The sequence below is a fragment of the Mercenaria mercenaria genome, chromosome 2 (assembly GCF_021730395.1).
Source record: "Mercenaria mercenaria strain notata chromosome 2, MADL_Memer_1, whole genome shotgun sequence".
Lineage (NCBI taxonomy): Eukaryota > Metazoa > Mollusca > Bivalvia > Venerida > Veneridae > Mercenaria > Mercenaria mercenaria.
In genome coordinates, this window is record NC_069362.1 from 105,678,660 (window position 1) to 105,739,063 (window position 60,404).

At 36.2% G+C, this 60,404-nt stretch overlaps 1 protein-coding gene across 1 annotated transcript; it reads right to left on the reverse strand.

Annotated features, from left to right (window-relative positions):
* Nucleotides 1-30,913: 30,913 nt before the first annotated feature.
* LOC123562424 (bone morphogenetic protein 2-like) lies at nt 30,914-57,035 on the reverse strand. The gene is made up of 5 exons (XM_053537434.1): nt 55,234-57,035; nt 37,584-37,735; nt 37,036-37,195; nt 34,859-35,023; nt 30,914-32,387 (listed from the first exon to the last, which is right to left on the reverse strand). The coding sequence occupies exons 1-5, from the start codon at nt 55,538-55,540 to the stop codon at nt 31,780-31,782; spliced, it is 1,392 nt and encodes a 463-aa protein (XP_053393409.1). The 5' UTR covers nt 55,541-57,035; the 3' UTR covers nt 30,914-31,779.
* Between the last annotated feature and the right edge of the window lie 3,369 nt (nt 57,036-60,404).

The window sequence follows — 60,404 nt, forward strand, 5'->3', positions numbered from 1 at the left end:
CGTGGCATGGCCGCATTTCTTGTAAATTTATATTTCTGCCCAACAATATCTAAATACCAAATTAAGAATTTCTCCTATGCATCAGAATACTCATCATTTCCTAAAATATGATTTTTTTCAGGCTAAAAGGCTACAGCAGAAGAAGTTTGCAAGTTCAGATGAACTTGGAAAATTATCTGAGGACGGAAAAATGAATCCAAAACAGACCAACAGATTATTAAAAATGTATCCACAACCACCTTATAAAAAAGTTATTACACATGGTAAGTAAAATGTTTACTTGCATTAATACATCCTTGAATTCAGTAGTATATTCATGAAATAAGCCTAGTATTGAACTGAAATTTGGCTGATTGAAGAAACAAGGGAGAGTCATGTAGAAGAGCAGTTGTGTATTTGGTGACAGATAGCAGAAGGGAGCAGTTGTGTAGTAGAAGGAAGCAGATATATATTGTGAAACAGGACAGTCATATAAAAAAAGGGAGAAGTCATGTCGTTAAAGTAAATAGTTGTGTAGCAGAAGGCAGCAGTCATGTAGTAGAAGGGAGCAGTCATGTAGTAGATAGGAGGTCATGTACTAGAAAGGAGCAGTCTTGTAGTAGAAGGGAGCAGTCATGTAGTAGATGGGAGAAGTCATGTACTAGAAGGGAGCAGTCTTGTAGCAGAAGGGAGCAGTCATGTAGTAGAAGGGAGCTGTCATGTAGTAGTTGGGAGAAGTCATGTACTAGAACGGAGCAGTCTTGTAGCAGAAGGGAGCAGTCATGTAGTAGAAGGGAGAAGTCATGTACTAGAAGGGAGCAGTCTTGAAGTAGAAGGGAGAAGTCATATACTAGAAGTGAGCAGTCTTGTAGTAGAAGGGAGCAGTCATGTACTAGAAGTGAGCAGTCTTGTAGTAGAAGGGAGCAGTCATGTGCTAGGAGGGAGCAGTCATGCAGTAGATGGGAGAAGTCATGTACTAGAAGAGAGCAGTCTTGTAGCAGAAGGGAGCAGTCATGTAGTAGAAGGGAACAGTCATGTACTAGAAGGGAGCAGTCATGTAGTAGAAGGGAGAAGTCATGTACCAGAAGGGAGCAGTCATGTAGTAGATGGGAGAAGTCATGTACTAGAAGGGAGCAGTCTTGTAGCAGAAGGGAGCAGTCATGTCGTAGAAGGGAGAAGTCATGTACTAGAAGGGAGCAGTCTTGAAGTAGAAGGGAGAAGTCATATACTAGAAGTGAGCAGTCTTGTAGTAGAAGGGAGCAGTAATGTACTAGAAGCGAGCAGTCTTGTAGTAGAAGGGAGCAGTCATGTACTAGAAGGGAGCAGTCATGCAGTAGATGGGAGAAGTCATGTACTAGAAGAGAGCAGTCTTGTAGCAGAAGGGAGCAGTCATGTAGTAGAAGGGAGCAGTCATGTACTAGAAGAGAGCAGTCATGTAGTAGATGGGAGATTTTTGATTGATTGATTGTTTTGGGTTTAACGCCGTTTTTCAACAGTATTTCAGTCATGTAACGGCGGGCAGTTAACCTAACCAGTGTTCCTGGATTCTGTACCAGTACAAACCTGTTCTCCGCAAGTAACTGCCAACTTCCCCACATGAATCAGAGGTGAAGGACTAATGATTTCAGACACAATGTCGTTTATCAAATAGTCACGGAGAACATGCGCCCCGCCCGAGGATCGAACTCGCGACCCCGCGATCCGTAGACCGACGCTCTTACCTACTGAGCTAAGCGGGCGGGCCAGTAGATGGGAGAAGTCATGTACTAGAAGGGAGCAGTCTTGTAGTAGAAAGGAGCAGTCATGTAGTAGACGGGAGAAGTCATGTGCTAGAAGAGAGCAGTCTTGTACCCTTGCATGATCTTAAGAGGCGACTAATAGGGTCTTAACATTTGGTTTTGCTGTAACTCTGTGATTCCAGCAGGTATGCAAATTTTGATTCCATACCTTCTGTTTTTATTTCGATGTAAATGAGATGTGAAACCAAAATTTGTAGTCCTGTTTGGCGCCATATAACCTATACTGTGTTGGTGCGCCGTAAAACCCAAATAAATAAATAACCAGTCTTGTAGCAGAAGGGAACAGTCGAGTAGTAGAAGGGAGCAGTCATGTAGTAGAAGGGTGAAGTCATGTACTAGAAGGGAGCAGTCTTGTAGTAGAAGGGAGAAGTCGTGTACTAGAAGGGAGCAGTCGTGTAGTAGAAGGAAGACGTCATATACTAGTAGGGAGCAGTCTTGTAGTAGAAGGGAGCAGTCATGTACTAGAAGGGAGCAGTCATGCAGTAGATGGGAGAAGTCATGTACTAGAAGAGAGCAGTCTTGTAGCAGAAGGGAGCAGTCATGTAGTAGAAGGGAGCAGTCATGTACCAGAAGGGAGCAGTCTTGTAGTAGAAGGGAGAAGTCATGTACTAGAAGGGAGCAGTCATGTAGTAGATGGGAGGTCATGTACTAGAAGAGAGCAGTCTTGTAGCAGAAGGGAGCAGTCTTGTAGTAGAAGGGAGAAGTCATGTACTAGAAGGGAGCAGTCTTGTAGTAGAAGGGGGAAGTCATGTGCTAGAAGGGAGCAGTCTTGTAGTAGAAGGGAGAAGTCATATTCTAGATGGGAGCAGTCATGTAATAGAAGGGAGAAATTTTGTAGTAGAAGGGAGCAGTCATGTAGCAGAAGGGAGAAGTCATATTCTAGATGGGAGCAGTCTTGTAGTAGAAGGGAGAAATTTTGTAGTAGAAGGGAGTAGTCTTGTAGTAGAAATGAGAAGTCATGTAGCAGAAGGCAGCAGATATGTAGTAGAGGTTAGCAGTTATGTAGTAGAAGGGAGCAATCTTGTGTTAGAAGAATAGAGCAGTCATATATTAGAAGGGGATAGTTGTGTGTTAGAATGAGCAGTAATAAATAGAATTGAGCAACCAGGTAATGGAAGGTCTTGTACTAATGTAGTGGGAGATAATGTAAAAGAAGTGATTGTAGTAGGAGGAGCCTTGTAGTAGAAGGGAGTGCAGTCTTGTATTAGCAGGAAGCAGTCTTGTATTAGAAGAATTTAGCAGATGCTGCAGTCATATATTAGAAGGGAGCAGTCATATAGTGGAAGGTCTTATAGTAGAAGAGAGTGTAAAAGCAGGGAATGTAGTAGAAGGAGGAGTCTAGTAGTAGAAGGGAATGTAGTAGAAGGGGGAGTCTAGTAGTAGAAGGGAATGTAGGGGAAGGGGGAGTCTAGTAGTAGAAGGGAATGTAGTAGAGTAGAATAAGGGAGCAGTTCTAGTTGTAGAAAGGAGCAGTCCTGTATTAGAAGGGAACTGTCATTTAGTAGAAGGGAGTAGTTGTGTAGTAGAAGGGAGCTGTCTTACAGTAGAAGGGATAAGGTTTGTAGCAGAAAGGAGCAGCTATGTTGTAGAAGAGAGAGAGTATAACAAACTAATGTAGTAGGAAAGAGCAATGGAGCATCTTGTAGTAGATATTTTATGTAATTATGTACATCATCAGACAGTAAAGTTAGTATTTCTTGAACAGAGCAGCTGCTGCTTATTTTCATAATTATATAGACAACTGATGAAAAGGAGCATGAGGTCATCCACTTGTAACAAGCAACAATCATGTGAAATTTAAAAAAGGATGGCAACCAGTTCTCCCGTTACCATCTGGAAACCTCTTTGGTATGTGGGCTGGCAGACCTGACAACATCAGCAAAACAGTGACCCCAAAAATCACCATGACATATGCCTCGACATAATGACTGATCCAGGAACTATTTTCAGTATGAATCTCCTCATGACCATGTGACCTCCAAATCAGTAGGAGTCATCCACTTATCACAAGCAGCAATCATGTGAAATTTTTAAAAAAAAGGATGGCAACCGGTTCTTAAATAATTTTAAAAAGGATGACAACCGGTTCTTAAGTTACCATCAGGAAACTGTTAGGTCTTTGGGCAGGCAAACCAATAACAACATCAGCAAAACAGTGACCCCCAAACTCCATGTCAGGTTTGAAGATCCTGGGCCAAACCACCAGACCTAGGCCTTTGATATTTTGTGTGTAGCATTGCCTTGTTGTCTTCTACCAAAATTGTTCAAATTATGCCCCTGGGGTGAAAAGAGGCTTATATAGGGGAAAAAAAACTTTAAAAATCTTCTTGCCTGAAACTGCAAGGCCTAGGCTTTTGATATTAAGTATGTTGCCTTTCCTAGTGTTTCTCTGCAAAAATTGTTTAAATTATGTCCCTAGGGTGAAAAAAGGCCCTGCCCTGGGGGTACCAAGTTTAACATGGATTTATATAGGAAAAAAAATAAAGATCTTCTTGTCTGAAAGTTCAAGGCCTAGGCCTTTTATATTTGGTATGCAGCATTGCCTGGTGGATCTCAAACAAGTTTGTTCAAATTATGCCTCTTTGGTGAAAAGAGGCCCTGCCCTGGGGGTCACTTGTTATAATTATGAGTTATATAGGAAAAAATACTTCAAAAATTATCAGATCATATTTCCTAGACTCTTAACTTATAATTACCTGATGATCCCAAGTGATAAGGGATCGCTTGACTGTGACCTTGACCTACTGACCTACTTTCTATTGTGACCGCTTGATGTCCGTCGTCCGTCAGCATTTTCTAAAAAAATCTTCTTCTTGAAAACCATGATCTTTGGGTGGTCGCCTTTCAAAATTGTTCAAAGAATTGAATTCCATGCAGAACTCTGGTTGCCATGGCAACCAAATGGAAAAACTTTAATAATCTTGTTGTCCAAAACCACAGGGCCTAGGGCTTTGATATCTGGGGTGTAGCATCATCTAGTGGTCCTCTACCAAAATTTTTCAAATTATCCCCCTAGGGTCAAATATGGCCCCGCCCCGGGGGTCACATGGTTTACATAGACTTATATAGGAAAAAAAGTTTAAAAATCTTCTTGTCTGAAACCACAACACTTAGACCTTAGATATTTGGTTTGTAGCATTATCTTATGGTCCTCAACCAAAATTGTTCAAATTGTACCCCTGGGGTGAAAAGAGGCCCTGCCCTGGGGGTCCCAAGTTTTATATAGACTTATATAGGAATAAGCTTTAAAAATCTTCTTGTCTGAAACCATACGACCTAGGCTTCTGATATTTGGTATGATGCATTGTCTAGTAGTCCTCTACCAAAATTGTTCAAATTATGCCCCTGGGGTTAAAAGAGGCCCTGCCCTGAGGTCACTTAGTTATTATGTGAGTTATATGGGAAAAATACTTAAAAAATCATCAAATCCCATTTCCAAGACTGTTTAATTATAATTACCTGATGACCCCAAGTAATATGAAGTTACTTGACTGTGACCTTGACCTACTGACCTGCTGTCATGTTTTTTAAGATACAGCCTTGAAATTTTGATGACATACACAGTTTTGCACACAAATCGTAAAACTGAATTTCATTGACCATGATATGACCTACTGACTTTCTTAATATTTTATCATCAGTTTGACATTTGAAACATGTATCTCATATTACTCAGGTGAGTGATCCAGGGTCATCATGACCCTCTTGTTTAAGATACAGCCTTGAAATTTGGATGACATGGACAGTTTTGCACACCGATGATGGCGATCTTAAAACTGACTTTCAGTTACATGAATGTGACCTACTGACCTACATTCTTAATATTTCTGCATCAGTTTGCCATTTGAAACATGTGGCTCATATTACTCAGGTGAGCGATCCAGGGTCATCATGACCTTCTTGTTAGCTCACCTGAGCAATGCTCAGGTGAGTTTTTCTGATCGCTCGATGTCCGGCGTCTGTTGTCTGTCTGTCATCTGTCTATCCTCTGTCAACATTTAGCTTGTGTATGCGAAAGAGGCTGTATTTTTCAACTGGTCTTCATGAAATTTGGTCAGAATGATGACCTTGATGAAATCTAGGCCGAGTTCGAAAATGGGTCATCTGGGCTCAAAAACTAGGTCACTAGATTAAATCAAGAAAAAACCTTGTGTATGCGATAGAGGCTGTATTTTTCAATTGATCTTCATAAATTTTTGTCAGAATGATTGCCTTGATGAAATCTAGATCAAGTTCGAAAATGGGTCATCTTGGATCAAAAACTAGGTCACTAGGTCAAATCAAGGAAAAGCCTTGTGTATGTGATAGAGGCTGTATTTTTCAGTTGATCTTCATGAATTTTGGTTAGAATGATTACCTTGATGAAATCTAGGCCAAGTTCAAAAATGGGTCATCTGGGGTGAAAAACAAGGTCACTAGTTCAAATCAAAGAAAAACCTTGTGTATGCGATAGAGGCTGTATTTTTCAATTGATCTTCATGAAATTTGGTCAGAATGATTGCATTGATGAAATCTAGTTCAAGTTTGAATATGGGTAATCTTGGGTCAAAAAGTAGGTCATTAGGTCGAATCAAAGAAAAACTTTGTGTATGCGATAGAGGCTATATTTTTCAATTGATCATTATGAAATTAAGTCAGAATGATTGCCTTGATGAAATCTAGGTCAGGTTTGAATATGGGTCATCTGGGACTAAAAACTAGGTCACTAGGTCAAATCAAAGAAAAACCTTGTGTATGGGATAGAGGCTGTATTTTTCAATTGATCTTCATGAAATTTGTCAGAATGATTGCCTTGATGAAATCTAGGTAGAATTTGAATATATGTCATCTAGGGTCAAAAACTAGGTCACTAGGTTAAATCAAAGAAAAACCTCGTGTATACGATAGAGGCTGTATTTTTCAACTGATCTTCATGAAATTTTGTCAGAATGACAGCCTTGATGAAATCTAGGTCAAGTTCAAATAGGGTCATCTGGGTTCAAAAACTAGGTCACTAGGTCAAATCAAGGCAAAACCTTGTGTATGCGATAGAGGCTGTATTTTCCAATTGATCTTCATGAAATTTGGTCAGAATGATAGCCTTGTTGAAATCTAGGTCAAGCTTAAATATTGGTCATCTGTGGTCAAAAATTAGGTCACTAGGTCAAATCAAAGAAAATACTTGTTTATACTCAAGGTTTTTGCTCCAATTTTAATGATAATTGGTCAGAATATTTTTTCCCATGACATCACTAGGTCAAACATGTTTACACTGTTATGGTGTGTTATGATGTGCTTCTCAGGTGAGCGACCTAGGGCCATCTTGGCCCTCTTGTTTTTCAAGTTATCATCCGGAAACGGTTTAATTGTTCCGGGTCACTGTGACGTTGACCTTTGACCTACTTATCTCAGAATCAGTAGGTCATCTGCTGGTCGTGATGAACCTCCCTATTATGTTTCATGATCCTAGGGCTAAGCGTTTCTCAAGTTAGCGTTCGGAAACCCATACATTGTTTCCTTATGAGAAGTTTCCCTTACTATCTGGTAGTTTTACATTCTTTATGTTGGGGGGAAAAATGAATCGTAATATGGTTCTGCTTGTATTTCAAGCGTAGAGTATCAGCTGTTCAATCTTGTAAAATATACCTCCAAATCTATGGGGGTAGACTATAAAACAACATAAAACTAAATCTATGGGTAAGACCAACAAAACAATGAATGACAGAAAGTATTAAAAGTTTGTATAACTTCTGTAATGTAATTTGTAAATGATTTTTTATTGGACATTTACCCAAGATTATATTTAAAAGCTAAACCTGCAGAGTAAACCAAAAACAAACAGCGGGAAAAAGTCTAAAGTCTAGGAAGCTTGTATGACTTATGTAATATAATGTAAATATTTTTTTTTATATTTATCCAGAATTTTGTCTCTTTCAGGATTTGGATTTCCACTGGGTAAACCTATAGTGTTTGAAGGTAAAAAGGAAGACAACACTCAAAGAACTTTACCTAAAAATCTATGGAGAAGAACAACAAAAGAAAACAAAAGCTGAAATGGATTTCTCAGATATAGTATCGTGTATGAGAAGTTGTATATATAGTGTTTGGTAATAGAAAGTCGCAAACAAGAATGTTCATTATTACATTAGATAGAAATTGGAAGTAATGGAATATCGAGGGATCTTTGAAGTTATCAAGGTGCAAAGACTTGTCCTTTGAGCTCAGTTTACAATGTATCAGACTATGTTGGCAGCTTTGGAAATAATGAGAAGACAATAAATACCTTGGAGTATTAAGAACTGGAAATAATTTATTAAATTTTTTGTTTGCATCTTTGTTTATTTTTGGCAAAATCTTTGTCATGTCGTAAATTATAAAGATACCTCTTCTGATTTTGGACTAGTTATTTATGTTCCTTAACTGTAGCCTTCAGTCAGTAAATTTTCAGTGAAAACCCCTTTGAAAAATAAGTGGTACTGCCCAAATTGAATAACGGACCAGTCCAATTTAGAAATACAGCAGGGTAAGGGTTAAAAATATTTAGAGTGACAGAGGATAACTGCTGCCATTGTCGAGCTAAAATGATGGTTTAGGAGCTACGTAGTAAACAGAAGAATAGAGAAAATTTAACTTTGCTGTTGGGGAAATTGGGGCTATTTTACTTACCCTTTCATGTAGAAAAATGGCTGCATCCATCCATCAAACTAAAACTCTGCAAGGTATAGAGGATTTTAATAGTATTGCCACTCTCAGTCTATGTGCCTTACAACCAGATGATTTGTCAGGGGCAGGCCACTGGCACCAAGTTCTTGAGCCAAGGTCACTTTTGAATGTCACAGGTTTAAAGGGTATATATTGTTACGCTATGGCCGATGTAGTTTCTATGTAAACTTCAATTGATGGAATCTATTTCTATGATTATGCTGACTTGGTATGATGCAATTGGCAGATAGTTGTAGCCTGATTATAAGTGTTGCACTATGGCTGAAGTATAAGCCCTTTGGGAAACTTATATAGACAATTCTTCTATAAGTAATTGTTAAACAACTGGAGGTACTATTAGGCTGGCCGGTTTTCTTGCACTTAACTACAGAAATTATCAACTCCTTTGACAGTTAAACTATAGTTTATTGAAGTAAGAATTTCAACAGAAACATTTCATGTTCAGCATCAAACATCATTAAAATAACTCATGCAATAATTCTGTAAATAATTCACAGTTCTCAAGAATAGTATGATAATATGGTATTTTTAGCCCACCATCATGATGATGGTGGGCTATTAAAATCACTCTGCGTCCGTGGTCCGTCCGTCCGTCATTCCGTCCGTCCGTCCGTCCGTCCGTTAACAATTTCTCGTTATCGCATCTCCTCAGAAACTACTGGGGGGATTTTGACCAAACTTTGTCAGAATGATGTATTGGTACCCTAGTTGTGTCCCCCTGAAAATCAGACTGGTTCAACAATTTATGAGTGAGTTATGGCCCTTTGTTTATTTCTATAATTTATATAGATTTATATAGGGAAAAACTTTGAAAACCTTCTTGTCCAAAACCACAGAGCCTAGGGCTTTGATATTTGGTATGAAGCATCATCTAGTGGTCCTCTACCAAGATGATTCAAATTATTTCTCTGGGGTCAAATATGGCCCCGCCCTGGGGGTCACATGGTTTATATAGACTTATATAGGGAAAAACTTTGAATAACCTCTTGTCCAAAACCACAGGGCCTAGGGCTTTGATATTTTGTATGTGACATCATCTAGTGGTCTTCAACTAAGATTGTTCAAATTATACCCCTAGGGTCAAATATGGCCCCGCCCTGGGGGTCATATGGTTTACATAGACCTATATAGGGAAAAACTTTGAAAATCTTCTTGTCCAAACCACAAAGCCTAGGGCTTTGATACTTGTAATGTAGCATCATCTAGTGGTTCTCTACCAAGTTTGTTCAAATTATCCTCCTAGGGTTAAATATGGCCCCGCCCCGGGGGTCACATGGTTCATATAGACTTATATAGGGAAAAGCTTTTAAAATGTTCTTGTCAGTAACTACAACATTCAAACTTGGACCACATGTATATTTTTGAGTGGCAAGATGAACCTTGACATGAGTTGACCTTGATTTTGACCTAGTGACCTACTTTCACATTTCTGTAGCTACAGCCTTCAAATTTGGACCACATGCATAATTTTGTGCACTGGAAAAAACTTTGACCTTTATTTTGACCTAGTGACCTACTTCCACATTTTTGAAGGTACAGGCATCAAATTTGGATCATATGCATAGTTTCCTGTTTCAAAATGAAATTTGACATTGATTTTGACCTAGTGACCTACTTTCACATTTCTCAAGCTACAGCCTTCAAATTTGGACTACATGCATAGTTTTGTGTACCGAAAAAAACTTTGACCTTGACATTGACCTAGTGACCTACTTTCACATTTTTGAAGGTACAGGCTTCAAATTTGGACCACATGCATAGTTTTGTATTCTGAAATAAAATTTGACCTTGATTTTGACCTAGTGACCTACTTTTACATTTCTCAAGCTACAGCCTTCAAATTTGGACCACTTGCATAGTTTTATGTACTGAAATGACCTTTGACCTTTACATTGACCTAGTGACCTACTTTCACATTTTTAAGGTACAGGCTTCAAATTTGGACCACATGCATAGTTTTGTATTCCGAAATAAGATTTGACCTTGATTTTGACCTAGTGACCTACTTTTACATTTCTCAAGCTACAGCCTTCAGATTTGGACCACATGCATAGTTCTGTGTACCGAAACAAACTTTGACCTTTACATTGACCAAGTGACCTACTTTCACATTTTTGAAGGTACAGGCTTCAAATTTGGACCACATGCATAGTTTTGTATGCCAAAGTAAAATTTGACCTTGATTTTGACCTAGTGACCTACTTTTACATTTCTCAAGCTACAGCCTTCAAATTTGGACCACTTGCATAGATTTGTGTTGTGTACGGAAATGAAATTTGACCTTGAGCTAGTCAGTAAGTCTTGAAATTTGGAACACTCAAAAATGGCACATTGGTGGGCGCCAAGATCACTCTGTGATCTCTTGTTACTTATAAGGTCTATTATTCATTAAAGATAATAATCAAGCCCAGCCTCAGATAATTTTGAAAACTGTCAGTAAGCTTCTAGTACACAACTCAGAGCAACAGTTAAAATTTAAAGTTGATCCAATGAAAAATAGCAGTTTTATTCAGCTAAGAGTTTAAAAATGCTTATCAAAAGTTAGAATATTAAAATACAGCAGGTAAAAAAAAACGCACCAAGTATGACTATCTTTGTATAAAATTTGCTAGACTTCTTTAAATATTTCTTTAAAATTATCTGACTATAACAGCTGCTCAAGGCCAGAGATTTAAGATTGTGAACCCTGAAAACAGGCAGAGTGGGGTATTTATACCTCCCAGACTTCACAAAAATAGTTGTGGAAGTGCACACACAAAAATGTGAGGATATGTGAACTCCACACAAATAAATGTGAACCCAGCTTCACACTAAAAACTGTTGAGTTGTGGAAGCTGTGAACTTTAGACTGTAAGGAAACTAAAGCCAATATTTTTATTAAAACATGAAAGATCATAAATAAAGTTAGTATGAAAAGAAAGAAAAATGAACAATCTGAATGATTATAACATCAAATTTCCTTTTAAGTGAGTTTCTAGGAAGCATATTTGCTTTAAAGTTAAATGACATTTCTATATACAACAATGTAAACAAAGTCTAGGCAGTAGTTGCTAAGCATCTACCCACAATGCATTGCAAGTACAACAACAACAGCATGTCTGCAAAACCAGGAAGTTAGCTGTTTCTAGTGATCTAACAAGAATTACTGCTTATATAAATTTATAAAGTAGGCGAGGCTTGTCTAAATCAAAAGTTCCAAGACAAAACTAGATAAATAAATACTTAAAATAGCCTGTAACCTTATAATAAAATTACATTTAAGCTTACATCCCCATTCAGTAAAGTAGGTCACTGTACCTTGAAGTATTACATTACCCCCCTTTTATTATGTCAAAGTTCCAACTGACATGAAATTAACACACAAACGTATTTGGCAAACATCTTTGCAATAATAAGTTAATATCTGTAAAGTTCATGATCTTACTATTGCTTATGTGTGTAGCTACCTTAAAGGTTACAATGTGGACAACACCTAAAGAAATCTTCAAATTTTAAATTTAACAATTCACAAGCTGTTCAACCATGTTAATTGTCCTTTTCAGTTCAACCTCAGGAAAGATAACAATTTTATCACCTTAAATGTCTGTGGATAAATTGCATTTTCACTTTCACAAAATATCATACATAATTATACTGTCAATATCAGAACTTCAAATCATTTGCTGCTTTATATAAATCATTGATAATTAATGTCTTCCACTGCAGCAGGTATTTAAAAGCACATTTTTTTACTCTCACTATAAACTAAATGAGATCTAGTATGAAGTTCATTGTAAATTTTGATATTACTTAGATTGTTTATTTCAGGAAATATGAATCAATGAAATTCCTTGTATTTCTGTCAGTGTAATATCACAAAGACATGTTCACATTTTAGCAAGTCATATTTTATTAACCACCGATTTAGATTATCCGGTAAAGCCTCTTCAGTGAAGGATTTTCCTGGTTCCGTGCATGAGTATTCCCCGTGGTATATGCAGGTCTGTTGCTTATCATTGCAATCCTCATCCATACACCAACGTCTGTACTGATAAATTACGTCACTGCTCCAAACATAAGCAGTATCATACCTCGTATCTCTTCAGATGCCTTCCAACGATCATCCTCCCTCGCCTTCATTAGGTAGTGGTTTAACATGGTCTCACCGTAGTCCATGGTGATTGCTTTGGTTCGAGATTTGGTAACGACTAGCCACACCGGACAATGATAGCTCCAGAATATCTCATAACAGCTGCTGCATTATGCCATACATAAAGAGTGCTAGCATTATGTTACCTAACTGCAAAGTCTTTGAATCACTCACTGCATTTAGTTTACGACCAGCTCTTGTGTATGAAAATTATTGTTTCATCGAGTTCCTCCGAAAAAAAAACTTCCTCCCAGACAGTTAGATATGACTCCTCAAATGGATGATTAGTTGAAACTGTCATGACTGCAATTCGGCTTTACTGTATTTAATCTGCTATTGCCATGTGCCACCTGTGCCGTCTGGAGAACTGCTCAAATGCCTCTTCAGTGCTCCCGTTGTGGTTCACGGAAATATGCACATCTTTCAGTAATGTAGTACCCGGTACCTTGTCAATCTTTAAAGCAACGCGTATTAAAGCATAGAAAAAATCTGGAACTGTTTTCCATGCTGAGATAATATGATCAATTAAAATATTATAAACTGACTGCACTACAGTTTTTTACCATACATTATTTAGGAAACTTATAACAGTACTTATTCTTAATTGTCAAAAGTGTTTTCTTTTATTTGTCCACCAAACATACATGTACTTAAAAAGTTTCAGTTATATTTCAGTTTAATTTTCAGTTAATGATATATCAATAATAAATCCTAATACAATTGTTTTTAAAAAAAATCAACTCTTTTAACCAAAAAAAAATTAAATCAGTGAGATGTTCCCAGTGACTAGGTCTGCCACTAGCGTCTAAAGTAAACTATATATCTCAATGTTCCAGCTGGTGGTCCTGGACCTTCATACAACGCATGTAAGGTGTGAAGCTCAAGACTTGACAAATCATCTGTTTTCATATGAATTGAGAAACTTAACATTAAATTTTGGTTTCCTATTTCAACTGTGCACCTTAAAGACCATTTGCTTAAATTTCCAAACTTTTGATTTCCGTATGTTTGGTAACAACTCCCAGTTATGTTTACTTTATTATCTGACTTGACAAACCGTTCGCTCTGGACATTCTCATAAAGCCAATGCTTAAACCATAAGCTCCAATGATGCCAAGTCACATAACCATTTTCTGATGTTGCGTCTGGATTAAAACAGATGTCAACCTTCATCAGCTTGAAGCCTATGAAACTGAAAAATAGCATGGTTAACATGTTAACTATAAGAATCCAATTTAAGGAACAGTGCGAAGATTCTTGTTTGGTAAATCTTGGGAGGACTTTGTCCTTGCTGGTGTCAGACCTTGTTTGATGATTGACATCTGAGTCAGAGACTTTCTCTGGGATTCTTTGTTCCTGGCTGCAAGGTCTCCTTTTCAAGGATGGAACAGCATGTGCTTCAGACCTGAAGCAGTTTTCTGAAGCAGTATTAATTACTTGCTGAACTTCGGCATGTTCACATCCATGTGAAATGGTGCCAACTTCATCCAACTTTTCAGCGAGGCCAACAACAGTGTCCTGCCCAAGGGACATTTCAGTGGTGTTCAGGTTTAGCACTTTGATCTTCTCATCACTGGCTGCCATATCTAACTCCGCTAAGGTTGTACTCTCTCCCAGCTGGAAGGTCTCTCTCAAGTGCTCAGAATGTTCAGCAATAGTGTACGTACTTTTCTTGTTATCTTCGTCTTCAGGCGTGACAGTCCTTCTTAGTTTAGGGATGTCATCAGCCTGTATGCAAGGAATCTCTTGACCATCAAGAATGATCTTGCCTTGACTTAGGAGAATATCTGCTGGTCCCATTTTACCACCCACTAGTACATCATATCCCAACAGAGCGTCATCTTCTATTTCAGCTACAATAGCGTCACAAGTGACTTCCAAAGCTCCTAATTTCAAAGCAAACCTTGCTTTACCATGTTCTTTAATGGGTACTCCGCCTGCTCCCTTAAGACATCCTGCCAGTCTGAGCTTAGGACGAACATCTTCTTTGATCTTGTCAAAAACCTTTGCAGAGATAACAGTTGTAGAGGACCCTGTGTCTGCTGTAAATACTACATGCACATTTTGAACTGTACCTCTTACATATACTCCTTTACAGAGACTCTATTTCTGACCCAAGATCCACGGAATGTGTTTCTGCTTCTCTGCTTACACCTACTCTGTGTACCCTATCCATCCCGCCACAGTGTATCTCTGTTTTCTGGCCCTGATCCTCTAGTTGGACCTCCCTCTGGCCACAAGGGTTGTTCCTCGGAAGTTTAAAGGACAAGTCTCTTCCTCTGTTTTCTGGGCCCCACCTGGTCCATTTATTGATTCTTGTCTATATACTCTAAACTCTTTCGGCTTCGGACATTCACTGGCAAAATGACCTATTTCATGGCAGTTGAAACACTCAGTGTTTTGTTTTTGGCCTTTGGTTTTATTGATCCTGGTATTGTTGTGTGGTGACTGTGTTTGAGCCTCTTCAAGCTTCTCTAGTCGTTCTAGAAGTTGCTGTAAGATACTTGCCTGATTATCTTTAACATCAGCAGTTTTTCTGTTATTGTTCCCTCTCTGCATAAGCGTTTCATTATTCTGTCTAAACTGTTCTCTATCTTTTCTTGCTTGGCGACAATCCAAAGTATGGTTTTCCTCATCACTGCTATCATCACAGTCTGCATCTGCTCTTCTTGTGCCTTTTCTATTTCTTTTCTCATGATTACCCTTGCCTGTATCTATTGTTTGTATGAAGTTGACAACATGGAACACCGCTTCATCTATATTGTTCGGCTCCTTATGGTATTCAACTTCAAACCTCACTTCATCATCGTATAAGCCATCAAGAAAACGCCTTGTCAAATCTTCGTCTCTTGTTCTTTGATCACGAAACCCATGGGCCTTATCGTAAAGTCTCTTGAGATCAGCTGCAAACTCTTCTGCCGTTTCGCCTGGTTTCTGCATTCGTCTGCTAAACTTGGCAGCAAATGCCCTAGAAGTCTCAATGACCCTATACCTGCTGTTCATTTCAGAAACTAAAGTATCATAGTTGTGTAACACAGCTGGCCTTAACTGTGCAAACACAAACTGAGCTGCTTGACCCTCAAGTCTAGGAAGTAGCTGATCTAATCTATCTTCTGTGCTCCACCCATACCTAGTAGCAATTGCCTCGAATCTTGAGTGCCAAACAGACAAGTCTTCCTTCCCAGTAAATGAAGGTATCTTGACATCTGTTCTAGAACATATGAACGGCCTAAAACTCGGCTCATATGTCGGAGAATTCAGTGTGCTGATACTGTACTGGGGATGACCAACGGCCTGGCCTTGATACTGTCTAAATGGTTTATATCTCGTGGCCTCATCAGTAGGCACCTGCCTGTTGTTGCCCTGAGACATGTTATAATATGCATGCTCATCAGCTACTGTATAACCATGTCCCCTACCATAGTTGCCATAGCTGACTGGTTGTCTCTCATATTCTGCATGAGGTTGACGCTGAGTTTGCGCCGCAGGTGAGTTTGGCTGATGGACGCTACGCTCCCTACTGTGACCCTCCTTCAGTGTGTGTAACTCTTTAACAACATCTTTAAGTATCCCTGCCATACTATGTACAGCCTGACCTATATTCTGTAGTGGACTATCACCTTGTTCATGACTGTTTTGAAACTGAAAAGATGTGTTAACAGCAGCATTTTCTACAGATACCCTATACTGTTCTTCTACCGTATCAGCATTGCTAGCCGAAGAGTGTTGAGATGTAAAGGATGTTGGTGAACAAGCCGATCGAGGGAGGCGGAGTGTAACTAAGTCATCAACTTCATGTACAGTCACGCTCTCCGTATTGAAGATTGGTCTCTCATCATTAGACATTTTAGACGCAGATTCGTATCACTAGATCCGAAAGAAAATTAAGGATCCCACTTCTGACACCAAAAATTGTGTTACGCTATGGCCGATGTAGTTTCTATGTAAACTTCAATTGATGGAATCTATTTCTATGATTATGCTGACTTGGTATGATGCAATTGGCAGATAGTTGTAGCCTGATTATAAGTGTTGCACTATGGCTGAAGTATAAGCCCTTTGGGAAACTTATATAGACAATTCTTCTATAAGTAATTGTTAAACAAAACAACTGGAGGTACTATTAGGCTGGCCGGTTTTCTTGCACTTAACTACAGAAATTGTCAACTCCTTTGACAGTTAAACTATAGTTTATTGAAGTAAGAATTTCAACAGAAACAGTTCATGTTCAGCATCAAACATCATTAAAAAAACTCATGCAATAATTCTGTAAATAATTCACAGTTCTCAAGAATAGTATGATAATATGGTATTTTTACTTATAAGGTCTATTATTCATTAAAGATAATAATTAAGCCTAGCCTCTGATAATTTTGAAAACTGTCAGTAAGCTTCTAGTACACAACTCAGAGCAACAGTTAAAATTAAAGTTGATCCAATGAAAAATAGCAGTTTTATTCAGAGTTTAAAAATGCTTATCAAAAGTTAGAATATTAAAATACAGCAGGTAAAAAAAACACACCAAGTATGACTATCTTTGTATAAAATTTGCTAGACTTCTTTAAATATTTCTTTAAAATTATCTGACTATAACAGCCGCTCAAGGCCAGAGATTTAAGATTGTTATACCTCCCAGACCACAAAAGTGGGTTTGTACTGCCAGACTCACAAAAATGTGTGGAAGTGAACTCCACACAAATAAATGTGAACCCAGCTTCACACTAAAAACTGTGGAGTTGTGGAAGCTGTGAACTTTAGACTGTAAGGAAACTAAAGCCAATATTTCTATTAAAACATTAAAGATCATAAATAAAATTAGTATGAAAAGAAAGAAAAATGAATAATCTAAATGATTAGATCTATAACATCAAATTTCCTTTTAAGTGAGTTTCTAGGAAGCATATTTGCTTTAAAGTTAAATGACATTTCTATATACAACAATGTAAACAAAGTCTAGGCAGTAGTTGCTAAGCATCTACCCACAATGCATTGCAAGTACAACAACAACAGCATGTCTGCAAAACCAGGAAGTCAGCTGTTTCTAGTGATCTAACAAGAATTACTGCTTATATAAATTTATAAAGTAGGTGAGACTTGTCTAAATCAAAAGTTCCAAGACCAAACTAGATAAATAATTACTTAAAATAGCCTGTAACCTTATAGATCTAATAAAATTACATTTAAGCTTACATCCCCATTCAGTAAAGTAGGTCACTGTACCTTGAAGTATTACAATATTAAGTCAGGTCCTGTTGTAGAGAACATTTGTATCAAGTAGATCTAGTATTAATGAAACTTGATTGTAGTATTACAGTCGTTTGACAGAATGATGGTAGTGTGTCACACAAGAACCATACCGGCAGCTTCAAAATTGTGGTCATGGTTTACAGCAGTCATTCATCAATAGATTTTTATGCTACTTGGTTCACTATGTAAGACAATGTATCTCTTGCAAGATGCATGTCCTTAGCTCCAAGGTCTAAGTCACACTTGAAGGTCAACAGTTTACAGTGATTATAAACCTACCTGGCACACTTGTTCCCAATAACGAGAAGGTGTGTAACCCAATACCAGACCCATATCTCTGAGGTCAAAGTCACGCTTTGAGGTCAGTGTTACCAGGTTTTGTTTCTATCCATCTAGTATCTCATAATACTATCTGGCACAAATGTTCCAAACAACCAAATGTTGTGCAGGGGTCACACTGGTTCAAAACCTGATTGAGCCTCTTTCACTTAAAAACTTACATAATTTAGGATTTGACATCTTTGTCGTAAAATGACCTCACTTTAAACAAGAGCTGTCCGTAAGACAGCCAAGCTCGACTATTCGAAATATTGTCCCAGAAGCAGGAAAATATTACCCCAAAAGGTTAAATATCAAAAGAGTTCTAAGTTCAAAAGGGGAAATAATTTGACCAAAATGCATACTAGTTATGGGACTTGCTGCTATCAACTAGTTTTATAACCGCGAAGGCACATGTGAAGTTTCATTCAATATCTGCATTAGTTTTGGAGTTAGAAATTTGCATGTAAACTTTAACCAGAATTTTCAAGTCCAAAGGGACATAATTTGCAAAATACATGTCAGAGTTATGGACTTGATCAGTGAGTTTAGTAATTGATCTAGAAAAAAAAACAGTTTCAAATCATATGCCTTTTAGTAATAGCTGTATGTACTTGCACGTAAACTTTAACAGATTGCAAGTCCAAAAGGGGACATTATTTGGCCAAATGAGTCAGAGTATGGACTGCGCTATCAATAGTTTTATAACCGAGACACATGTGAGTTTCAATCAATTTGCATTAGTTTTGGAGATAAAACTTGCATGTAAAACTTTACCAAATTTTCCAAGTCTAAAGGGGATAATTTGCTCAAAATATGTCAAGTTATGGTCTTGACCAGTGAGTTGTAATTGATCTAGAAAAGAAATAATAAGTTTCAAATCTATATGCCTTTTAGAAATAGCTGTATGTACTTGCACGTAAAACTTTAACCAGAATTTTCTAAGTCCAAAAGGGGGCATAATTTGGCCAAAATGAAAGTCACAGTTATGGGACTTGCTGCTATCTACTAGTTTTATAACCCCGAAGACACATGTGAAGTTTCAAATCAATATCTGCATTAGTTTTGGAGATAGTAACTTGCATGTAAAACTTTAACCAAAATTTTCCAAGTCCAAAAGGGGGCATAATTTGCTCAAAATACATGTCAGAGTTAGTATGGGACTTGACCCAGAGAGGTTGGTAATTGATCTAGAAAAAGAAAAAATAAGTTTCAAATCTATATGCCTTTTAGAAATAGCTGTATGTACTTGCACGTAAAACTTTAACCAGAATTTTCTAAGTCCAAAAGGGGGCATAATTTGGCCAAAATGAAAGTCACAGTTATGGGACTTGCTGCTATCTACTAGTTTTATAACCCCGAAGACACATGTGAAGTTTCAAATCAATATCTGCATTAGTTTTGGAGATAGTAACTTGCATGTAAAACTTTAACCAAAATTTTCCAAGTCTAAAAGGGGGCATAATTTGCTCAAAATACATGTCAGAGTTAATATGGGACTTGACCCAGAGAGGTTGGTAATTGACCTAGAAAAAGAAAAAAAATAAGTTTCAAAGCTATATGCCTTTAATTGATGGCTGTATGTACTTGCATGCAAAAACTTAACCAAGGTGTGACGCCGTCGCCGACGCCAGGGTGAGTAGAATAGCTAGACTATTCTTCGAATAGTCGAGCTAAAAAGGATCCAGGTGAAAAATGGTTGAGCCACATTCCTTATATTATAGCAAGTATAATGTTAAATATAATATTATGGGTTATCTAATTGGTAAGTGGCAGAGTGACCCCTGGTTGTGTTATGTGTAAGACCTATGGCAATAGCATCATGGTCAGTGTCACACTTGCGGGTCTGATTATTACTTTTACACAAATGTTGCCCATAAAAAGGTGGTATCACACACGAGATTGAGACCTTAAGGTCCAAAATCCCAATCACATTGTCAAGTACAGAAGATCTGTTTCAGAGTTTACCTTTAGACAAATATTCTAACAAACTTCATGTATATCAAGTAGGAAAAAGGTCTCTAGACCTAAGATTAGGTATTGTTTGTTTTACAACCATTACATACCCACAAAAACTGCCCCTACCCAATTTTTTAACTCATCTGAACTATGTTCAGGGTGAGCTGTTCGTATAATTGGATGTTCCATTGCCCTGCGTCCTGCATCAACACTTTTACTTAAACATATTCTCTGAAACTACTGGTCAGAACAAGAGTTCATAGAACACGAAATGTCCCCCCTTGATGCATTTAGTAATTGCACAAGGAACAGAAATTATTTGGTCACTGTACTCAAAAGTTCTACTGTTCTGGGTCAATGTGATTTTGACCTCAAAATAAATAAGGGTCATCTGCTGGTCATGATCAACCTCCCTATCAAGTTTCGTGATCCTAGGCCCAAACAGTCTCATCCGAAAACTGTTTAACTTTTTCGGGTCAATGTGAACTTGACCTTTGGTCTACTGACCTCAAAATCAATAGGGATCATCTGCTGGTCATGACAAACCTCCCTAGCAACTATCATAATCCTAGGCCCAAGCGTTCTTCAGTTATCATCCGGAAACTGTTTAACTGTTCCGGGTCAATGTGACTTTGACCTTCTGACCTCAAAATTAATAGGGGTCATCTGCTGATCATAACCAACCTGCCTATCAAGTTTTGTGATCCTAGGCCAAAGCGTTCTCAAGTTATCGTCCAGTACTCTCTAACTGTTCCGGGTCACTGTAACCTTGACCTTTAATCTACTGACCTCAAATCACTAGTGGTCATCTGCTGGTCATGATCAGCCTCAACTTTCATGATCCTAGGCCTAAGCATTCTCGAGTTATCACCCAGAAACGGTTTTAACTGTTTAGGGTCAATGTGACCTTCGACCTACTGACCTTAAAATTAGTAGCAGTCATTTACTGTTCCCTATTAAGTTTAGTGATCCTAGGCCCAAGGGTTCTCAAGTTATTGTCCAGAAATCGTTCAACTGTTCCGGATCACTGTGACCTTGACCTTTAACCCTGTCCTCAAAATCAATAGGGGTCATCTGTTGGTCATGACCAACTTCCCTATCACCTTTCATGATCCTAGGTCCAAGTGTTATTGAGTTATCATCCGGAAACCGTTTAACTGTTCCGGGTCACTGTGACCTTGGCCTTTGACCTACTAGCATCAAAATCAATAGGGGACATCTGCTGGTCGTGACCAATCTCCTATCAACTTTCATGATCCTAGGTCCAAGCGTTCTTGAGTTATCATCCAGAAACTGTTAATCTGTTCTGGGTCACTGTGACCTTGACCTACTGACTTCAAATCAAGTGGGGTCATCTGCTGGTCATGACCAACTTCCCTATCAACTTTCATGATCCTAGGCCCAAGTGTTCTTGAGTTATCATCCGAAAACAGATTGGTCTACGGACCGACATACCGACCAGCCAGCCGACCGACATCTGCAAAACAATATACCCCTATTTCTTCGAAGGGGGGCAAAATTACATCAGACTTGGTCAGTAGCATCCTTGCGATTGGATCGCTTTCAATTTTTTGAAATGGTTCAGCTTGGCCAAGTTTAGGAGCTGCCAGAGCTAAAACTATAAAAAGAACTTTCAATGACTTTTCATGAACCACTTGATGGATCTTCATCAACTTGACCTGTAGCATCATTATAAGCTCTTCTCCCAAGTTTGTTCAAATGGGGGCACTTGGCCCTTATTTAGTGGGCACTGGAGCTAAACATAAAAATACATTTAAACAACTTCTTCTCATGACCCGCTGGATGGATCTTTATCAAACTTGGTCTGTAGCATCATTATAAGGTGCTCTTTCAATTTTGTTCAAATGGGGGCATTTGACCCCTTTTAGTGTCCGCTGAAGCTAAAAATAGAACAAAAAAACAACTGTAAATGACTTCTCATTACTGCTGGATATTCATCAAACTTGGTCTGTAGCATCATTATAGGGTGCTCTCAAATTTGAACAGGCTCTTGGAACTAAAATTTTAAATACCTTTAAATGACTTTATCCCATGAACCACCTGACGGATCTTCATCAAACTTGGTCTGTAGCATCATTATAAGGTCCTCCCTCGAATCTTTTTTTGTTCAAATGGGGGCACTTGGGGTGTTTTAGGGGCCACTAGAGATAAAAATAGAAATACATTTAGACAACTTCACACCATGGACCACTTGATGGATATTCATCAAACTTTAATTGTAGCATCATTATAAGGTCCTCTTCCAATATTTTTACAAATGTGGGGGCCACACACGCTAAGAATGGAAATACCTTTAATAGACCTCATGAATCAAGGGATGGATCCTCATCAAACTTTATCTGTAGCGTTTTTATAAGGTCCTGTCATGACTTTGTTCGAATGGGGGCAATCAGGCCCTTTTAAGGGCCACTAGAGCTAAAAATAGAAAAGCCTTTAGACAACTTCTCCTGAATTGCTTGATAGATTTCCATCAAATTTGATTTGTAGTTCGTAGCATCATTTTAATATCCTCTACAAACTGTTTTACAATAGGGGACACTTGACCCCTCGTATGGACTGCTAGAGCTAAAGATAGAAATGACTTTCTCATGAACCATTAAAGTACCATCAAACTTGATTCGTAGTATCATTATAAGGTTCTCAACCAACTTTGTTCAGTTATGGGCACTTGGTCCCTTTCAGGGTCTGCTAGAGCTTAAAATAGAAATAACATTAAACAACTTCGTTTTATGAATTGCATGATGGATTTTCACCAAACTTGGTCTGTGGCGTCAATGTAAGGTTCTCTCCCAAATTTGTTCAAATTAGGGCACTAAGCCCCTTTTAGGAGCCACTAGAGCTAAAAATAGAAAAAGAATCTTATGAACTGCTTGATTGATCTTCATCAGCTTGGTCTGTATACACCGTTGTAAAGTCCGCTCACAAATATGTTCAAATGGTTCTGCTTTGTCTGTTTTAAGGGACTTGAGAAAATGGCAGTTACTAGCAAAGAACAAGTATACTCCTACAAAATCCAGGAACACTTGTTAGGTTAACTGCCTGTTGTTTCATAACTGAAATATTGTTGAAAAAATGATGCTCAAGTCGAAACAAATGAACAGACAATATTATTTCTACTCGCCTGGGTATTGGTGCCATCGTTTCTGTCTCTGCCACCGTCACATCTTTGTTAAAGTTTTGGCAGCAAGTTCATATCTCAGTAACCATTGTATAACTTTCACTGAAACTTCACACAAGGCTTCCAAGTTATAAAAATTTCTGAGATAACAAAGTTAATTAAGTCTTGGTTGAATCTAATACAAATTATGGCCCTTTTTTGACATGGAAAATAAGGTTAAAGTTTTGCGTGTAATTAGTTATCAGGCTAAATTTCAGTGACAACTCTTATATTGGATTGAAATTTCACAGTGCTTCGCAGTCACCAACGCTACTATAATTACTAAGTTAGATAACTCTTGGTTAAATTAATACTAGTTATGCCCATTTTTCATTGAAATTTTCCTTGCAACTATCAAGCTGTACCTTCCTATTGAAATAATCAAGATAGATAACTCTTGACAGAATTACTTGATACATATTATGTAGTGGAGTGATAGCTGTAGGCCTTTAAAGAAGAAAAAAACAATGACATCATATTTTTTCTCAAAATACATTTGTATAGTTCGTAAACAATTAACACAAATTAGGCACCACGTGGTGATCTAAACATTAGTTGTTTGTATGATATTTCGTCAGTAGTACGTTATCACGTTATTGGCATTTTGTATTTAAAGTATAAAGTCTCATTTTTTGTTTGTATACTCCTCAAAGACATTATCTAAATTAATTGTTTAAATGACAGAATAATTCCGTGTATGTGGTAATTTTCATTAATACTAATTAACCGCTAACAGATAACTTTGTATTCGGTTAGAATAGATTGTTTAAATGTCCATTAAAAGATTGATCCATCTTGAGTGGCATTTTCTAAGACGCTTCTAATAGGCATGATTTACACACTTCCAGTGACGCCACCGTTAATCATGTTATTGTATGTGCCTTATACAAACGAAATATTTTTATTAAAGGTGATTCTACAAATGTTTCTATTAGTTTGTAAGATGTTCTTACTTTCAAATGTTTTAACGTTTTAGTTAACTGATCGGATGTCATTTTGATTCCAGCGAAAAAGAGTTTAGCGCAAGATGATGAAAACCAGTAATAATTAAAATACAGTTACCAGGCTATGTTACAAGTGTCACTTTGCAATCGCGATTTGGTATACTTCCCATAAAATAACTAAATATTTCCACCAAAAGTATGATATCTTTTTATTTTATGAATGGTCCCCCGGTTAAATTGTATACATTATTAATCAGGTATGTAGTAAAATATGACTCACTTCGTATATGAAAGATGGTCTTACTACTGTCTGAAACAAAAAGACTAGACGCAGGTTACATTTCATTAGCACAAAAAATATGCGCTTATGCATTTTACTGCAGACGATATAATAACCGTTCCTTCCGGTTTTATTTGAAGATCGCTTTGAACACCTTTAAATTAACTTCTTGTCGCTTTGAAAGCCTAACAAATCTATCTCTCACAGACGAACGTCATTGTTTATGGCATTCCGAATAAACAATACGAAACGTGTGTCATTCGTTACGTTATTTATCTTTGATAACAAACAGAAGATGCCCCTAAAGCGATGATTGCGAACTTCTAGATGATTATCTTGTTTGAACGAGTTGGAAGATCCACATCAATAACAGTGCCAACCGGTGCATCAAGTACATATATAGTCTTGCCACTTCTACCAGAGAACCTAGACCGTTGATAGACATGTACCTGATTTACAGCCAGTCGTGGTTTACAATTGCGTTGAAAAAAACAACACAGAAGTTATTACATATACATACACGAAACATACATTCAATCAACACCCCTGTTATTACATTTCAGACTTTACCACATAATCACTGCAGTGATTTATTTTGAAAAAAAATATAGATTTAGCAATACTAATGGTAGTTTAAATGAAATAATATTTTCTATCCGTGAACGAGGAGAGACCGACACGATAGAAGCACGAATTATAGGTGGTATAAAACATCATGGCATGTCGAAGTCAGCTGTCTCTCCAGAAAGCATCTCATCTCTGTAAAAATGCCTAAAAGAAGGGACATTGAACGTTTTAGCTCGTGTTGTTGACATCTCAACGGCAGATGTTAATAAGATTCTAAGCATGTAAATACGGTTAGTACCTCTATCCTAACAGATGCCCTGGAAACTGTCTGGCTGCAAACTGTCAAGATTCTACTGACCAGAAATACTAAATACAACTGTAAACGTATTTCGGAGCCCCAGGCAAGTATTGAGACTTAGATGTACTTTATGAGCCCAAACCTCACGTTCCTGCCAAGGCCAACCATTGTTAAACGCGTTTAGTCTTTTTATGTTCTTGTATTTACAGTTCTCAAGGTCCTGTTGTTCAGATAGCAACTCCAAATGGTAAAACTGTTATAGGGACATTTTACAAGAACACTGTATTGAACAAGTCAACACAAGTAACGAAAACATGAGACCTGCGCCTTTATGAGATATCTGTATTTTGCATAAAAACGGTGCTGCCCGCAAAAGCGGAGTGGGCCAAAATTATTTGAAAGAGGAAAGGGCTGTTTAGCTTCCACAACCACATTTTGCTTCTAATTTGAGTCCTTGCGACTGTTTTCTATTCCCAAATTAGCTTAGATATGTTATAACAGCAAAAGCGGTCCCGGGTCCTCCATTTGTCGTTGCCTCAAGAGTATACCTGTTGAAAACTATGTACAAAGAAACTTTAAGAGACTGGATGTCAACGCTACACGTGTCTTAGGGTGCAGAGAGATTATTTTGAAGGGATGAAATTGAAAGAAATACGCCCATGTACACAGAGCGAAAGATATAGGACTTGTCTCAAAGTTTTCCAACTGTCCCTCGCAACAGAAATGTAAAAGTTCCCATTTGAAATGAATGCAAATTAATCAATCAATTAAATATAACTGTTTCATCTGTAACATATTTTTTCGCAAATTTCAGTACTATATGCTTTATTGAGAGCATAAGAAACTACAAAGTATGCCATACAGAAAAAAATTATTAAAAAGTTACAGTTTAAAGTGTGTGTATTTTGCACATTACAAATAGCAAAGAGACTGGGGTAAACAGCTCGTATGGAATTTGAACACGAAACTGTTTTGGAACTAGTCTCTGACGCTCTATCCGAAAACAATCATGCCTTCAAATACCAAACCTTGCGTTGACCAGGAGTTGTATAAATTAATTTCACGAATAATATGCTAGGACTGAAATGTAGACCCGTTTAGCTCTGACACAATATGATATACATAATGGAACAATTTTGATAGCAAACGCTTATTAAGTTCTTTTGAGACCGTTAAATCGAAGTACAATATCTATATTTATTCCAAGAAACTGGCTGATTTTGTTTGTTTGTTTGTGTTGGGTTTAACGCCGTTTTTCAACAGTATTTCAGTCATGTAACCGCGGGCAGTTAACCTAACCAGTGTTCCTGGATTCTGTACCAGTACAAACCTGTTCACCGCAAGTAACTGCCAACTTCCCCACATGAATCAGAGGTGGAGGACATATGATTTCAGACACAATGTCGTTTATCAAATCCTCACGGAGAACATACGCCCCGCCCGAGGATCGAACTCACGACCCCGCGATCTGTAGACCAACGCTCTATCTACTGACCTAAGCGGGCCGGCTAAACAAACAAGGCGACTGAATGCAATTTGACAATGTCACATACTGTGCAATTGGTAAAGCAACCAAGATTACAATGACATACCATAAAGTCGGTTACACGGACAAGATAAAATCATCATCTGTAGTTCTATAAACTCATTGAAACGGATCGAACAAGCAAACAAACAACTCGAAAGACACCACGAAATCATTTACAAAAACCAGATTAACGCCGAAAAATACCATAAATTTTGTCGAACAGACAATATTGATACTACATATCCTAACGATAGATACCGTACAAAAAGGCATATGATGACAAACGCATGTTATAGAACACATGAAATTGTTTGCACTAGCACGATGATACATCATAACACATACGGTCAACGACAAGGAATGTGTTCAGAAAAGATTCAGCCACATTTATAAGATTTCTAAGACATAATGAATAAAATCTGGAAAGTAGATCCCTCGGAAGCACCGGGAACAAGGCAAACAGTGAAAATTGCAGGCTCGGTTCATGAGCAGTAATGGAAAATGCAATACTGCCCACGCCCCCTAGCACCGGCTTAGCATTATTCAATCTTCAAATCTTAATGAGTTGAAATCAATGATCCCGAAGGACCAGAAAATATAACAACACTGAGATGAAGTCGGTGCGACTTTTTACGGCGGCCGCCACACAGCACTTAACACCAGCTGTTTTGAAGTAAATAAAATCTGGAAAGTAGATCCCTCGGAAGCACCGAGAACAAGGCAAACAGTGAAAATTGCATACCCGGTTCATGAGCAGTAATGGAAAATGCAACACTGCCCACGCCCCCTAGTACCGGCTAAGCAGTATTCAATCTTCAAATCTAAATGAGTTGAAATCAATGATCCCGAAGGACCAGAACATATAACAACACTGAGGTGAAGCCGACCGCTTAACAAAGATACCAAGAATACATGGTCAACCGGGCAAACAGTTTGATCATTTCTGTCGATAGGTATTTTGAACAGGACAAAATTGCACTTTGACTTTTGCTTTTTCCATTTTTCTCCTTGGTTTTTGCCTTTTAAGGCTTTTGATTTATTCCTTTTTGTTGTTTATAGCAGCCAGTTTGACATACAAGATGAAAGTTGCATACTCATTTCACTTGCTCAAAGAAACCGGTTTCACGTGCATGTTTAAAAATGCATTTGTACATTTTGAGAAGCGTAACACGTTAAATGCTGCTGATCAATTTAACAACATTTCCAGTTCAATAATTTGAAATCGCTTGTACGTGTATACCATTCAACAGACACCATTGCATAATTCTTAGGGGTGTAACGATACATCGAAATATCGATGCATTGCGATACTGAGTGTCCCGATAGTATGCATCGATAGAAAAGTCACGATCCAATAACAATCGCCGATAGTTCCTTCAACAATCGATAGTTTCGATAGTTTTGAAATTTTAGTAAATACAGAAATAATTAATAATTCATAAACCAAGAAACAGAGACAGCTCTCATTTGCGCCTCGGAAAATGTTTACATCTCCATTACAATAATTACCCTCATGGAATTAAACTACCATAAAGGACTGAGAAGTCTGGGAGATAATTAATAAATTTAGGGGTTTTTCTTAGAAACTTTGATTAAATATATTTAAATAATCTTAAATGAGAAAAAGTACTTTGGACATGGAGAAAGTAGGCTACTTGTATGATATAGCAAACTGTTCGGTAGGGCCATTCATTTAGTGCTGGTACACCTTAGTCCGATCCGTCAATTTTCGTCTTTTTCGATGCTTTGTGTTATTAAACACGTTGAGATTCGTAACAAAATGGCCGTTTCGTTTGAGTATACCTTCCATAGGTTTATTGTTTTACTTATTGTTTCAAAGCCAAGGAAGGCAAGAAATAGAAATTTAAAAAAAAAAAATATTTAATGTTAGATTTATATCTGTCCATTTCAGTTATACAAACATCTCAATGTGTATTATTAACACTATTAACAGCAATTATAAACGGTGTTGTGTCTTACACTGTGTAATAATGCCAGTTGGTAGTTTTACTGTATAAAACATGGTGGCCGATAACTATTGCAATAGTATCGCAATAGTAACCTGCAATAGAATAGTATCGCAATAGTTTTTCAGCAATATCAATAGTATTGTAATAGTCAAAATTGGCCTCAATAGTCACCCCTAATAATTCTATAAACAATATGGAAAAACAAAAGCCACATTATACAACAAACGCGATGGATGAAAACCGCATTTGATAGACACCGTAAATCAGTTTCATAAACGCGATGAAAACCGCATACAGTATATTTGATATACACGACGAAATAGGTTTTGTTAACATCGATAGACACCATGAAATGTGTCGAAACCGCGAATAAAATCAGATTGAAATCACGAAATTTGCACAATAAATGACCATACAATTCGATCGACAGATCAAAAGTATTATATAGTCTTTTCGTTTTCGAGCCGATGTTTACAAAACAAGATAACCTTGCGAGTGGTACTGAGGATAACAGTCTTAAACAAGAACAGGGAAGCCGACGTTCTTCAGGGGTAATCTTGAGGCGGAAGCAAACGAAAGAAAATGTATGTAATGATATTAAATCAATAAAGCGAAGCTAGATTAGTTTATGGAAAGTATCAGCACTTATTCCATATCGTAGCAATGAAATTTCATTTCATATGAAAGACATGAACAACGCCATATACATCTGTAAAACAACATGACAGAAAAAACTACGATTACATCGTAAATTTGTTTGCATGATTCTAAGGACTGAAACATCAATTTTACCAAGTTAAGCCGAGAAGATGATAAGAAGAAAGCCCACCGTCTTATTTAGTCTTAATACTTTTAACAGTTGAATGACGATTTGGTTTGTTGTTGTTTTTTGCCAGGAAACGGTGCCATTCCAGTGTTCTTTTTAAAGCGATCAATAAGCAGACAGACAACAAAAACATTTAAATGCAAAGTGAAAATCATCGGGGAAAGTTAATTCTTCCTCCTTTTTAAATCTTCTTTCCAAATTCTACTTTCTTCATAGGTAATTGATATATCTTTTGACATTTTTATATCATATTTCCCTCTTTTTGTCATTTATTTCAAACATTAGCTACTTTATTCCCAGTGTGAGCTATTTAGCTTTTGAACTTTTCACCAATTACATTTTATAGGCACAAAAACCTATTGTGCAGTATTATCTGTGTGATTTATTGCGCCTGATCTGTCCGATAGGTCCCCCGTAATATTTCCTCACGTCATATCAAATCTCACGCTGCTCCGTCACCGTCACTGGTACAGATTTTTACAACTGTTAAATTTCATACCACCCAAGTTATAACTACTGCAAATGATCATTATCTTATAGCTGAAGACACCGCAATAAATTATTTTATTTTCTCACATTTGCTTTCAAAACGCTGATATTATGAGGAGATATCTGTTACAATATTTCGTCAGGTAGGGATCTGCTTCGCACATCAGTATACAATTGTAGTTTATAGTGCTATTTTTTCGTTTCATTTCGGACGGATTCTCATTTTTATTAAACCTAAGCAGTTTTTTAATGTTACAGTCACGTGTCTGTCACATAAAAATAGAAGAATATTGCCAAATCTATTCTTTTTTTTTCCTTATATGAAACTAAACCAGCTTTAAGTACAAGAAGAGCAATAGAAAATCGCATTCCAAATACTAGTTTTATATGTAAAGGTTAACTAATACAAACATGTTATGCTTTTAGTATGCTACTTAGAAGAGCTTCAACTGTTCGCGGAGAGGCATCAGTTATAAATGCAATCCGAGAGCAGTAACGATATTCAAATCCATTTCAACATGGCGTCAGCAGTTTACAAAATCAGACCTCTACCGATTGCGTTACCTCTACGCCAGAATAAAGAATTAGAACGGATTATCCAGTTAGAGTCAACATGAATCTAGTGTAGTAGTTGTCGTAGAAATAGCAACGCATTCCCTCAAGTAACTGATCTAAAAATAGTAAAATTGAAAAAAAAAAACGTGTTTCAGCTTTTATTTCATGACTTTACAACCAACAACAAACAAATAAAAACATACAAGAAGATAAAGTTGTAGCAACTATAAAAATTAAACATAATTTGAAAACAAAGGTTCTCTCTATTTCATATTTTTAAAACACAAAAGAAACAATGTTTCTACGTAGCGCCCGCGTTGGCGCAAACACTGAAAATGGTTGTAAATTTATTTCATAAATCAAAAGTTGCGTTTAGAAAAGGTGATTCATTTCTAAATTCTAGATTTGAGTCTTTGCACTTTGCTAGATCACTTTCTATGTTATTCTTGGCTTTCGCAAACAAAGTACAAGAATCATCAATGCTTTAGTTTTGTGGCATAAACTTCCTTTTGGTGACTTTTGCCGAGACAAGTTCAATATGACACATGTAAAATGAAATTCTTTAAATAAAACATTACTGGCACACCTAACAATGAAATGATGTCATTAATAATTCCAAGCATCTTTACTCTCCAAAGAACACTTTAATCCTCAAACGTACCTTTGGCTTTCATCGCGTGTTTTCGGTAATTTGGTAAAAGTTGAACCAAAACAATGTTCTCAAAAATTATAGCACTTTTATTAAAAATAATTCTTGAAAGATACCATTAACATAAGTTAACGATTTTGAATCTTTCACCTGTAATTACCATAACTTATCTGGCTCTATCTCTCGACCAAACCATTACCGATGGAGCTGTGGACATGAACAAGCCTCCAGTCCGACTGGTTTCACATTTATTAGCCCCATATGCGGATGTCTTGAACTTCGCAAACTGATGCAAATGGGTACATTTTCGATTTAGAAGAAAGCACTATATTACCAATTAATCTACCATCACATTAACACTATCAGTGGCAACCACAGCTGGCTGCTACCATATCATCATACTGCTTTAAAATCACATTTTCTGCATCATCAAAATATAATAAACTGATGGAATAAAGCTTATTAGGAACGCAACAGGGCGTAGACACGCCTTTTCCTACTCTAAGGGCGTGAACTATACTCTGTACTGTCGCGTGATTGGTTGGCCTCTGGCTTTGACCGAGAGGAAAGGGGCATGCTCCTTTACAATGATAAGCATTGTAACCTTTCGGAGAAATGATCCAACCCGCCCACCCGATTTCGTCAAAATCAACATACATTTGTCGCCTATTACAAGACTTTCTATGTTTACTAAAACGACGCTCAGTGTCTCGTTTTCCCTTTCTTCCTGTCCGATTTTTTCTATTGCTTTTATCACTATTTGCACTTGTGCTTAAGTCAGCATTTCTTTTACGTCTGCTATTGTTTACACTATTTTTCCTTGTGAAGAATGGATGTCCATATTCCTCTCTATCCTTTTCATTCAAGAACTTTATTGCCGTCTGCAATCCGGCGTTGTCATATCTGTAGCGCATTTTCCGCTGATATTTTTTCTCCAGTCGTCTGATATCACGTCTTATTTCTTTATATTCTGAAAGTAAAATCAAACTACATAAATAAAATCTGGAAAGTAGATCCCTCGGAAGCTCCGAGAACAAGTCAAATAGTGAAAATTGCAGACTCGGTTTGATTAAAGACCTGCAATATATGTTCCAGTGACTAACTGTATACCTAAATCAAATTATCAATGTATTGATTCGTCTTCAAACGTCAGATACCTTCTGGACGACTTGTTAAAATCCATCTCGGAGCTGAAACATGATTATGAAAAGACACGGAGAAAATTACTGAAGTGGTGTCTTAAATAGTTCAGAGGCTTGCAAAATAAACAAAACCCACGCATATGACATTTCAAAAGTAAACGGCATAGAAATGTGAAGTTTTAATGACGTCAATGGCGTATTTTAGTGGGCATGTGAAGAACAAATGGATTTCTGTGAACTGAAAACATCTTCTGTCTGAGTAGTCAAACAAAGTTCCACCAACTGTTCAAAGCGATGTACGTCTGACTCTGTTCAATCACAAACTTCCGCGTTTTCAATCAGAAATAAGGAACTTTACGTTTGTCGATCTGTGCATTTTCATCGCTCAAGTCGATCAAGAGGCTTGTCTAGAGTAAATATCAGGCAAGACCGAAGGCCGCAAGAATGTGGACCGACAGAGTACGTAATTAACGTCATTGATATATTTAGCAAATGACAGTTAGCGACATGTATAAATGGTAATTATCTAGTAGGAGTAAAAGAGCTGGAATAAGCACATGTTAAAGATATGCCCATCTTTCATTAAAAATTATCTTTAGATATGTATTTCAAAAGTAAAATATCCTCATCAAATAAACTTTACTAAATATGCAAATTAATTTTGTGTGTACAGGGATATTTTCATAATTAAATGGCATACATTCACTGCTGATTTGCAAAAAAAAAATCCTTTTTTAGAAGCTGTACACATTTATACTGTGTTCAGCTACGCATGTATTAAGTGTGTAATAATTTAAATCTACTGTATATTACACTAAATACACATTAACTTGCTAACTTTATGTTCACATGAATTATATGTAGTAATTGTTCATATGTTGAAGTATGAAATTTGGGTTCAGTATACCAGTTTTAGCGTCTAGCAGGGAGTCGAAATTGTAGTTATTCTTCAGCTATCAAAACGCATTGTATTATGAAATACGTTCAAACATTTAATTGAAACCATCACAACGGTTTATATATTAAGCATTTTTTATATTTCAAACATTATTTAGATAAAGAGAGATGTTTTTTCTCAAGTAATATAATAAAAAATCTCAAGATTTATTCCTGTGATCTATCATAATAACAACAAAAAGATTTTGAATTTATTTTGTAAGGGTTTTATTGATGTGGTATTTACACGTAGACACTCATTCCGTATAGTCCACATTTTACTAATTAAAAATAATTTAAAAGGTAGACTTGAAACTTTAAGATACAACAATAAACAGAAGTTTCTTATGATTTTAAAAATCAATTGTGAAATTTTATTCCTAGTGGCTCCAACTGAAAATAATTGAGTATTTTTTCCTCCGAGAGTCATAGTATTATTTTATCTGAACGGCGTCTTTTCTATAAAAAGGTCTCGCCAGTGAGCTTAACACGTCTTTAAAACTTATTAACGAGATTCCTTCTAATCTTGTTTAAACCTATAATTTCATCCGCACTGTAAGACTATCATTGCGCTTCTAGAAGGAAACACAATGGGTATGTCTATCCTGGCTCGAAATAACAACCAAGTATCTTATGGCAGATTTTCATTAATCTATGAATTCCTCTAAACCCTTGAAAATCTTAGACGGAGCTAATTGAAATTTTGGGCAGTCTCTATGTGTAATGGATCCGACGTAGCCAGATTGAACGTTAACTAATTATGTTTAATGTAAGCCATTCTACAGAACAGACGTATTTCTATAACTTTATATTTTCCGTCTCATATAATTACAGATAAGGAATGGAAGGAGTAATTAAAAGATAATTTTGGAGTTTAGGTTAAGAATACTAATTAATCATTATTGCAAAATTTAAATGCTACTTGAAATCTACAAACTCGTAAAGAAACTGAAACTGAAACTGATTTATTTGATTAAACGCCTATTTCTATACAATGGCATATTCAGTTGAACAAAGAAGCACTAAGTAAAATGTTCTGAAAATGAACGACCGGCACTATTGTTACAGAAACGTGCATGATATATTTGGCAGATTTATAATTTTATCTAAAAAAACTTTCTATGTAAAAGTGCATTTTCTTCGAGGAGCAATAGGCAATAGAGACCTTTTTCACTCTCATCACCGTAGTAAATGTATTGTCATAAAAATCACGATTGTAATTCAAATTTTATTATACTGAAAATGAATCTACTAAAATCGTATTCAAAATGTAATGATATTTACAAACACAATCTCACAAACGTTTGCATTTGTAAATCTTACTATGAAACGATAATTTTCACAACTAGTATCAAATACCGACCTTGGTCTTGAGGAGATATATAATGCGGAGTTCTATGTCGTCCGTCGTTTGTGTAGACAACAAGTATAGGTTGTTTTGTGTCATGGTGGGCTTTTCTTTGAGCAAATCTTACTTCGTCCTCACCTAACTGGTCTCCTTGTATGGTCTCGGATAGTACTAAAAATCCTGAAAGATATAATAAAATCAGTATTGCAAATAAAGGTTTATTAGATACTGTTAGATGCCTAATCTTAATCTGTACTCAGCACCAGGAAACATTTTAATTAATATTTCAGCAGTATCAATAGACGTACAAAACTATGTATGTAGATACCTAGCAAGGCACATACGTTTGTGTTAGTCCCAATTTAACTAAAAGATCTAGCACTTGAAATCTGACAAAAGGCAAACACTACTGTAGAATCAAGTCACGTGATATTTGTTTTTTTTTTAAATTTTAAATAGATACCATCTCTAAAGAAAATCAGCAAATTCTGTCACATCAAAAATAAACATAGTTCTTGTTATATTAGCTACGGTCTACTATGCGTGCACTTCGAATAGCATTAATTTTTGAAATATTGATAGTTTTATATTTCTTCGTGATCATCTTATTTTATCTTTTTTTTCATTTAACTATGAAAACAGAAAAACATATTTCAAGGATTTTGTGAATGGATATTTTGCACATAATCGCTTTAGTTATATAATGCCGGGTTTTTTCTTCTTCAGAAAATGCAAATTTTTCTGTACGTTGATTTCGTTTATACAATTACTGCAATATGTTTTGATGGTGTAACAATTAACTTCTTGCTACAACTGAAAAATGCTGTTGTTGTTGTTGTTGTTATTTCATGTTGTTTCTATACCTAATATCACTTGTTTTTATTGCCAAGTATCATAATAAATTATATTCAAAATATATTTAGCTCGACTGATTACTAGTGACTGATTTCTAAAAAATACTCTTCAAAAATTCAGATGCAATTTGTGTTCTGACGACCGATCGTGACTATATTCTGTCTAGGACAAGATTCATTACTACATATTACCATTCTGCACGTAATACAGACACGGAAAGCCAGTCAGATGTGACAGATGGCATCAGAACGCATCATGCCATAGCACAGACTTATCACAAAATCGGAACTAACACAGGGGATTGACCATCTTGTTAAAACATTAAGATCAGCGCCTCGAATCATATTTTTGAAATGATATATGTCTAAACACCGTCACCATTTACACAGAATAGCGTCATTAATCTAAAAGATTATATTTTATAAATACACAAAGTCGAAATCAGGGAAAACATTGTTACGATACGTATTTTCTAATTTGAAGACTAAATATCAAATAACAAGACCCGTAGTCATGAATGGCAAATATCAAAGTAGTCATATATTGGTTTTGGAGTATCTGTACTTATAGAATTTTGCAGAACTGTCAATAGCTACAGAATGATTAATCAAGCAAAGTTTCTCTGCACTAATCTGAGAATGACAGAGTAAAAAGAATATTTAGCATTTTAAACTCTGTGTATGAAATTTTAAATTGTAGTGTGTACGATTTGACCTTGTTGGATCTTGGCTAACAGAGTTTTAAATTTGCCCTAGACTCTATATAGATAAACATCCTGACAAAGGTAGAAAATCTGATCTCTAGAGTGTTCACTATGTTTTTCTATGATTTGACCTAGTGACCTAGTTTAAGATATGAGAGAACCCAGTTTTGATTTTGACCTAAATTTCAAATATTCTGATAAAGTTTTACGAAGATGAAATTGAAAAATTAGCCTCTGCAATGAAAACAAGGTTTTCCATGATTTGACCGAGTGGCCTAGTGTTTGACCTCGAAAAATACCAGTTTCAGGTCTGGCCTTGATTTCATGAAGTTTCATAATGATGAAATAGAAAATATGGCCTTTATAGTGTTAAGGTTTTCTTTTTAATTGACTTAATGACCTAGTTTTTGACCCCAGACGACCCAGTAACGAACCCTTCCGACATTAAGACTGGGCAATTTTTTAAAACTCTTGAGAGTTAACAGTCAAATTGTTAACGACAGACGACGACTGCAACACAAGACGACAAACGACGACGGACTCCGAGAACCACAACTGCTCAGCTTGATCAGTTTGTGTTCAACTCAGCCAATAAAAACGTGAAGTACCATAACATAAAATTCTGAATAATTACCGTAGTTTTTTAACTGACCACTGGCCCATTGCCTCACTGCTCGAGTCACGTTGAATATGACCCATCCTCTATCATGGGTCCTTACTCTTTTATGGTCAAGCAAGTGTCGACCTTGATCGGAATACATATTATTAGGATCTAAAACTTGATATACTTTTATCTGAAAGAAAGAACAATATTAAATACATAAACACATTTAAGCAGAACTAAGAAAAAATCAAAATGTTAAGTTTTTCAGATGTTTCAAACAGGAAAAATGTTCAAGATTTGTTAAAAAATGCCAATGGTAACGAGAACCCGTCATTTTTTGGTAAAATATTGGTACAAATTATTAAAATGTTTGCTAACATTGGAAATAAAGATGTTCTAAGAAATACAACTGTACTTGAAATAACTAATTAGCATCATAAATGATAAAACAATTTTGGGAGACCCTTGGAATGCTATATATTATATACTCGTGTGGTCATTTAAAAACCACAGGATCCAAAGAAACATTCTGCGAAAGTATTAAAATATCTTTGCACAGAGTAAAAGAGAAAACCTACCTGAATTAAATGTGAAAGACGTGAGTGTGGCAATGAATGTCGAGAGTGGTTAGATTTCGGTGTCATCCGAAATAAGTGAAACTCTGATTCTAACAGGTGATCACTGGAATGCATTGATACGTTGTAATAGAAGTGCATCTCTTTGTTGTAAGCTGCAAATAGACGAAAAAATAGATGAACATTTTGATTAAAACTGCTGTTTGTATTTTCATTTCTGGAACTTGGCCTATAAGATAAGCAGACTTAATGCAAAATCCGGCAGTCATAATATGCCACTGCAAGGGTTGCTTATTACAAATAACCTGACAGTTATCCTGTCAAAACGATTTTCTTCATTATTTTCTCTAAAAATTCCAATTATTTTGTTGTATGTATTTGTTTTACATTGTTTTCAATATTTTCTACGATGTAATTTCTATTGACTGTGTTACTCGTTACTGCTACATCAAACATTGTTAGCAGTCTCCGGATTTATTTGCAAATCGGGAATTTTCGTAAACTCAAATCCTTTTCCGCCAGAATTTAAGACTATGTATTTAAATCATGCAAAAAATGCAATACGTAATCGTTTATTTTCAGTTACTCATGAGAAACAATCAAAACGTCGTCAAGCACGGTGTTTTTTCTTTTTGTGTGTGTGTTTTTTTTTTGTTCGTTTTTTTTTTATTTGGTCCACCCCTGCGGGCTTTTTATCTGCCGCTCTGGTAGAAAACACCTCTAAGATTTGGAACGTTTTGTTTATAGCTAAATAAACTGGTTTAACAAACACACTGCATTGCTTTAGAGATGAAAGGCCTCCGGAGCCTGGTGGTTAAGGTCGCAGACTTCGAATCACTTGCCCCTCACCGATGTGGGTTAGAAACCTAGCTTGAGGTGCAGAATTCTTCATGTGAGGAAACCATTCGGCTAGCTGGTTATAACCATGTGCCCGCCAATGCCTGAAGCAATGTTCGGAGGGGTACCTGAAGCTGGAAGGTCAACATATGACTATGTCGGTTTGACGTTGAACAGAACAAATTAAAAGAAACAGATGGACTCGAAATCCTCCCGCGGGAGAATATCTCCCATTATTGACACTGGCAGATTCTCCCGTTGGATGTTTTCACCCATTCTCAGCACGGGCATTTCCTTCGTTATCAAAATGCTCACTTCTCCCATTTTAAATTCCGAGTATTTAATTTCTTGTAAATGAGATGACAGACAGATATACAATCATTCACATTTTCGCCTCTTCTATTGACTAGTATTTCTTGAAAGATGTTCTTTTTTGTAAAAATTAAAACTTAATAATTAATAGCAATTTTACCACTTGCCATGGGAGGATACTCCCGCTTTTGAAATAGACGAAAATTCCCACTGGAGGAATCCTTCTTGTTATAAAAATGGAAAACAGTCCCATTCTAATGTTTCCAAGTTTTTGTTTTTTAGTTTATTGTTTGCATATTGCATGAATCTGTTATCTATAAACCTTGTTAATACATGTTAATAAAGTTTATGTATTCTGAATGCAGTGATTCAAATGCTTTGAAGAGTCTACGTTATTAATCGTTTACATTTAAAACAATTTTATTGATTTCGATTGTAAACTCCAAGAGACAATGTTTCCAAGCGTTAACGCAGGAATACCAAATTTATTCCTAACATCAGGACAGCTGTACTTCACAGTAAAGTTCAATGCTGTATTATGTATATGGTCATCCGTTTTGAAACCGGCTTATCTAAATATCCCTGCCTATGAAACTGGAATGTTTTATGTTAGAAAATAAAAACGTTTTTCTCAACTTCTAAACATATATACTATGAAGCACATACACAGGAAAACTTACATGCAACATGAACAATTTTTATCTCAGATATTTTCCCACACGTCTTTTGCAGACATTGGTAATTCACGAAGATCCTAATTTAGACATTATTGCCACACAAGTACTCCGACAGGACGAATAAAAGCTTTGTCTATATTTGATGGCACATAATTCAGGGCTGATAGAAACCATGTATCTGGTATATGTCTTCATAGATGAATCATGATAAATGACGCATTGTCTTCAAGGTTATATAGACTTTTCTTTAAATTTCCTTTCTTTGTCTACAAGTTATTTGGATTGATTTCCATCTTTTAAACAATGTATATGTTTTAATCATTATAATACTTTTTATCTTTTCCCCTCCTCCTCCTCCCCCACCCCCACCCTCAAACACACCTCTACTTACCCCATGAGATATTATAGGACGGCTGCTTGCAAGCAAATGTGAAATTTGTAGTTTTCATTTTATGTCAGACACTTTTTTCAGCTAGATTAAACGGACTTCAAATTCATAAAAGAAATATATATAACATGTACCTTATTCATAAGATAATACGTGTATTTCTTATATTCTGGCTACAAAATGAAAATCGGGAACTTTATAAAAGTACTTATTTAAAATCTACTCTTTGCGAAACAGATCTATGTTGAGCTTTTTCAAGAACGTGGATATTGATTCTGCAAAACCATGTTATTTAAAGTATAGGACAAATAAGTTTTTGAAAGCATATTACATGAATATCTTAACGGCATATAAAATGAACTCATATCTTTAGTAAAACTTGTTCTCATAATTTTTGAAAATGTTCCTCAATACTGACGTTCCCAATTTTTGCAAAGTAATCCAATTTAAGCTATTTATTCCACACGTGAGCAAAGATTTTTCTCGGTTTTTTTGAGGGCACTTGAAAAATTTAATGAGAGGGTGTTATGTAAATTGGCAAATAAATTCTGTAATGTGATTTTATATGGGTATTGTCACAAACCCAAGGTGTTCGACCAGCATATCCACACCTGTGACACGTATGGGATGTATTCTAATAGTAAGCTTAGGGAAAAAAACAAGTTAATAGCTTTCCAACAGATGCTAGGTTCAAGTGCTTTCCAATACGTTTACTTTGGAACTGAGAGGGTTTTATTATCGCATTATATTAATGGCATATGCAATTCATGTCATTATGTTATCAACTTATTATTACGGATCTACCCCTTAAGACGAATATCTGTTTTTCTTTTTGAGGGGATGATACAGGGATATGTTTGTGGCTTTATTTTCTAATCTGCCGACTGCTTTATCAAAGTGTTCGTGTTTTCATATAGCTTTTCCTACCAAGTTTGATACTTGTTAAATCGATTGTTAAATACTTGACATGCTTTTGGCGACTGTGATTGTCATTTTAATCGATTAAGGATCAAGTCCAACGATTGCATGGTGAGGATTTTAATGCAATGTCCAGGTGTTCAAAGAGAAATCACATAGAAGTTTTGTTTTTCAAATTTACTTTATATGCTAAATTTTACATGACATAATGTTTTTTCTTTTTTAAGAAGAAAAAAAGACTGACAGCCCCTTTGGAAGAGCCATATTGGACATGCGCATTTATATTACTAATGTAGCCATATCTATTTTACAAAATTGCATAAATAATGTCACATACACTCAACCCACGGGTCGAACCACAACTTTTACCAACATTGAGGATGTCTTCCTCGTATGTATGATGTAGCTATTTGCACATATTAAAAGTAATGATTATTTCAAGATACCATCGCCAATTTTCTTATTGCAGACATTTAAGTACTCCATACTCATCCTTTTGCAGAATTTGCAGTCTGTATAGTAACAATTATTGCACATCAACTCCCATTAGGAAAATATAATCACATATTGCAAATTACGCATCAGACTGCTGCAACTTTTCCTGTTATAATTTGTTAAAACAATGTCTGAATATTGTCATTTCTTTAATGTCTGTTAAGTTGGATGTTTTTAAGACTGTACCGATAGACAATTTGACATATTGCTTTCCTATGAATGCATCTGAAATGCAGACTGTCTGACAAATAGGGACTGACCCAATCATTTCCAGCGAAAATACATTTAGCAGATCTGGCACTAAACATTCCTATATCTCCTCATTAATTTCATATAACCTGTCATATTTCAATTACTTTGATATATATGCTTACACTTACAGTTCATTTGCATAGTGCCTTTTCTTAATATGTATTGAATTTTGTATAAAGTGGAATTTATAAGGAGTGGTTTTCTGCGTCTTTGTATCAATGTAGTTTACCCTTTTTTAGGTTGTCGTGATATGTTCTTTTCTGTAAGTATAGGCGATAAACCTGTATGCATGCAGTAAACGTTTAATTAATTTTCAGGGCAACCACTGTTGCAGATAACTTCTTCTAGTCATGACAATTGTTATTATCATTGTTGGAACTGCAACGAATGAATTTATGTGTTGCTGGGCAGCTGTACTGAGTTGTATCTACATGTACATCTTGCTTTGTGCGTAATCTGTATATAGAATGTGATGGATGGTGAAGAACATATATGTATTGATCAGAGCGAATACAAGAGAAATCTGATCAAAGTCATCTCGTTGTTAATAAACGAGCCGTGCCATGAGAAAACCAACATAGTGGGTTTGCGACCAGCATTGATCCAGACCAGCCTGCGCAGTCTGGTCAGGATCCTTGCTGTTCGCTTTTAAAGCCTATTGGAATTGGAGAAACTGTTAGCGAACAGCATGGATCCAGACCAGACTTGTTACGCTCATATCTATATGGATAAAAATTAATGAGAGAAGTGTTTTGACACGTTTTATAGGAGACCATGCGTTGGTCAATGGAAGTCCCTTCATCCGTGCTGAGTTTGGGCAGTCCGAAATAAGCATGAAAACGACCTAGTCATGTGCACGGGCGCACGTGTCACATTTGATACATTAAAATAGTCTTATTACTGTCTTTTAAATATATGTAATGAAAGAAACTGAATATGATTAAAATTGATTAAACTTTTTTCGTCATATACCAACTAAAACTTTTTCTCCTGCAAACTTCTGAAAGTGAAATAATATATCTCATATTTGAATTTTCAAAAGTCCTTAAAACATTCTTATCCTTGTGTCGTCTCAAATGTATACTAATTTATCAATTACCACAATAGCATGCCTATAGACGACAAGATAAACCCATGTCTTAAACAGTGTAAAGATCGTAAAATTAATGTTTTTCGCCGTTTTGCACATACTCGACAATGTTTTGCAGAAAAGTATCATCACACATTGATGATCTGTTAACATACTACGCTTAACAGCTCTTCAATATTCGTTCTTTCATAACGGAATCTATAAAGACATGGTTAAGAAAATTCGGAAACGAAAGACTTCTGGATCCATGCTGGTCGCAAACCCACTATGTTGGTTTTCTCATGGCACGGCTCAAATGATTAATTAATAGCACTATTAATTGTTTGGTCTGGTCGTCATTAACCAAACATTTGTCTTAATGTAATTCATACTTTATTTTTGTATAGTCACCGTCATTGGACGAAGTTTTAATATTTTTCCCACACAAATCTCTTTAGTTCCCATCATTATGTAAAGAACGTTTTTATTTAGCTTAATAAGAATTGTTTAAGAGTATTTAATACCTTAATCGGTCTTGAATATCAGGTGTGTCGAAAAATTGAAATATAATTAATTGACACACCTACCGAAACTTGAATTGGTTTATAACGTATAAAGATGTAAACAAAATCAGGTGAATGCTGATCGAATTTCACGTGCAATATAGTCATATTAAATTCCGTTTAAGCGCTGACAAAATATTTTGTAGATCCTGCTAATACCTTTTTATAAGCTTCCTCAAATATCTAAATGCTGTTTTGTCCAAATGTTACAAGTCAATACGATTGGTATCTTTTGTTTACAAAATACGAACAATTCCACCTTCATGTATTAACTGCAGGTATATACTGACTGATTTTGCACTTTCTGTTTCAAGCTACAGTCATTTGTATATGCTTATTTGCTCTGTTAGTTATCTGAGCACCTCATCAAGTGTAAAGTTTAGACATCTGACGACAGATGATTTATCTCTGATCTTTAAACTCTCAATCTTTTCACCCCAACCCTTAAAGGTCAATAAGTTATTACACACGTCATGGGTAACCAGTCAGACAGGAAACGAGCCATGTTCCTTTCCTTTATTGATATCTTCAACCATATTTGGTAAATCTTTTGTTACGTTTTAAGATGGCAATCAGTGTTATTGTTTTCATTGAATGTGTCAAACTGAGAAAGACAATGTCTGTCAAATCAAAGTAAGGTGCACGCCCTTGTTTTAATCTTACAGAAAATCGATTGACGTAGAAGACACTGATATTAGTTTTAAAAGTACTTGTATTTATCAGCCTGATGATATAAATGAAGGGATTACTCATTCAGAAGAATTCTTACTTGATAATGCTATTGAAACATTGCACCACATACTTGGACTCCGTGTTGTAATAATATTTGGTCCTCTGCGTAACTGAACTCCGCTGGGGCTTGAGGGGTGATGTACTTTCCATTATCTCCCATAAACTGACGCAGTCTAACCAAGACTGCTATTACTGTAAGATCTTCCAGTTGATTTAATTAGGCAATAAAATGTTGTATAAGACTGGATATTTTGATCATGTCATAGTCACGTTATTATATCGTATCTTTTAATATTTATTTTGAGGTGTTTTTTGTTTTTGTTTTTTGTTGTTGTTTTTTACATTGTTTCAAATGTCTATGTTGATTTATTGTGTATAAGAATCCGTTTTCTAGTATGTATATATGATTATATTTATATAGATCGTATTTCGTAAGAATACATGCATTTTGATTTCATAAACAAACTCAAGAAAATTTGTCTTGAGCCACTTTTCTTAAAACCGTAAGTTATTCATGTCATTGATCAATATCGTATGGTTTAGTTAAAGAAGCCGTTCCCTTCAAAACAAACGTCTTGTCACATATATTTAATTTCGGGTCATCAGTTACTTAAGTATTCAGCACGTTATTCGTTTTATTTTGTAGGACGTTTTTGCTCTACCCGAGAAAGCTAACAGATGGTCGCTCCTGATGATCCCTGAAACGTGAGTCTAGTCATGCCATGTGGACCAAAAGTCTTTCATTAATTATTTACACTTCACAATAACCAATCTAATAATATTGGGCTTATGTAGAAATGTGAAAAGTTCATTTTTAATAGGGGATGTCAACATTTCTGACACTTTTGTTTGTGTAATGCAATAATCCTATCATTGCATTACGCCACATATTTACAGAGAATAGGCAAGTGATAAAATCCGTGGGATACCTGGATCGTCTTTGAGAGAATTTTTTATTCCGTCTATTGACATCTTTACAAGAGGACATGATATGTACATCTTGACAAAACTTGAAGAGTTCTTGTATTCAGGGACATATCTGGAGTGGAATTGTTTTGCATACACATTATATTTCTATAAGATATGCAGGTGGCAATCCTTTCATGAATTAATGTCTTAAATAATACCTCACTAGCAAACATACCAATCCTTACATCACAACTAACCGTCGCCTCAGCGCTAAAAGTGGATAAAGGCTTCATTATGCCAGGGCAGTTATCCACTTTATGCGCTGAGGCAACCAAATCCTGTCTGATAGATTAGACGATTGATTGGCAGAAAGAACAGCCTCCTACCGCAGTCAGAGGACAAAATATTTGCACGAAAAACAAATGACCTTGCTGTGACATTTCAGTTTGTTTTGTAAAAGTAGATAAAAATGGCAGCTACAGAGTCTGTTCACGAGACGTACATGTAAAGCTCACGCCCCTTTGCATCGGCTTTGTCAAACTAATACAATAACTATGAGTGGAACAATTAGATATATTGTTAACAATGACTCCAAGTTAGCGGCGACTTTCTATGGCTACCAAACGAAACCTAAATACTGCTGTTTAGAAAGTTAGTCAAATCTACCAGAAGATTATTTGGAAGGATACACCGCAACAAAGTCAAATCGGTTTGACTGGCAATGTTTGTGAAAGGTTATGAGAGCGAAACATCATTCAAGCCCCCATGCACCGTATTTACGTTTCTCTGACGTCCTTATTTTAAGCATCAATATACTCTCTTATAAATGACAATGTTTTGCTATAGTTCGAGACTCAAATGCAGATATAAAAGATGAATGTTCACATTCCAACTTAACAAAGCGCAAACTATGTAAAACAGAATGAAAAAGAAATCTTCATTACCTTTGTCACGTATTCTATCCTATTTCTGTGGTTAATACATTACAGTTTTGAATTGATACAGTTGGGAGTGGGTCATGACACAGAAGTTCAATTTGACCTATTCAGCCTCCAAATCGGCATTATATAATCCCTTATCATGCTAGACACGACTGATTCTGCCTATGCGACCAGTGTAGAAAATGATCAGCCTGCACATCCGTACAGTATGATCATGATCTGCATTGTTCGCCATTCAGTCTGTATCTTTTTGGTAAGCACCCCTTTTAACAGCTAATGGTACTGTCCAAATTGAAAGAAAGTTCATCATAGAAATTTAGCAGAGTAAGAGTTATAACTTGTTACGCTCATATCTATATGGATAAAAATTAATGAGAGAAGTGTTTTGACACGTTTTATAGGAGACCATGCGTTGGTCAATGGAAGTCCCTTCATCCGTGCTGAGTTTGGGCAGTCCGAAATAAGCATGAAAACGACCTAGTCATGTGCACGGGCGCACGTGTCACATTTGATACATTAAAATAGTCTTATTACTGTCTTTTAAATATATGTAATGAAAGAAACTGAATATGATTAAAATTGATTAAACTTTTTTCGTCATATACCAACTAAAACTTTTTCTCCTGCAAACTTCTGAAAGTGAAATAATATATCTCATATTTGAATTTTCAAAAGTCCTTAAAACATTCTTATCCTTGTGTCGTCTCAAATGTATACTAATTTATCAATTACCACAATAGCATGCCTATAGACGACAAGATAAACCCATGTCTTAAACAGTGTAAAGATCGTAAAATTAATGTTTTTCGCCGTTTTGCACATACTCGACAATGTTTTGCAGAAAAGTATCATCACACATTGATGATCTGTTAACATACTACGCTTAACAGCTCTTCAATATTCGTTCTTTCATAACGGAATCTATAAAGACATGGTTAAGAAAATTCGGAAACGAAAGACTTCCAGACCTGATAAAAAAAGAGAGAAATAACTTACACGTGTGTTTATTTTACTCACTGAACAGGGTATTCATCAGATTTTATACATAATTTCATTCGAAAACGATGATTGTGTAATTATTCAACTAAGAACATTCAATTTTACCGTAAAAGAACTCAGCTTAAGCAAAAGCTAGGGGACATCAGAAATGCTGAACATTCCTTTACCTCTCATGAACAGACACAATGAAACCAAGTCTGCTATCATTTTGGTTGGTTGCGTTCAAGGCTTCCAACGGATCTTCTCACATTTAAAAAAAAATAACAAACAGTACACGTAAATGCACAAAACATGCCAAAAAATATAACCCAAGCTACCCCTAATTGTACTCAACACTCTGACTTTTCCCAACGACAGATGCTTAACAAGGTCTTATAAAGGCTTCCCCATTCACTGTAACAACTTGGGCTTGATTTCTTCAAAGCAGAATATCTTAGACGATCGCAGCATGACGTCAGATTAAAATTAACTTCTAGTTAAGACCACTATCATTAGATTACCCTAAAAAGGGCAAACGGAGCGTCATAAAAAGTCAAAGGGACCCTTATAACAATTATCTTCGTTTCAGTTAATAACAGCCGACGTTGGATAACAAATGAAATCGGCTTTTCTAAATAATGAGAATCCGTCAGAGCATTTTTGAACACAGAAAAGACTATAATGTGGGCAAAACCTACAAATTTATTCAATTGAGCTTGCTCTAACTTTTCGAGAGTCAAAGTGTATCGAATAACAAGCAATTACAATCCACCCTGACAGAGTTGAAATAATAAATGCATCCTATAATGCTTTTTGTAATTTCAGTGAAATCTGATCGGAAATTTGGATGTACTTATCCAGCATTTTTTGCATAATTCTACCGCGTGCAAACGTTATATCATGAATCAGCAAAATGGGAAAATGTTATTATGTAATTGTACTAGTGCAAGAACTAACTAATAAACACATGATGCACAACTGAGAACATACTTAAGTTTATTTGGATTCGCACTTCTAACTGAAATTTCAATTCAATAGCTACTTGTAAATATAGATTTAGTGAGAGCAATTTATTAATGCAGCTGTGAAGAATTCACTATCTTCTAGTTAACATAAATTATTTGAATTCTCAACTCGAATATCAATAAAAACTAAAAAAGTTGGTTTGAATATATTAATTTAATCGTTTCTTAAGAAAAATCTTAAAGGTCTATAGTGACACTATAGTCACCCCACAATGAAACTACTTCCGGGTCGTAGGGTGCTGAAATAGTGCCTATAGTATGCATGCACATTTTTGATACATATGAAACATTTCCAGCGGATGGATACAAAATTAGAGGTTACCCCAATCATTCACATCGATGATCAGTCAATATAATTTGATTGGATGGTGTACACGTTTAAGTGTTAGTTAATTATATTTTCAAAATGACTTACTGTAACCTTAGAGAGATCAAATTAAATATGCCCGTTTTAGAGTGTAGTCTCTAGTCTAGGGAAAACACCGAACTGTTTTCATATAGTTAAGATAAGAATTCATAAACTAGAAATTCCTAATCAATAGCGACGAAAGAAATGAAAAATCTCATATATTAGACTTTTGACCTCCCAGGCTCGCGAAAAATAATTATGATCGTATCAGTAGACATAAGTGATACATCTACAGCTCAGGTCTTGTATATTACATATCTTTACATCACAAAACATAATAGAAGTAATTAATCAAATTCGTATCATCCGAGCTTCTGTACATTCATTCACAATCCGTGTTCATACGGTGTTCAGTTAGGGCCATCTCTATATCCTTACAACGACGGGCACATTTGTATACAATCTCGCGAGGCATACGTATGTTTTAGACAACACAGAAAATGACGTCATATGTGCTTCAGCTTTTTCCGGAAGTAAAGAAAATGAAAGTAAACAGGCTAAACTTGAAAACGAAAGTTGCATTTCCATTGGTCTGTAGTCAGGTGTCACGCGCAGGGGTCACCTCGTCTAAATGTATGCGAGTGGACTTGTTTTTTTTTTTTTTTTGCTAATGGGGATTCAATTTTCAGCACTTTGTAAAGATGGACTTTAGTACGACATGTCAGCTTTCCACCTACGAAAACATATTTGAACTCAGAATAAACACAAATCACACAGGGGTCCGTAACGGAGCACGGGTATATGGAGATTTTTGGAACTTCGTAAAATTTTGATGTTGTCTATAACAGTGTCAGTATATGCCTCGGATGTTAGATATTTCCGTATTGAGAGCTGCAGACCTAGACATTAAAATGAATTTCGTTTAATAAATTATGATTCTACGGAAGCGTGAAAGGGCCATCAGACGCTAATACGATTTATTACGTTACTGGCGCGGAAAGGATATGTGGGCGATATAACAAAAGTTCGGTATCAATATCGCATATATATGCAACTAGTAAAGAAAGCCGTTGTAAAAAGATACATGATTTAGCAATTTAAGTAAATCGCTTTAATAGTTGATGTAAGTGGAGAAACTCCTCATTCAGGAAATTAATTTTTCATTTCATGGTTTTGTTATAAAATGTAAACAATCTTAGCTATTATGTTGCAACACATTGTACTTAAAGTGATAGTCACCCTGTGAGAAAATTTTAATTAGTTAAGCTGCTATCTATTACATGTCTATAAAGAAGCATTCCTCGGAGTTGTGTATCACGACGCCTTTAATTGTTGACATTTTCCTTGCATCTGCTCAAATTTCAGTATGAATAATTACACTGATAAGTTTGTTTGCAGTACCGAAGTGTTGACTTCAATATTCTTTAAGTTAAAACCTCGTGCAAAACTAGTTCCTGTACATGCCAAAATTTATTTCAATCATCATCTCAGATCTGTACAAATTATGAATCAGAATTGAGTTCGTTGAAACGTTTTGGAGACGGTGCTTGAGCACGTGCTGATAATGATTTTCTGCAAACAGTTTTGACGTAATGACAAACCTAACAACTTCTCCAAGAAGAAGCTTTACGCCCGAAGTGTAGTTCCGTCCATTTATGATAAACACCAACACTGTCAGAAGCATCCGAAAACTAAATCAGTGTCTGTATGAAACATAAGTCATAATTGTATTCAATCTCTGTTGATTCAGAATAGGTATTAAGCTACTACATTTCTACGTTATGTCATTAAATAGTCGTTCAAAAGTACCGGTTACCGACATCTAATAGCATGATTTTGTTAATTTCTGAAGGTCTGTTATTCCTTTTTAATCAACTCAGAAAAATCATCGTTTAGTCAACAGAAATAAAAGATATATATTATCATAAGTGAAATCGAATTATCCGTTTTGTTTTGATCGTGGGTATCTATAAATCTCTCTCAGACACTTGTATCAGCCAATATTTCAACTACTAGACGCTTATATCAGTTAATATTTCAACTACTAGACGCGAGATGGCATTCGAGTAATCATCAGCTGATAAGCCTTGCCTTAGTGAGGTGATTGATGAAATTAAAACATTTCCGGAAGAACGATGACTTTGCTTGCATATAGTGCAGTAGACTGGCTACCATTCCTATCTTTATTCTTTTAATTTGGTTTTCTGTCAGACATGTTTGATCAGATCAATTAAGAGCAAAATGCCCTTTCTTGGGATACTAGTAAGAGTTATAAATCTAATTCCATTAAACACTTGGCCGCGCATCAAGGCTAGACGCAAAGATTCGTTGGAAATACATTTCTATACATTATGAATAATACTGAACCGAGTGGGTTTGGTTAGGGATAGACTGGCTAAGATATGGATGGAACCTAGGGGTGATTCGTATATAACATAGGCAATCTTTGTTACGTTTCCTTACTGACCCAAAGTCGAAAATTGGAGATAGCTCGATTCATATGATACAGCTTACATAACGCGTAAGGATACAGAAGTTTTAGGATAGAAGTTGAAGAGATAATGTTGAACGGAATAGTGAAGTTGTTGGAAAGAGCACATATCTTTAGGTATATAAAATCCTGAAGACAATGCATTTCCTATGTATGTTTTATTGATCGACAGTTTTAGACAATTTTAGAAAGAAATATTTTGCCATTGGATGATACTTCAGCGTAAAGCAGTCCGATTATTTTACATTTCTAGGAATAAATTACAATGGCAAATATTCAATAGCTATATAAAGTGTTCGCAAGTTTATATGTAAATAGTGGCTTAATGCCGCAGCACTGCATACGCACATTCCATATTCATTTAATAAGGCGGGAGCGCTATTTGCCACGGGAAAACAATCCCATTTGATATTTTAACACTTTAGCATCAAATCGTACATTATCAGTTATTAGTCAATCTTGTGTTTATAAAATGATTTTTGACTGAATTTTTTTTCTTGGACTACGCAGTGACCCAGTGTCCCAGTGGTAAATTATGACGCAACAATTAGGTTTTGTGGTATGCATGTTAAGTACCTAAATCTCCTTCATACATGACATGTACTTTTAACTTGGAAAGTATTCAAAATTAATGTGAATGTGTTACGATCAAGTGGAATTTTGTTTTAAGTCCGTTAAATACCAAGTATATACGTTCTGACCGCTTGTTCCAAAGGCTAGAGGGCAAAACCCAGCCAACCATGATATCTGTTGCTGCTGCTCTTTACTTCCAGTAAGCCATTTCTAGTGTTATTAAGCTCTTCACAACCGAGGTAAAATAACTGATATAAAATTCAGTCTTATAAATTCACAGAAAAAGTGACTCGAAATTAAGCTGAACATTAAATTCATCTGTTGGTGGTATTCTCCTAAAAGCTGAGTGTAAACGAAAAAAAACGACTTCTTTTATCCAATTTCATAGAAGTCTTATAAGTTATTTTGTACACGATTAGCAAGTGCTCACGAGCGCTAAGTACCGACAATTATTTTGTCATTTTGCCATTACGTATACGATAGGAAGTCGTTTTAAACTTGCGGAAGAACTTTTGAAAGTGACAGAATGAAGTATGGTCCATTATGCTTACATCATAAGATTTCACTTACACTTTCTGAAATTGAAGAAAAGTAAACAGTTACAGATGTGAAGTCTATTAAATTCTAATCAGCCGTAAATTCCCTGAGATTTGCGGAAATGCATATGCACTTTAACAAAGAATTCTTAAGAAATGACAGAATACATTTCTCCGACTTCATTTTTTACTTTTAAGAGATGAAAGATACGTGTTTTCTCTGTATATAAACACCTTTTCATGACAACGACCTTTGTAACTTTAAACATAATGAATCTTATTAAAGTTTCCACAAGGTGGGTTTAAGAATACGGACAGTTTTTCACAAAGCGCGGGAATTAGAACATCCTAATACTGAGATTTCTATTTATCTATTTATTCATTTTTTTTCTCAAATCTTCATCAATTATCATGCATTTTATGCCGAATAGGGTACCTTTTAAACTTTATGATATTGATGGATGAATGTACATGTATGCAAATGAATTACACTGATTTATTCTCCTGGTAAAATCATTTCAAATCGAGTTTGTTTTTAAAGTGTGTTTGTCGTTAAAATTGTGCTACTGATACTCTTATTGTTGTAGATACTGTGTTTTAACATTTATGTAGAAGGCCATATTGGAAATAAGTTGTATGTATACTATGTACTCTTAATATGTCACCTTCTTAAAATAAAGTTATTATTATTTATTATTATTACAGGCAGCCTCTTACGGCGGTATAAGTAGAAGCGGACAACGTTCACCACGCTGGAATAAGTACAACGCACAGCGTCCAACGTGGGCGTAAGAACATACGGTTAGGGTACACAACAGTTTTTTGAGAACATGTACTTTCTATATACAGTACTTGTATATCTGTTGCGTTAGCACAACTGTAGATGCATTTTCTCTAAATTTCTTTATATTTTGCCGTTTCCTATGTTAGCATTGGACAACGTTTAGAGGTCTAATGTTACTTTTTGTATCTAATCGCAGTGGGTTGAGCTTAGAACTGTGGGTTAAGTTGTTTGTTATCGTCAGTAGAAGAAAAACAGAAAATCATACTGCGATATAAAATTTAGAGAAACACAGAGGCTGAGAGATACAGTTTCTCGTGAGTGAGCTTTAAAGCGACTCGCTCAGATATAATTTCGTAACAGTGAAATAACTTGCCAAGAAGGCTTTTGCGTTTACGTTTTATATAGATGTTTGCTTGTGTGGTAAATACCAAAGCAAAGACAGAATCAATCGTGTCCAGCATGTTAAGGGTTAAATAGGAAAGTTACTCTGCTTGCCAAGTTGTAAAAATGGGAACGATGCTGATTTATCTTTAATGATACTTGAAAAAAGCATAATTTAAGACCAGGCAAAACCATTAACTTTCAAATTGGATAATTTAACACAAGGCAAATCACTTTATCAACATGCTCAACTTGTGTGATTCGAGCCTAAGGTATCCAGAATAGATTTGAACTGAAACACTGTATTTCAAAATCAACGACTCAGATTAAATTATCATTTTTGTAATTTACTGATACATATATCAGTTTAATAGTATTTACAATTTAAAAGACCCAAATGTGCTAAGTACTAAAACATCCAAGAAGCATATGAAATGTGCTATACATGTACTAATATATATAAACTCATTTCACTTTATGGGTCATTTAATTTTTGGAAGTGAATTGTAACGACTAATCCCTTGTAACACATATTATTTTATATCTTTCATCAAAAGCACTAAGTATTCAACATTTTCGTAACAATACGTTACATTTTAGTGAACGAAACATCCAGAGTATTGCAAAAATAACCACCAAAGTGGTACAATTCTGGATCAAAATCAGAAATAACGTTCGATAAAATCAGTTAACTTGGTTACCTTTAATATAACTATATGTATTTCACATTCGCAACATTTTTCTCTCTTCTAATATCTATACAATATGATCGATTATAGGAAATCTAGGTACAACGGAAAATACATATTTACGCTGAATTACCGACCCGTCAGATTTTAGCTTAAGTTATTACAAAGAATCTGCTTGAAATTGACAGTTTCTTCTTTAATCACCATATTTTCTGCTCTCCAAAGCACTTGATAACTTATTTTAGCTTTATTTATAAATACGAGCTATTTTAAAGTAGGTTTTAACCCTTACCATGCTAGACACGATCATGATCTGCACTGTTCGCTACTCTGTCAGTATATTTTTTGGTAAGCACCCCTTTTAACAGTTAATGGTACTGTCCAAATTGGAAGATGGAACAGTTCATTATAGAAATTTAGTATGGTAAAGGTTAAATCTGTTTTCATTTTTGACACCAGAAAGGCTAATGCATCAGTATCAGTCCGTTTCAAACAAAACTTCAGGTTTTCAGACCCCATGACAAGATTCATGTTCCCAACCCTATAATTTGAGGGTTCTCTAATCATCCGTCTTTTTGTGCCCTTTCTTCACTTCGCTGGACACAGAAGTACGCCAAATGAACATAAAAGACGGTGTTCAATGGCTGATAACTGAAATTAATAAGCCGTTTTTAGTTTTGTGTCATTCAAGATTGAAATCAAACCTAAAAGAAATTGAACTTTCTATTTTCAGTTTTTGATGTATGGCAAGACTAAATAATGTCGGGTTCAAGCGTCTCGATCTTCATTCTTTATTTTTGATTTATTTAAACACTTTGTGATTTGGAGAAAACAACAATAAGAGCGGTCCCTTATAATAAAAATATGTAAAGTCTTAAAGGCCAATATTTCGAAGCTAAACTAAAAAATGACCACGAGAACTCCATGACTTGTCGCTATACTGGATATAAAGCAAGGAAGTGGTAATCGAGCGCACTTTTAATTTTAAATGAGTATACAGTATTCTTCATGTTCTGAGATACGTTATTTAAGAATGGATGCATTTTCTGTCTTGTTTTGTCAGATGAAAATTATTTTCACGGATTCCTTTTCAATGATACATTTTTCATTGTATTGTTTGTGTTTGCAGTCACGATTTCAGAACAGTATACTTTCATTATGTTCGTAGTTATCAATTTACAATCATATCAACAGTTCTGTAAGTTTATCAAGAGTTCCTAACAAATCACTTTATTTTCAACAAGTTTAATAATTCTTCACAACAAATAATGTAATTAAGTCCAAGCCGTTTGTGAGCTTATCATATTAGAACCCAGAGTGATTCATCCATATAATGTTTCATATACTGCATTGGGCATTTAAAACTGAACCTGTTCGGTCTCTGTTCTCCACAGCGCAGTGATTATCAACCTGCACGGTTACCAGTAATTTCGTTCAACTCTCGAACATAGGACCACAAATTTACTAAAAACTGTTGACGAGAATTGTGGTCGTTTTTCTTTGAATACTGTTTTACAGTTTTCTTTTAATTTAAATGCACATTGCACTCATTAACTTTCCACACATTGTAACATACCCATTTATCCAGGATATATCTTAAAAAAGATTTTGACAAATCATTATACATAAAACAAAATGACATTATTTCTTGCTTATCAGATCGAACCATAATTATGTACCCGGAGAGTGAGTCCGGATCATTTCTGGTGCGTAAGAATACTTCCGGTTTAAGTAAGACAAATTAATTTTCTCACCTCTATCAGGAAAACTGACGATAGTTGATGCATTATAAGGACCATCTTTTTTAATTAGACCTCCTGAGTCGGTAATGTCATTAAAAAGCTCCAACATAAATTGCGGTGGCGTTGAGTGTACATTGTGTTGGGGAGCGTGCTCGATCCCAAACACACGTGACAGTCTTTCCATGGCCTCGGTCTCCTCCGCCTGCGACTTCTTGCCTTTATTTTTCTTTCCGCCGTCTACGTATGTCATAGTTAATAAATAACATATCACTACAACATAAAAATCCGTAAGGCCTATGGGGGCCTTAAAAATCCACATGTTTATCCGAAAAGCACTTGAACGAGAACTTAAAGGATTTTGGTCAAGATATATAAATATTCTCTCACTTAAATTTATCCAGGTCGCAAATCCGAATCAAATGACACATCCATTTGTTTAATCGATTTCTTTTATTAGCTGGATTTTCAAGACAAAATGATAACATTTTGTTAAATCACACCTATTTCAAAACCTATCAAATTCATTATTAAACCTTTTAAAATCTGCAAAATTATTTCAGTTTCACTTCAACAGCATGTTCATCATTCTGGTGATAGATCTACTGCATGCTCAAGAAAATCTACAGATTATATAATACAAATATCACGTGTAATTTTACATCTTAAAAAAAACAACAAACAAATAGTATGAATGAGGCAAATCCAATATTTTTTTCAACACTGGTAAATATTTTTCTCACACCTGGCCATGCCTTGCCATATGATATAAAATATGCAAACGCACGCTTTACCACAGCTATATAACTACTTCTCTAAAATCCGCAAATAAAAATTGCTCCTTTTACGTTAAATATATTGTTTCATTGAAAAATAAATAAAGCATTCCTGTGAAAAGAATCCACTTTGACCACGGTTGAATAAACGAACAGTTCTTAATTGTACTATAGGCGGAGATGTATTCTTAAATCTCTGAGAAACGTTGTTTTATGTTTTCCTCTTAATTTAGCTCGCCACTTGTAGTTTTTTGCTTTGCGTTGAAACAAAACGGCGTTTAAGAGCGATATAAATCCGGCAAGTTTATTAGCTATCTTGATGTTTAACTTGAAATCTACGGATCAATCATTTAGATACATAGATACATCATCTCAACTCTGACAAAAGTCTGCAATCTTCTTCGTGTTATTACGCGAATAGCGCCAAATGTCGGCTAATCTTCATCTTGCCACATGCAGTTAACAAAATTCCAATCACTTATCGACACTTTGATTACAATCTTTTTGGTTATTTTCACAGTATTTTTGAAACAAAACGCGCCACTGTGTTAATTGTCATCTACAAAATAGTAGATTAGCTATCAATCCGTTTTGTCTCTCAAATAAGCTATCCTTCCGTTCTGTGTACGTTCAGTGTCAAAACCTCGTCTCGTGTTGGTCGTAATGGGATAACTATCTCATCTCTCCTACAAAAAGTCAAATTATCCTTTCCATCCAAAGCTACTCAACTGTTTAATTCGACAAAAAGGAGTTATATTCTTATAGGGAGATAATTAGCTTTAACAGAAAAGGGTGGTTAATAAAGTAACCCATATTTAAAGTTTAACAAAACCAAGAGTAACTTTGTTAATTTGATACTTGAAAAGAAATTCAGCAGGAAAAAATAAATAATTCATGCTACAATCTGTTAAATATTTAAATGTCGCGGTATGATCTTTTATCCCACAAAAAAGACGAAAAACAACGCTGAAAAACACAAGGTGGCCGGGAAATAAATTTTAATACGAGTAAATGGTAGGATTTTCTGTTTTAATGAAACGAGAATACCCCTTTATTAAATGAGCATTTCAACACCTGTGAGACTTAAATCCGCTTGTTGACTATTGGTTCGATATTTCACAGAGAGTGTTTTCAAAATCGCCAGGTGGGCAACTCGTAGTGGCAAAAAGTCAACAAGTTAGCGCAAATAACAGAAAATTCGGAACCATTATCTCTATTCATAAGCGACAGTTTTGTTTGTTTTCGGTACAAAACTGAAATAAACGTAGAATTGTCTGTCTAAATTCACACACAAATAAAATAAGATTGACACTAAACTTTTTTCTTACTCGATAAAATTTTCAGGACTTTTTTCTCCGTTCGATATTGGGGATCGTCTGCCGTCCATTCATCAAAGAAATTTTAACGCTCTCGTGACAAGTGAATCCCAATATCAACAATTTCTTAGTGTACATTGAAGCAGAATATCATTTTTCAAATGCATGTTTTGCAATGAACAAAATCTATTGAGTTTCAAATTTCTAGGCTAAGTATAAAATAACGCTTGTTTATTGTTTACTAAGCATGAGAACCGCAGTGCAAATTTTAAAGACATTATACATCCTGCAACAACACTTGTATACATCGGACAGTCTGTGTGAAAACCTTGAAAAAAAAGGTATGCGTAAATTCTTAAAGACATAATGCGGCTTGTGAAAGATATTAGGGGAGCGGTAGTGTAGTGGTGATGGTGTCGGCCGCTCAATCCAGGGGTCGTGGGTTCGAGTCCCACTGGGGTCACGACCACGCCCTCGCAAATAACACCACTACTGTTTTTTCCAAACTCGAGGAAGAAGCGGACTCGAGAGTGGTTCAAATAATCTTGAAGCTTTCATCACAATCGAGCTACAATAGATTAGAATAAACTAAAAGACATTAGGTAGTCTTGATTCAAGTTGCTTGAAATTTCGACATACTAACTCGACATTTCGACTTAGGTTCTCGCCTCCTTATATACAAACTTGTCGTCTGTCAGAGGTCGACAATGTTATTTAATATGTTTGCCATGGCTACTTCTTCCAGAAGTCATTTGAGCCGCGCCATGAGAAAACCAACATAGTGCGTTTGCGACCAGCCTGCGCATCCGCGCATTCTGGTCAGGATCCATGCTGTTCGCTTTCAAAGTCTATTGCAATTAGAGAAACTGTTAGCCAACAGCATGGATCCTGACCAAACTGTGCGGGTGCGCAGTCTGATCTGGATCCATGCTGATCGCAAATGCACTATGTTGGTTTTCTCATGGCGCGGCTTATTTTTTATTGACTCGTAGGTCGTAAAAATGTAACATAGATACATCTACCTACATAGCCATATATGATACCTATCATGAATGTAAAAACGTAACACAGTATCCGCTTGTAAATACTTCATATAATACCCCACCATACACCAGTGTATGACCTACCCTAGCCTCTAGAGCTACTTCATATAGTACCCCACCATACACCAGTGTATGACCTACCCTAGCCTCTAGAGATACTTCATATAGTACACCATACATCAGTGTATGACCTACCTTATCCTCTAGAGCTACTTCATATAGTACCCCACCATACACCAGTGTATGACCTACCCTAGCCTCTAGAGCTACTTCATATAGTACCCCACCATACACCAGTGTATGACCTACCCTAGCCTCTAGAGCTACTTCATATAGTACCCCATCATACACCAGTGTATGACCTACCCTAGCCTCTAGAGCTACTTCATATAGTACCCCACCATACACCAGTGTATGACCTACCCTAGCCTCTAGAGCTACTTCATATAGTACACCATACATCAGTGTATGACCTACCCTATCCTCTAGAGCTACTTCATATAGTACCCCACCAAATACCAGTGTATGACCTACCCTAGCCTCTAGAGCTACTTCATATAGTACCCCACCATACACCAGTGTATGACCTACCCTAGCCTCTAGAGCTACTTCATATAGTACCCCACCATACACCAGTGTATGACCTACCCTAGCCTCTAGAGCTACTTCATATAGTACCCCACCATACACCAGTGTATGACCTACCCTAGCCTCTAGAGCTACTTCATATAGTACCCCACCATACACCAGTGTATGACCTACCCTAGCCTCTAGAGCTACTTCATATACCCCACCATCACCATGTATGACCTACCCTAGCCTCTAAGCTACTCATATAGTACCCCACCATACACCAGTGTATGACCTACCCTATCCTCTAGAGCTACTTCATATAGTACCCCACCATGCACCTAGTGTATGACCTACCCTAGCCTCTAGAGCTACTTCATATAGTACCCCACCATAGCACCATAGTGTATGACCTACCCTAGCCTCTAGAGCTACTTCATATAGTACCCCACCATGCACCAGTGTATGACCTACCCTAGCCTCTAGAGCTACTTCATATAGTACCCCACCATGCACCAGTGTATGACCTACCCTAGCTTCTAGAGCTACTTCATATAGTACCCCACCATACACCAGTGTATGACCTACCCTAGCCTCTAGAGCTACTTCATATAGTACCCCACCTACTTCATATAGTACCCCACCATACACCAGTGTATGACCTACCCTAGCCTCTAGAGCTACTTCATATAGTACCCCACCATACACCAGTGTATGACCTACCCTAGCCTCTAGAGCTACTTCATATAGTACCCCACCATACACCAGTGTATGACCTACCCTAGCCTCTAGAGCTACTTCATATAGTACCCCACCATACACCAGTGTATGACCTACCCTAGCTTCTAGAGCTACTTCATATAGTACCCCACCATACACCATGTATGACCTCCCTAGCCTAGAGTACATTCATATAGTACCCCATACCCATATGACCACCTAGCCTTCTAGAGCTACTTCATATAGTACCCCACCTACTTCATATATACCCCACCATACATCAGTGTATGACCTACCCACCTCTAAGCTACTTCATATAGTACCCCACCATACACCAGTGTATGACCTACCCTAGCCTCTAGAGCTACTTCATATAGTACCCCACCATACACCAGTGTATGACCTACCCTAGCTTCTATAGCTACTTCATATAGTACCCCACCATACACCAGTGTATGACCTACCCCAGCTTCTAGAGCTACTTCATATAGTACCCCACCATACACCAGTGTATGACCTACCCTAGCTTCTAGAGCTACTTCATATAGTACCCCACCATACATCAGTGTATGACCTACCCTAGCCTGTAGAGCTACTTCATATAGTACCCCACCTACTTTATATAGTACCCCACCATACACCAGTGTATGACCTACCCTAGCCTCTAGAGCTACTTCATATAGTACCCCACCATACACAGTATACCTACCCTAGCCTCTAAGCTACTCATATAGTACCCCACCATACATCAGTGTATGACC

Excerpts from the sequence above, each read along its gene's own strand:
- LOC123562424 (XM_053537434.1), bottom strand. The coding sequence starts at position 55,540 with ATGTGGATTTTTAAGGCCCCCATAGGCCTTACGGATTTTTATGTTGTA. Across the intron at positions 37,736-55,233 it reads CGTCAGTTTTCCTGATAGAG|CTTACAACAAAGAGATGCAC; the intron begins GTGAGAAAATTA and ends GTCTATTTGCAG. Across the intron at positions 35,024-37,035 it reads TGGTCAGTTAAAAAACTACG|GATTTTTAGTACTATCCGAG; the intron begins GTAATTATTCAG and ends TATATCTTTCAG.